This window comes from Tubulanus polymorphus, chromosome 11 (assembly GCF_964204645.1).
Source record: "Tubulanus polymorphus chromosome 11, tnTubPoly1.2, whole genome shotgun sequence".
NCBI lineage: Eukaryota > Metazoa > Nemertea > Palaeonemertea > Tubulaniformes > Tubulanidae > Tubulanus > Tubulanus polymorphus.
This window is the reverse complement of record NC_134035.1, coordinates 9531733-9595276: the sequence shown is the minus strand read 5'-3', so window position 1 is coordinate 9595276 and position 63544 is coordinate 9531733. Positions and strand designations below refer to the sequence as shown.

General features: G+C 39.4%; 7 protein-coding genes across 9 annotated transcripts; 5 read left to right on the top strand and 2 right to left on the bottom strand.

Annotated features, from left to right (window-relative positions):
• Window positions 1-2869: 2869 nt before the first annotated feature.
• Window positions 2870-5286, top strand: LOC141912971 (FMRFamide receptor-like). The gene is made up of 2 exons (XM_074804409.1): window positions 2870-3155; window positions 3868-5286. Exons 1-2 carry the CDS (start codon window positions 3121-3123, stop codon window positions 5015-5017), a joined length of 1185 nt encoding a protein of 394 aa, XP_074660510.1. The 5' UTR covers window positions 2870-3120; the 3' UTR covers window positions 5018-5286.
• Window positions 5287-6118: 832 nt separating this feature from the next.
• LOC141913047 (beta-4C adrenergic receptor-like) lies at window positions 6119-6955 on the bottom strand. Its single transcript, XM_074804486.1, has one exon. The coding sequence runs from the start codon at window positions 6953-6955 to the stop codon at window positions 6119-6121; it is 837 nt and encodes a 278-aa protein (XP_074660587.1).
• Window positions 6956-9535: 2580 nt separating this feature from the next.
• Window positions 9536-10565, bottom strand: LOC141913044 (histamine H2 receptor-like). Its single transcript, XM_074804482.1, has 2 exons — window positions 10106-10565; window positions 9536-9978 (listed from the first exon to the last, which is right to left on the bottom strand). The coding sequence occupies exons 1-2, from the start codon at window positions 10563-10565 to the stop codon at window positions 9536-9538; spliced, it is 903 nt and encodes a 300-aa protein (XP_074660583.1).
• A 1453-nt stretch (window positions 10566-12018) lies between these two features.
• On the top strand, window positions 12019-14389 carry LOC141913001 (uncharacterized). Its single transcript, XM_074804441.1, has 4 exons — window positions 12019-12071; window positions 12341-12590; window positions 13263-13460; window positions 14054-14389. Exons 3-4 carry the CDS (start codon window positions 13270-13272, stop codon window positions 14250-14252), a joined length of 390 nt encoding a protein of 129 aa, XP_074660542.1. The 5' UTR covers window positions 12019-12071; window positions 12341-12590; window positions 13263-13269; the 3' UTR covers window positions 14253-14389.
• A 705-nt stretch (window positions 14390-15094) lies between these two features.
• On the top strand, window positions 15095-45421 carry LOC141913043 (uncharacterized). The gene is made up of 9 exons (XM_074804481.1): window positions 15095-15592; window positions 36188-36316; window positions 37780-37904; window positions 41132-41454; window positions 41670-41723; window positions 42262-42388; window positions 43444-43559; window positions 43653-43734; window positions 43968-45421. The coding sequence occupies exons 1-9, from the start codon at window positions 15201-15203 to the stop codon at window positions 45419-45421; spliced, it is 2802 nt and encodes a 933-aa protein (XP_074660582.1). The 5' UTR covers window positions 15095-15200.
• A 3446-nt stretch (window positions 45422-48867) lies between these two features.
• LOC141913413 (gelsolin-like protein 2) lies at window positions 48868-56522 on the top strand. 2 transcript variants are annotated; one of them, XM_074804948.1, is made up of 15 exons: window positions 48868-49010; window positions 50049-50086; window positions 50177-50257; window positions 50988-51067; window positions 51247-51321; window positions 51404-51475; window positions 51804-51931; window positions 52544-52652; window positions 52738-52848; window positions 53204-53293; window positions 53466-53554; window positions 53796-53807; window positions 55355-55433; window positions 55512-55607; window positions 56059-56522. In XM_074804948.1, the coding sequence occupies exons 2-15, from the start codon at window positions 50080-50082 to the stop codon at window positions 56149-56151; spliced, it is 1122 nt and encodes a 373-aa protein (XP_074661049.1). In that variant the 5' UTR covers window positions 48868-49010; window positions 50049-50079; the 3' UTR covers window positions 56152-56522. The 2 variants fall into 2 exon arrangements, with proteins under 2 accessions (XP_074661049.1, XP_074661050.1); XM_074804949.1 differs by lacking the exon at window positions 53796-53807.
• Window positions 56523-57170: 648 nt separating this feature from the next.
• Window positions 57171-62638, top strand: LOC141913412 (gelsolin-like protein 2). Of its 2 annotated transcripts, none has more exons than XM_074804945.1 (14): window positions 57171-57309; window positions 57805-57898; window positions 58369-58449; window positions 59014-59093; window positions 59332-59406; window positions 59671-59742; window positions 60005-60132; window positions 60215-60323; window positions 60539-60649; window positions 60843-60932; window positions 61166-61266; window positions 61362-61440; window positions 61697-61792; window positions 62295-62638. In XM_074804945.1, exons 2-14 carry the CDS (start codon window positions 57892-57894, stop codon window positions 62394-62396), a joined length of 1131 nt encoding a protein of 376 aa, XP_074661046.1. In that variant the 5' UTR covers window positions 57171-57309; window positions 57805-57891; the 3' UTR covers window positions 62397-62638. The 2 variants fall into 2 exon arrangements, with proteins under 2 accessions (XP_074661046.1, XP_074661047.1); XM_074804946.1 differs by lacking the exon at window positions 57171-57309 and adding an exon at window positions 57347-57371.
• Window positions 62639-63544: the final 906 nt, after the last annotated feature.

Below are 63544 nucleotides of genomic sequence, written 5' to 3'. Positions count from 1 at the left end.
CTAAGTATGACCTAAGATGTAAAAGAATAAACAAGGGGGGGGGGGGGTGGGCGGGTCGGGTTCGTTGAGGCTTGATTCGCTACCTTAAAATGGTTTGTGATTTAAATACACGATTTGTACCTTTTTTCTTTTACTCGTAGCATGGATCCATCTCCCAGAATTCTGCAAAAATCATCAAATAGAGAATGATATTTTTTAACCCCCTTCGTGTTTTCATCACAATTTTTCAACAATTGTTTTTGTTATAATCGTCTTGATTTTCAATCTAGTAAACTTGTAAGAGGTACGTAATGTTCATCTTAAATTTTCAAATTTCATGATTTGCATGAAGTAAGTTAAAAAATCTAAAAAAAATTCTCCCGGCATTTGAATCAAATACATCACAATTTTTACTCTTTTTTAATTTCCTTCTGTATTTCTTCAGCGGTTTGGAAATACTCGATCAAGTGATCGGAAAAAAAAATATTTTTTTCTTGTTCCCTTTCATTTCGAAACGCCTATTAAAAGAAAATTTTTTTAAATTCTCATTTATCCCCTTGTCCTCCTATTTTTCTTCTTGAAAAAATCCGTGCTCCAAGTAATTAGAAAAGGCCTCATGGTTTAGTTGAAATATAATGCGCTATCATTGATAAGCGAGATATTAAAATCGATGTAATAATAGACGTTCTATGTTTCATTCCAACAGATCCGCCAAAAACTCGTCAGGATATTTTGTATTAACAATCTTGTCGACGAAATACAATATTTTGCTAATGAATTGACGAGACTTCTTCTCTTTTCTCTGTTTTGATACGAGAACGTGACTTTTTTTTTCAAAAAAGCTGACCAAGAAAGCAGTACATTTGTGGCGTAACGTAACTTTTTCAGACTGGCGTCACGTCTGTTTCGTCTGGAAACTAAAACCTGAACAAGGCTCGGTTAAAAATGAAATCATGATGATTGAATTTCTGTGGTGATGCTGACACTAGATATTACGACGTAACAAGAAAAAATTAACTTTAAAGTTAAATGACACCTTGAAAACACATATATTGCTTAATATTGTCGACAATGAATAGTATACTATAATATAATATAAATCGTATAATATCAAGGACCAATGAAGTTATTTTGGATTTCAATATATCGATAATTGAATTGAATTGAGCGGCAACCAGTCTTACTGCACGTCCTCTCAAAAATGGTTATCACGATTCATCAATAATAAAATCAAAACGTTATGAAATATGTTTAATTACAAAATCTACGCCAAAATTCACATTGTAATTTTTTTTTTGAAACGCCAATATTGATGACGTAGTTCACATCGAATCACACAGCACCCTTATAATAACGTATAAGGTATCAATGTATATAAACATTATTGTAACGGTTTTTACGGCGTCGAAAAATCATGTGCATGAAATCCGAGTAGATATCCGGCAAATCTTTCCACGTACACGACGTATTACTATTGCAAATGCACAAATGGCTTTATTTTTGGTTTACGAAAAGCTACGTCATTCGAAGTCATTATAGATGTACGACATACTCGGGAATATGTATACAGACCCAACACAAACGATAGTACGGTTTATCACAGTTCTCATCTTGCACACGTTGCACATTACCCACGCCCTTTTAAAGTGGAATGAAATACGTGTTACTCTTTGATTTCTCCGGGTATATATATATATATATATATATATATATATATATATATATATATATATATATATATATATATATATATAACTACTATTCCGAATTAATCAGATCATATTCGTTTCTTATAAAGTTACACAGAAAATAACCACCAGGAGAAGGTGGAAAATAGAAAAAAAGTTAATACGTATAACTATGACAACAGTGACACATAATTCCCTATGAATACTCTTGATTGAAGCTCGTGTTAATGTTACATATTTTGTGTCTAACGCCGATACCCGCCAGGAACACACCGATAAAGAAACAACTAATTACCATAAATACGTGAAAAACCTTGATTCGACCGGGATTATGACCAAATGACGTCAATGATAAAGAAATATTAACTGAAAATCTGTTTGGCATGCATATATAACTTATAATATGTATTCAAATCATTCTATTTTTGTCGTGATAATCACCCCCAGCATCTGTTGTATGACTAAAGATATATATAACTATATATAGTCATTTCATCTATTTCAAGAGGTTGAATAGAAATTGATCGAAATACTGAGACAAACAGGTTTCAAACAGCAGTGCCCGCTTCTGAGATAGATGAATTTGACTAATTTTGATTTTTCGGAATGGACGTGGCGTTGAGCAGCATCGATTTTAATGGAAGTGGATACTGAAGGCAGTTGCACTCTAACAATCACATTAGATAAATTCGTTGTAAAACTCTGGATCCTGCCTGAAGAATATGATACTATTACGTTCGCGCGTTCCCCTTAGATAAACCTTCGGGCGCGAGCACCTGTTCTGCGATGCTGGCAAACTGGTGAACTTTTCCCCTCGATCCACACACATGGCAATCATATAACTACCATACATTAAAATATTATTTATATATATACATATATGAATTGATAAGATCAATCGTATAAACAGAACGAACGGATGTGTCTCTCACTGATTCAACAAGACCCACGCCAACAACGCTGATATGCAAATCATTACAATACTGCTCCTCTGAATAGGCGCCATTCCTCGGGTGCTAACGTCCGAAATCGATGCAAACTACTCATTGGAAAAATGCACGATTACGTCCTACAATCGGCGCGCGTATTGTTTGCCTGAAGTACGTTTAGTTATTAGCTGCTTCGTTTTCGGTATCCGGATCTTTTTTTGATTTAATCCGCTTTCCACTATGCTGTGAACATTTAATTAGGAGAATTATCCGTACAATTTGGTCGTATTTTCGCGACCCATCGTTATTCTATAAGCGTAGAATTTGTCGTCGATTCGAAAAAAAACACCGGATTTAAGGAGATTTTTTCCCATGATGAATTCGAACACACATGGAGCGATTAATAGGTAAAGAAGGATCTCCCAATTAGAAGACATTTTAACTTCATCTATAATAAGCTACGAACATAGGAGCGAAAGATTTCATCTCGTTGGACATATCGTGAAATAATTACGAAATCGAAAATGGACGTCGTCGATCCTAATTTCGGAATCAAAGCGTAAGTACTGGACAATAAAATTATCTATCTGGATTTCCTGTATCTATTACGTAACTTCGTCCTTTGCAGTAGTAGCGATAAACCCAATTAGAAAAGCAAACTTTTTCGTTTTTATACCCATTTGTGATACAACCATTTTAACCATTTAATAACGGTCTTATCGTATATAACATTATGGGAACGAAACAGCTTTCAATCGTTTGAGCTCGGCTAAATCCTATTTGTTGACACTGTGTACGAAGTAACTAACACGTTACGTGAGTTGACGGGTGTATTCAAACTTCATTATTATATCAAGCAAAGAAGAACCTTTTTAAGCCACAACATAAGCCACAATGCCCCGTATAGTAATGAATAAGTTTAGAACGTCGGTTGTAAAGATGATTATGTTAATGCGCTTGTTACAAAATCGGAAGGAAACTACAAACACAGCGTGTATATCTTTTGAGTGTGTTCTGAGGTAAGTAGGTTTACTCCGTGAAATGAAGATTGATCTTTCAGTCTAACTAGAAACCAAACTGTTGAACGAGAGGGCATTTCTACCAACGAACAAGGCACCTTCGTCACGCTGAATAATTATCTCCTCTCAAAAAGTTGAAGCTATTCTTCAGGATTACATTAGCAGTCTCAAGCTTTCCTGGGCGATAGCTTTTTTCTGTAATGATTTTTCTGTAGGTGTTGTTTTATTATGGATATTCTTTTGCAATTTCAGAAATCTGACCGGGCTCGGGGTGTCGACCACCGTGCAGTCAGGAACGGACGAAATCGAGAACTACAAACGATACGAACAGTTCATCATGTTTCAGTTCATAATGATTGGAATATTAGGCTATACAGTAATGACTATCGGAGTTATAGGTAACTGTTTATCGTTTTCGGTACTCAGTCGCGGCTGGAAAGATTCATCCATTTACGTATATTTATCCGGCATTGCCGTCGCTGATTTGTTAACGTTGGTGACTATGGCATTCATGAAAGCGGACACTCTTTCCCCGGATATGATGAAGATGATACAAATCCGCACTCAGTTCAGCAACTATTTGATTCCGTACTTCCACCCGTTGTCTCTCGGCTTTCAACTGGTCTCCATATACATGACGGTCGCGTTGACGGTCGACCGTTTCATCTACATATGTTTACCGTTCAAGGCGTCGTTTATGTGTCGACCGTCGAGGGCGTGGAAGGTCGTCGTTGGGCTGTACGTCGCGTGCATGCTGTACCAAATACCGCGATGGTTCGAATTCGAAACTAAAGTCTCGTTCGATAAAGAATACAACAATACCGTAGCGCTTCTCGCTCCGACCGAACTCGCTCGGCATTATCTGTATCGGCATATCAACTTCATTTGGTTGTACATACCGGTCGCGTTGGCCTTGCCGATATTAGCCCTGTGTATTCTGAACGGTCTCCTCATTCACGCCGTCATCAAATCAAACAAGGACGGAAAAGTAATCGGAGCCACGACTGAAAATCAGGATAAATCGACGACGATCATGCTGATTTCGGTTGTGATATTCTTCCTGTTGTGTCAGATGCCAGCGCTATTTCAGAACTTTATCTACGCCGAATTCGTCGACTTCAACGTACCTCCCAACTTCCCGTATCTGTATTTCAACGTCGTCAGTACGTTCCTCATTCTGTTGAACTCGTCGGCTAATATATTCATCTATTGTTATTTCGGGCCACGATTCAGGAACGAACTGGCGAAGCAGTTTAAAGAATGTTGCGGAAGGTGTAGTCATCGATCGGCAGAGAATTCCTATAAAGCCGCGACACCGTGTTGCCCTATGTACACGAGAAGGGTTAGTGGCATGTCAGCGACCAGTGAGACCGAACTTACAGATGTTAATTGGATACGTTAAGTCATAGTCGATTTCGGGAATAAGTACATGGAAACGATTGTAATTACGATCCACCATAAAACCAGGCGAACTCCCGGCTATAGTATGAATAAAGTCGGCACTAATTGACGAAGCATTTACCGGTTATCCTATTAAGCTAATGGAATAAGGCTGAAAAATCAAGATTCCTGATATCTCCTAGACGAAAACTTATAATTCCTTCAGGTAAACGGCTACGTGCCGACAAGAGCTGCGTGGATTATAATTTGTTGCAATAAATTTCAATTAGAGCTCGGTTGAAAGCGATCTTTATCATTTATCATTGATGCGTATAGTTTTGAGCGGTGGTTTCAGCCAATACAGGTTGTGAGATTTCAATTGGTTGTAGCTGTGTCATCCTCCCTCGGCAGGGATTCGAACCTGATGGCATCGCTACACTCAACCACGGCACGAACCCCTGCCACACTAGACCGGGTGCGCATTTGCATGCGCAGCTCACAAAAACTTGCGGCACCAATCAGATTGCTCGTTGTATAATCGCTGATATAATTTCAACGAAGAACTTTAAATGGGAAAACCCGGGCTGGAATAAAACGGGATATCTGATTGGTTGATAGTGACATCATCAAGCTGCGCGTGTAGCTGCGCACTCGGTCTAGTGTGGCAGGGTTTCGTACCGTGGCAATACCGTACCTGACGTCGAATCCCTGCCGGGGGAGGATGTAAATATGTATCTATGCCACTACCGTCCGTTCTGAAACCTGACAAGAGATTCTAGGCCCAGTAACTCGTACTCGAACTTTATTGTCATGATCGTAAGATAACATTGTTGTTATAATGAGGTTTTTTTAGTTATCGATAATGAGCTCTTAGAGTCAGGTTTATAGTTCATTATGTCTATTGGGCTTCAAATGATTAACGTTTAATCACAGAAAATATAGATAATACGAATTTCATATTCATCGTATTTGGAAAATAAACCTATTCGAGGAAGTTTCAAATCAAAGGACATACACAACCTATACCTTACAGTTTTGTAGCCAAGTTTCACAGTTTTGGGTGAGTTTAGAACTGACATCTGTGGAGGTAAGGCACTTACACAGTTTTAAGTTTCAATGCACATTAAAATCCATTTATATTTGCCTCTACGTTTGATCGAAGTTGAGTAATAGTCGACACTTCGGTAGTTTGCTCGTGCAGCTGATGCTGGCAACGACGTTTCAAACAACACAAAACTGACTGAAATGCTTTCTTGAAATCGGCATTACACACTGTATAGATAATCGGGTTGAACGATGAATTGATGAACAGGACGTTATTAACGATATTTCTCATGTTTAGAATAGTATCGCCCGGGCCGTGGACACGTATGTACCATTCAACGACCAAGTACGGCATCCAGCAGATCGTAAACGAAAAGAAAATCGTCACCGAAACCCGGATCGTGGTCCTCAGCTGCGCCATTGCATATTGGCGGACACCAAAACGTACCGCGGTCGGCGCTATTTGCCTTTTTCCCTTCCAAACTAAAATACGAACAATTTCCACGTGAATAATCAACAATAAAAGTACTGATAAAGCAAGGACGAGCGTAAGGGTTATGATATAGGCCGTTCCGTTAATGACAAACTTGTTGCAGCATCCTGTGTTTTTAAGGAATCCAGACTTCACCATCCAGACGCAACGAAGTAACGTGAACAGCACAGGTATTGCCCATCCGACACATATACTTAAATACGTGTAAAATCGGGCGTGTTTTTTGTGTTTGATTGGGTACTTGACGGCCGTATATCTGTTTATACCGATCAGCACTACGTGGATACAAGACGATACAAGAGAAAGTGTTGCGAACGAATGCAACAAAAGACAAAATGGTACGTTACTCAAAGACGAGCGGAATATACCACCGAAAGTGGCCAACAACATGTTCATACCAGCAGCAAGATCGGCGCCTGCCATACTGACCAGTAAGGTAGTGAAATTACTGCGCAAATTCGGCTTCGTAACGACACAAACTATCAAAATACCGCTTCCGAAAAGTATGACCAGCGCAATGCTCCCTTGACATACCATATTGAAAACTACAAATTTTCCGGCAGCACAATTTTTCGTTGAAACGTTGAAAGTCATCGTGAATGTCAGAAGACGAAACTTCATCCACGTTTGTTTAAAATTCTGCGAGGGATGAGTCGACCGCTCCGTGTTGCGTGACACGTATCCGCAAATGAACACCGTCTTGTTCGTTGCTATCTTCAGAGCGAAATTTCACACCGGAAACCATGTCCAGGTTGCAATACGATAGAACATCTCTCTACAAATTGGCTGTACCGTTTTGATTTGTTTTCATTAATCATGGACGCTAGAATCAACGCACACTTTCTGCAAATAGACCTTAGACGTGACGCCACAGCCTGTCATAATGGCCGTCCAAGCAGCCAGTCGATGCTAAAAGTTATGGTTGGCGGGAATGTGACGGTCAATGAACAATACAAATGACGTCAATGAATAAGGATATACTTCCTCTAATTTATCGTAACAACTGAACGAATACAATAAGCCTCGCTGGAAGACAAACCGAAGAAGTCTACAATACAAGTATTACGTATTCAAAACATAGAATCTACCAAACAGTTTTGAGAACTATAGGAGACTAAGAACCTATCAAGAATGATTCCACCAAATGCAAATATTCGACCGACGATATGCAATCTTATGATATTATGATAGATTGAATAATACATTATCAAATGAAGATATTAGATGATTATGTTCAGGTGGGTTTTATTTAAGATTTGGAGGTAGAGATCATAATGGGCACCATAAATTATATTATAGATTTTATGAGATATATAGAAATTGATGTATAGATGAATATAAGGATTTTTGATAGAAATTAAAAGTTTTCGAGGGTTTTTGGGGTTGGTTGTTCTTTTTTCCATTCTAGATCTAGAAATACGGCGGAGACACGAAAATACCACATTATCGCAAAACAAGCCACCTACAAATGAACATGCTCTTAGACATGCCGTATACCAATATAAGCCCTGTGTATTCTGAACGGTCTTCTCATTCACGCCGTCATCAAATCAAACAAGGACGGAAAAGTAATCGGAGCCACGACTGAAAATCAGGATAAATCGACGACGATCATGCTGATTTGATTTGATTTGATTTGAACACTTTATTTTTCAAATATAATTTACAGCATAGTGTACAAAGCATAATACAAAATACAGTAAATTAGACCTGGAGGGGCCTGTAGAAACTAAGGAATAGTTTGTATAAAACAGGTCCCTCAAAAGAGAAAAGAAAAAAAGAGAAATGCAATAAAGAAAATAATATGCTCACAGTCAACCCTTAACACACAAAATGCAATCAAAGTAAACTATGATAACAGCTTGATTAAGATATAATCATTTAATAAGCCAGTTATTTTCTGAAATATTCCAAAAACAATAATTTTAGTTCGAATAACTGTATGATAAAATCAAGCACATTTCGGTTGTGATATTCTTCCTGTTGTGTCAGATGCCGGCGCTATTTCAGAAGTTTACCTACGCCGAATTCGTCGACTTCAACGTACCTCCCAACTTCCCGTGTCTGTATTTCAACGTCGTCAGTACGTTCCTCATTCTGTTGAACTCTTCGGCTAATATATTCATTTATTGCTATTTCCGGCCACGATTCAGGAACGAACTGGCGAAGCAGTTTAAGAATTTTGTTGCGGAAGGTGTAGTCATCGATCGGCAGAGAATTCCCACGAAGCTGCGACAAAGCTGTTGCCCTACGTTAATTAATGGTCGATTTTGGGAATAAGTACATGGAACCGATTGTAATTACGATCCACCATGAAAATAGGTGAACTGCCGGCTACGATATGGACAAGGTCACGCTAATTGACGAAGCATTTACCGGTTCTCCTATTAAGCTAAATGGAACAACGCTGGGAACAATCAACTTAGCTTCCTGTTATTTCCTACAAGTAAACGTCTTATAATTCCATCAGGTACACGGCAACGTGCCGACAAGAGCTTCGTGGATTATAATTAGTCGCAATAAATTTCAATGAGAGCTCGGGTGAAAACGGTCTTTATCATTTATTGATGAGTAGTTTTGAGCGGTGGTTTCGGCCAATACAGGTTGTGAAATTTCAATTAGCTGTAGCTGTATACAATGTATCTATGCCAAACTCATCCGATCTGAAACCTGACAAGAGATTCTAGGCCCAGTAACTCATACTCGAAGAATTGTCATGAAAGTAAGATAACACAGTTGTCATGATGAAGTTTTTTTAAGTTATCGATAACGAGCTCCTAGAATCAGGTTTATAGTTCATTGTGTCAATGGGGCTTCAAATGACGAACGTTAAGTCACAGAGAATATACAGAAAGACACCGAATGTAGAATTTCATATTTCACGTTGGAAAATAAACATATTCGCGGAAGTTTCAAATGAAAGGACATACACAACCTATACCTTACAGTTTTGTACCCAGGTTTCATAGTTTTTGGGAGAGTTAAAATTTAACAGCTGTGGAGCTAGGAAATTCCACACTTTTGAGTTTGTCCATTTACATTTGTCTCTACGTTTGATCGAAGTTGAGTAATAGTCGACACTTCGGTAGTTTGCTCGTGCAGCTGATGCTGGCAACGACGTTTCAAACAACACAAAACTGACTGAACTGCTTTCTTGAAATCGGCATTGCACACTGTATAGATAATCGGGTTGAACGACGAATTGATGAACACGACTATATAAACAATGTATCTAATCCTAAGAACAATATCGCTCGGGCCGTGGAAACGTATGTACCATTCGACGACCAAATACGGCATCCAACAGATCGTAAACGAACAGAAAATCGCCATCGAAACCCGGATCGTGGTCCTCAGCTGCGCCATTGTATATTGGCGGACACCAAAACGTACCGCAGTCGGCGCTATTTGTCTTTTACTCTTGCACACTAAAATGCGAACGATTTCTACGTGAATAATCAACAATAAAAGTACCGAGAAAGCAAGTACGAGCGTAAGAGTTGTGATATAGGCCGTTCCGTTAATGACGAACTTGTGGCAGCATCCTGCTTTTTTTAGAAATCCTGATTTTACCATCCACACGCAACGGATTATCGTGAACAGCACAGGTATTGCCCATCCGACACATATACTTAAATACGTGTAAAATCGGGCGTGTTTTTTTGTGTTTGATTGGGTACTTGACGGCCGTATATCTGTTTATACCGATCAGCACTACGTGGATACAAGACGATACAAGAGAAAGTGTCGCGAACGAATGCAGCACAAAACAAAATGGTACGTTACTCAAAGACGAGCGGAATATACCACCGAAAGTGGCCAACAACATGTTTATACCAGCTGCAAGATCGGCGCCTGCCATACTGACCAGTAAGGTAGTGAAATAACTGCGCAAATTCGGCTTCGTAACGACGTAAACTATTAAAATACCGCTTCCGAAAAGTATGACCAGCGCAATGCTCCCTTGAAATGCCATAACTAAACCTATCAATTGTCCGGCAGGGCATTTGGTCGACGAAACGTTGACAGCCATCGCGAACGTCACACGTGTAGACTTTATCCGCGTTTGTGTCTGATTTCTGTGAGAGATGAGTCCGTCGATGCGCGTTGTGTGATATTCAACCCCATATAAGCACCGTCTTGTCCGTTGCTATCCTCAATAAAGCGGCAATTAACGCGTCCATACCGATAACTACTGCCAGGAAGCCACACGATAACACATTAAATGACACTTATTGTCAGGTGTGTCAAAGTGTGTTAATAGATTCTCACTCCTTTTAATTTGTTTGGTTCGTTACCGTTTTATGTGTTCTATATCACTAGTTTGTATCACATTTTTTTCCAGAAGATGACTATTGGCATAGTCGAAACACGTTAGACTGAATCCTCAACTCGAGGACACATCTCGGACTCCTTTTTCTCCGATATCGTTGTAAAACCACGTACTTAGTGAAATACAAGACCCACAATGACGAAGTTGTAAAACTTAAGATTTCGTAACGTTTAAATCTACCAAGAATCCGACTTATGGGGTTACATCTAATAACCATTGTCAAGGAATCATTCCTTGACTTCGTGACTTACATTTTACTCTTCTTTCGCGACTCATCGCGAAATTTTACCTCTTCATGTACGGGGTGTTTCTTCAATGGTGATTCTTCTTTGCAATACCGGAGGTAACACACACGATATACGACCATGTATGGATTGTTGCTGACGATGATTTCTATAAATCTTCCGTTTGTGATAATCTCACTGTTGTCACCTTGGAATGCAAAACGTTATTAATGTATACTGTAAGCGGACGTTGCGTATATACAAGACGCGGATCAGTTGATTGAATGTTCATAATTACTTAATCCTCTTCACCCCTTCTGGGATATAAGGCAGTGAAGAACTTCTTCCACTTGGACCGGTCCTTAGCTGTATGTTGAGCCTGATCCCAGATAAGCCCAGCTGAAGAGAGGTCAGTGGTGATGGTGCGTCTCCGGCCATGTGGTTTTGGGACGGCCACGCCTACGTCTACCAGGAAGGTCCAACTCTTTGGGATACGGGACTGATTCATCCTGAGGGTGTGTCTGAGCCAGTTCGGTCTTCTAATTGAATGTTAATGAAAATCCATGAAGGAATATGCAAACTTCACGAATGAATTTACGTTCTAGTTCGACACTCTTAAAACAATGGATTCTTCAGGGGTTCTTTCAAGAACCACCCCAGGTTCCTTGGTGAAGCTTTAAGGTTCTTCGACGATAAAGAATGCGGATTGGGTTCGTTCGAGACTTCATAGGGTTCTCGACAAAAACCTTAAACTGGTTTCGATTGTCAAGTTTTGAATTTAGCAGATCTGCTGCAGTAGTGCTGCTGGTCCCTCGGGCCAATTTCAAACGTTTAGGGTGATTTGAATGTTAGTGGTATCAATCCGATGTTATAAAATACCCAAGGCCGGCTCTACTTACTGGTGTAAACTTTAACCTAGACTACGCGCTTCTTATATGCGTGTCCTTTCACATGCCAGTCCCGATGATTGCTTTTAGTTGTGGTCGGTATTGTATTTGAAATGATTCGTGGAGATGCAGGTTTGAGTAGGACAAATCATATTCGGTACCGAATTTAATTTGTCCATATCATTCTACTACATCTACATGTAGATTTATGTTTTATGTTCATTTCCTACTCAAGCCTACATCTCACAAATCATTTCAAATACAATACCGATCACCATAGCTGTTGCTTTCGATTTTTGAATGAATTTTAACAACTAAAGACAATGATCGGGACAGGCATGTGAAAGGACCCGCATATATTCAGGTCAACATATTTACCGAGATTTTTTATCGAACGCGGCATGCCATTTAAATATCAGTTATTTTGTTTGATTGCTTCCACACTTCACAGTGTATGCATAGAATACTATTTAGGTCTATACGCAGGCGTTCTGGGTTATTCAAACACGTCGATATTCTCGCACCCTGGGTATATTCTATATCCGTGCGCTGCAGTCTCATACAGGAATATTGCACACATTCGAAACATAAGATAAGGATAAGAGTGAATTTACGTAAGTATAACATTTTGATGTATATTAACAATTATTCCAATTACGACGCAAGATTCGAAAAAAGAGAGTTCTCTCGGTCGATGGAATGTGAACACGCCACTCGCGCCTTCCACTCATTTCTATTTCAATGCATATCATGTTATTTGAAAAGCAGGGAAGAGTCTGGTATAACTAGCTGTATGAAGTATTTAAACATTGCTATGCTTCGATCTATAGTGCCTAGTCTGGCTTGGCAATACAGAGGCAGATCCAGGAAAAATCATGGAAGGTTGGGGTCCAAAAGAAAATGAAAAGCAATTCTCAGACGAAGCAACAATGTCGAAGCCCAACGGTGGGGTCCTCCATTAGATATCTTTGAAGAAATCTATCCTAGAAGATGCAACGTCCGAGAGCTCAGGACGGGTTTCAAATTTATAGGCTTTAATGAGCCATGTCTTGATGAAAAGGGCAACCTCTATGGGAAGGCAGGGGTCACGACCCCCTAAATACCCGTACAATATTCTGCAGTTTGCAAATATCCTTTTTAAAATACGGATGTGTATAAGAAAACCTTAATCGACCGAGGAAACTCTGCGGCCGCAGGAATTAATCTATGGACTAATGACGAACTTGAGTAAAATAGACCGACCGAATAGACTGTCCCCTAGATTCTTGTTATATCTCATTCAACAGACACAGAATGGACATATCAATAAGTATCAGTATTCCACTGATTGCAGCCGTCGTATTTGGCGAATTGTTGACAGTGTTCTGGTACAGCGATAAAACTCCGTGGGGTCGAGACGTCTGGGCCAGATGGGGCAAGAGATATTTCGTAACCTCGATCATCTGTGACGTAGCGTTAGCCCTCCTTGTACAGCAGATTAACAAGTAAGATTTTGATCGTATATTTTCTGCGTGAAAAACTGGTGCAACGAGTGTAAGTGTAAATTGTTGTCACAAAATGTGTCAATCGCCTATTCAAAATACCCATGAAAACATGGCATGGGTTCATACCACCTCCTTCACAAAAAAAAATCCAATGAAATTGGCCTAGTTTCAGAGAAACCGCGAAAAATGTGTACCAGAGTGGCAGAGCCCTATAGCAACGGATTGTATCACTTGATATGGGTAGTCTGACAACTGATTGGGCTTTTATATGGCCCCTTGGCCTTTACGTAATTTGGTGAAATACAATATAGAATCTATATAAGGCTGAAGAAATGTTAGATATTATAACTATACGTGTTTGTATAAATAAATTCTCTGCGAGAGACAAAAACACACTGGTGATTTCAGATATGTCTCCAGCACCGCCACGAACTTAAGATTTGTCTTGAAAATAAGGTTTTTCTTTTGATTCTATACTAGAAAATAAGTCAGAGATAACCACACGTATCAATTCGAATCCGAAATCTTTCAATTCAACACTAGGAAGCTTTCCTATACTTGCTATTTAATCCGCTTTCTGAATTACCTTTCAGGAAATACTTCCACGCCGGGAACTTGGAAAACTGTGTTATATTGGGGATTGTGATGGGATTGATGTACGCGTTGATGGAAGCGCCGCACTACGTCTACAACACGAAATCATTCTCCGTCTTTATTTTCCACGCATTACACAAGATGGCGCTGGTATTCGTAATAGCGATCACGCTGGCATTTTTCGGAAAAATATTTTGAGACATTTTTCGAACAAAAACTTTCCGTCGTTTCTTTGCAATAAAATCGGCATATCAAGTTCAGTCGATGATGATATCTGTATATGTTTGATACACAAAGGTTTTCACACACAAATAAATATTTGCCAATCATCGAGTATCAAACATCATAAATAGTTTAGTATATGGTTTTACTGTAATCTTTGACGTATTCTACATCCTACTGCTATATCATCCTGTCCAGATTAACTTTCACAAAATAGCGTTTCATGTTCACAAACTGAATCATATTATACTCTTAAACAATCTTTCAACTCAAATCCATACAATCATTAAGAGGGCTGACCACAAATACGTCCATGGTCGAGGGTGGAAGGTATGGTGGCAAAATTGCCGTTGAAATACCTTACCCTTACCTAACCTAACCTAACCTTTACAAAATCCGGCAGATGGCACAGTGTTGACGGAGCTTTTCAACGACAACGCAATTCCTTAGACATAATGACATTGTTCCAGTTTTGATAAATATTATCGCCCAGTTGAGAAGATATCCAGAACATAAACGAAGCAATAAATACAGATATTATTTGATTGATAATCAATAGAAATTCGATGTCAATACGTGCGGAAATTCGTCATTTTCATTGTTTTACTGCAAGACACGTATCTTTTTTTGCGAAAATTCGATGGCACGGCCAAATGAACGTGCCGTAGTTGTTAAAAAGAGGTGATAAGTGACGCTACCTTGACCAATAAGGTGCGTTGATATATGAATCGCTTATCTGACTTGTCGTCATGACGTCATTAGGTCATTATATCCCTGTTAATTATTGATAGCATTTGGCGTATTGATCAATAGAATGAAGGCTTAGAGGGATTCCACTCAAGGCAGTGATTTAAGCTATAAACCGGATAATATTCTGGATTTTATCGTAGTAAATCTCTGAAGTTCTTCAAAGACGTATGAATTATGACGAGCAAGTTTAATTCTAGCGCTATCGGTCCCCGTTGGAGTACAGGGGATATTCGACCGAAACGGCAAAAACAAGGACGCGCCAGTCCGGGTAATGTGAGATACAGCCTGGAAGCACGGAAGGAAGTGTTGAACAAGCGACGCAGTTCGGACGATTCGATACAGGAGCGGAGGAAAGATTCGGCACACTCCGCGCTGGAATATCGACGCAGTTTGGGCGAAATAAGCGTCACGGTTAACGACGACGTGGACGATGTGGTGGTACATCTACACCGCAAATCGATCAGTCAGCAAGAGCTTCTACCGTCCGAAGATTGCGATTCGTGGGATGCCGAATCGGCGACGAACCAAGTTGGTGTTCGGAGCTCCTGCCTGGGAATGCTATCACCGTAAGTGCACTTTACGATTAAAAACGTATCCACCAATTCTAAAAAACCATTGTCCCTTTACAAAACTGCCCGAGACTTGTTGATAATCCTGATTCGTCTATAGCCATGTGTATATTCTTATCATGCTGATTTTATGGTTTTATGAATATTAGATTTTTGTAGTGTTTTAATGACTGTTTTTGATAAGCAAATCTACGAGTTAACAAAAGGCAATTAACCTGAATTAAGCAGGTCACTCCAACTATATACAATACCGTCGCACAGTCGTGACGTATGTCCAAAAGTGGTCTTTAAAACTGGCCTTAAGTTCACCGAGAACCTTAGTGTTTGGCGTTGGGTACACTAGGACCGTAGCGACGTAGATCACTGTGGATACAAGCACTTCTAGTAGGACTGGGAGAAGTCTTTGTTTGTTTGTTTGGATTTCGGCCTTTGCATCTTGGTTTGCCAAGACTAACCCCTATTAGACTGTTCATTTAACCACACGCCGGAACGGCCTTTGAAGAGTTGCCCGCACACTGTAAGCAGCCAGCAGGACTCGAACCCGCTTGTCACTCAGCATTGATAGTGATAGTTGTTAGATTGGCTTTATAACTGAATTAGTCTTTGACTGGTCTTAAATCTCGGCCATGACTGTGCAACTGACCTCCGCGTAGGTTTCCTACGAGTTGTAGGCCTATACATCCTATCGGGGCCTGTTACCATAAGCGATTGAATTGTTTAAAAGTCGACCTCTAAACCTTATCGCGATGGTCGTGCGCCCGCGCGCGCGCCATGTAGATCGCTATCAGTTCTATCGAATCAAAATCGATAATATATCAAAGCGATCCCCAATCATCAAACGACGTCGAGGAAATACACAAAAATATTCGTCTCTGCTGCTTCAGACGGCACACGGCCGCGCTGATCACCTAGCAACCAGTTTTCAGTCACACAGGTACAAAGATTTTCCAGCATCTCCGGCAAAAAAATTGCTAGCTGAAAATATAGCGACGAATACTCAGCGTAAACAGTTCGCTGCGTACTCGAAACCCGCAAGATTCATTTCTTCTTTTTTTGGATACGCTCTTCTCTCGTGCTCACTGGTGAAAATGTTCACGAAAGAATTGGTTGTTTTTCTTTATATTGATCGGCAATTTGCGTGAGTTGGGTTTTTATCAATTTGATAAATTGAGGCAAAATCGCAGAACACGAATATATGATTTGTCAAGGTTTCGATAACGTCTGGGTTTTCACGCGATCTGAAATTCTCGGAATTCCAATGTCCGCGTATAACTCATCTACAAACCATTCAGGCAGATAAAAGTATGTAAAGACCGTTCTCGAAAAACATCGCACGACAATTCCACTCTTATCAGTTGGAATTTCACAAGGTGACCAGACATACAATTACAGATTAAATACTTTCTTAATGAATCCTAACTAGCGTGACTCTATACGTGTGACTTTAACTCTAATTTCAAGTGGGTTGTTTGTTCGGCATCGGATGCGATTATTGTTATATTTTCGCTAAAGCGACCGAAGCGTTTCCGTGAATTTCGATGTCATTCGCAAGGTCGCTAAATTAATTTCGACCTTTTTTCGTCGCAGTCTATAGATTTTATATTATCATCCACACGTATTTCATTTTATCTAAAGCGTCTCTATCAACGTAGAGCTGTCGATATCGTAATCCCTAAGCGAGTAAGATACGACGAAATGACGAATTTCGTTTTAAGTTCTGCGGTGAAAACCTTTAATTTTCGCGTGTGCAAAATTTCACTAAAATCGAGTATTTCGTCGATAAAGTTTGTGTAAGCGATGTGTTCACACGTCCATAGTAGAGTATATAAAGTATAGTAGTTTATTTGTCACCATCAATTTGAAAATAATTGATAATAACAAAATAGATTACAGGCAATGAGGTGATAGGACCCTGAGTAAAGCCATAAAGGCTGTGCATCGAAAATTGTTCAGACACCTTGACATAAACATTGAACAAATTATAGAAAAAACAAATGAAAAGTGATGAATTGATGAAAAATCAAGACGAATTTATATCATGCAGAGGTTTATATAACCGAATGAAAATAGATTTTTTATCAGAAAATATGACGTCATTTTATTGAATATATCTGAAGCAGTGTTATGCAAATGGGAGATACACTCGGTAGTACAACCTTGAACCATCATATAAGATCATAACTGAGGGAATCAGGCTCAAGTTAATTCTTTGACTTGCAAACCAGTGTTACTTAGTTTACACTGGTCTTAGCTTTGACCAACTCTGGGATCCATGTATTTCACAGTATAACTTTATAGTTAAAAATCCATAGCAGCAAAAACAGTAAAAATCTCATTTCTAATGAGTAACATATATTTATTATAGCGAACGTTTTCGGGAGTTACATTATCCCCTCTTCAGGCATAGCGCAAGTGATTGAATTTACATATCATGTATGATATGTAAATTCAGACATATTAATTATCTAGACTCTCTACCCAAGATCTATAACTTTATAGTGTCCATTATTCTTTGGTTGTATACTGAATTCAATCATTTTCAGATCTAGTTTAGTTTTTTTACTCTACATGTTATGATAACATTGCACAGAGCAAAAAAATAATGCAGAAATGACAGCACATTACAAAAATATAATGATAGTATTAATAATGATTATTTTGATAATAATAACACAATAATAATAACAATAATGATAATAATAAAAAAATAATGATAACAATTGTGATAATAATAATAACAATAATGATAATTATAATGCAAATGAAGATGAAGGTAAAGCGGGATTGCAGTATCGAAATCCGATGGGCTCTTCGTTTTTAGAGTCCATGCTTATGTTCAACAAACAAGACGACTCCATGTGTTGAGCCAAACGCAAACAACACGAGGAAACACGAAACCAGCGTGAAGTCGTTTTATCTCGGAAACGTATCTCCCGAAACCGTGTTTCTCGTGTTTCTCGCAGACGACACGGGTAAACGCACGGAAACGTGTTTCTGTTTCGTGTTTCCGTGTTTCCCTGCATCGTGTAAGTTAGGCTTTAAAGCCCAACGCACACGGCACCGAAAAAACGTTTTTTCCTCGTTTTCGATGTTTTTTGTTATGCCGTGTGCGGGGAGGCAAAACACAAAATGCCGAACTGAAAAACGTTTTTCACGAGCAAAAAAGCGTTTTCTGAAAAACGTGGTTCCCGTTTCGGCGAAACAAATGTTTTGCCGTGTGCGTTGGGCTTAAGAGTCCATGATATAACCATGACTTCGTTTTAGAGTCGATGATATAACGATGGACGTGTAAAATTACGTCTCCCTGAAATAACTGAAGGTGAATTAGAGGCCACTTCTGAAGAAGAGATACGCGCGCGCACCATTTTAGAAACAGATAATTCTCCAAACGCTTATCACGTGTCCTCAATTTGGCGGCATTTATCTTTCAAATCAACGCATAAAATGGCGATGACGCGAATCATAAATTGCCCAAATTGCCAATTAAAACCATCGTAAAATAGACCGAAAGCGGTTCGTATTGTATAACCCTATAAACCTCTTCAAAGTAATAACGAGAAGGGTTTCTTAGAAAAAGAAAATTTGCACAGTGTTCCTTAACACGGAAAGACCGAGTCTCAATGCAGGAAATTATCTCAGGCTCGAATCGAACTGATTTGCGGACTGATGATTGAGAGGCAGTCCTTTGAAGAGATCTTTGAATTATTCATCTAAAGAAGTGTAATGGACAAAACCATCGGCTCAAAGTCTACAAAAATGAATAAATAACCGTCAAGATCTTTTCTGAACGCCGTTAGCGTGGCCAGTAACCGCTCGATTCGCGGTAATATGCAGAACAAACCGCTCACGTCAACTGTATCCAAATGGCACACATTTAATACCCTGGAGAGACCGCGCGCGCTTGTCTGTGAATGTCCTATCATCAGTTAAACCTCACTTATGTGTCGACTACCACTTGGTAGACGGACACTCAAGTGTGATCGCCCTGATGAATACAAGAGTCTGCGAAATTACGACAGCGAATTAAGTGTTCTCGGTCGGTTGGTTTAGGGAACGAAGGAGAGGGTTGAAATATAAAGTAAAAGTGGTTAGTTAGAGTCGATGTATATCGGCCACCGATCGATCATCTACCGGCGTCGTATAGACGTGTTCTCGAATGATGGTTTAATCGTGTTCGTGCGCTCGTTCGTGACAGCACCGCCGTACACGTAACTTTCCCTTCTGACCGTGTATGTACGATTTGTTAAAAACCGAGACGGCGCGTAGTTCGATTTCGACGGAGCGGCGAGACGGGGAGAGAGAGAAGCGCCGAGCGAGTGTTCGGAGCGAGCGAACAGAAGCGCCGTATCATCCGTAGAGTTTATGTTCGCTCTGTCCTCATAAAGATTATCGCTGTTAACACGCGGGAAGTGCGATCTAGACATAATTGAATATCGTTAAAAAGGTAGTTAGGTTATCGTCGATCGCGAAAACTGCGAAAGGAGTGTACGGACATGTGCATCAAGTAAATATACGAAAAATTGATTTCATATTGCTTCCGCACATCGGAACGGGGGAGGTTTGTCCCGGCGCCGACCGAATTGATTCATCAATTCTTCATGTTCAGTTTACGTAAACGCGATCGCGACGGATAGATATTTGATCGTCTCCCTCGCGTCTAACGAACGGTGGAACCGACCCACTCGCTGCTTCCTCGTACATGCAATCGGTATAATTTGGAGAATTCTAGCACTCGGAAGAATCGGTCGCGTTCAAGCCGATATTCGGCCGTGTTTCAGTGACAAGCGAACGCGCATCCAATCGAACGAGATTTAATGTAGTTGAAATCAATAGCTGCGGATTTATTCCTATTCTAGTCGGGGGTAAACGCGCGCGTGGCAGAGATTCGGAGCAGCCGTAAAAAAACAAAGGTCACCGGATGTACTCGGAGTATCGCATTATTATCTGTGTTACTTTGTTGTGAATACCTAAAACGCGAACAGCAAAAGATGATAATGATGATGATGATGATGATGACGATGATGAAGATGATGATGCTCCGACATAACGGTTCTGCATGCACCACTTCGAGATAAGCTTTCGAGAAAACAAACGATTCTCGCTTGGCTGCCGTTTTCTCCGACGATGAGAAAATAAGAAGTGCCGCCACTTTTTCTGATACGCGCATCTTCGTTTTTTAAAGGATATAATATTTCGAATATACACACATATTATTCTATTCTGAATGCAGAGCGAATTAAACGATGTTTTACGCGCGATGTTCCATACGGCGGTGTTCTCGAAGAAATGGGTGATCCGATGGTTGAAGGGCCATGGGTAGGAGAAATATTAGGATAGCTATACAGTTTGTCATTTACACTATGTCGAGGGCGCGGTAAGTATTCGCATAGAAAATGCTATGTAGAAATTCACTAATTTTAGTAAAACGAGTGATTTTTCAGAATTAGCAGTATCTATAGGGCCTGGATCGACGCGTTGAAACCTCTGTGTTGCGAGTTTCATATCTCGCATTTATGTACAGGCGAATCTCCCGAGACAACGGGCGAAGGAAACCTTGATAACGAAAATAGCAAGATGAACAGTTATCTCAACAGACATATCCATCATTCGATAAATTTTTCCACAGTTTGTGGGAAGGACTTGCTTTAGTATTTTATGTTTTCTGTTCATTTCCATTTAGTAGAATTCATGGTTAATTTGTGTTAAGGGTTTTATTGAAACCCACTAAAGGGGCCTACTAATATATCTGTGGTGTCGATAAAATCGATTTAAGAAACGCTAAACTTTCATTTGTTCAAACACTTCAATTTGTATATCAACTTCATTTATTCAGTCACCTTTTTTGGTAGATTTAGTTTCTCGTGTATAAAATGTCAAAAATTCGTTCATTTTTCACCGGAAGATTATCGAGTATTTTCTTTCGCTTTCGATAACATCCGCTCCAGTAGCTATGATAATTACACCTAAAGAAACGCAAAGAGATACGCAAATACACTGTATACAAATCGTTGTTTTAATGGATATATTTTCTCAAGTCATAAAAATCTTTTATTTTTTAACGGGAGATTACCGTACTTTTTTTTCTCTTTCAATAACACGCGTCAGTAGCTTTGATAATTACCTCTCCAGTACTAGTATCAATAGAGAGATGCGTAAATATACTGTTATAAATCTAATAGATGATATATATAATACTACTTTAAGGTTCCTGTAGTTGTTGGCGGTGCATCTCGTCGAGCCTGCAACATCGACGTCGTATTTGTGTTCATCAACACTATCACGATCGATCGTTACTGACTCTACAGTAGAGAGAGAGAGAGAGAGAGAGAGAGAGAGAGGGGGTGAAAGCAGTTGCCTATAAATCTAATATGCGGAAAACTCATTAAATTTAAGAATTATGTTGTGTCATACATAGGCAGATATCACGTACTACGCTTTGTTTCGTGCGCCAGCGTTTTCGCGTTGACGATGGCGACGCGCGATGCGTTGCTAACAGATCGCTGTGTGTTTCATGACGTGTTGATAAACACACTCCGGGGGTTTAAACGATCATCGGGCGCAAATTAATGGCGATTAATAAATAATATTTTACCATCGTCGTCATCGCGATCTGCGCATGATGGCTTTCTGTTTCCTCATTACGGAGCACGTTCCGTGTAAGATGGTTTCAGTCGGGAATGGGACCGTAATTGTTTCATGTTGGTAGCGGCTTCAGCCGGCGTATATAGCTAGCTATCGTCCAAAATTACTACGGGCGAGGTTTTATGGGACATTGTCGAATAGGCCTATATAAAAATACGTATAGCTGTATAAATATACGTATAAATTCTGAACGCGTATTGATTACGCATCGTGCGGATTACGACGGATAATAGAAAATAAATTCTCAAAGCAGACCTTTTGTTGTGGAACCTGTAACAGAAAGAATGGCCCGGAAGTTGTCTGTGATTGGCAGAAGTGTAACCAATCCGAGACACGGTTACAGGTTGCAGCGCCCGCTGGCAAAGAGGGCGCTAGTTGACGGTCTGGTTGTCGCGGCGAAAATATTGTTATGCCCCGTTCCGATGCAAAACCCTCTTTTGAGTTCTGTTAAACTGCCACAGTTAGTGATGGGGTTTTAATTGGACGGTAACGTCCGTGATATCCGGTGCTGATGTTCATGTTAGTGTTTTGGTTATGGTTATGTGCAAGCCCGAGGAGCAAGTGCGGGTTTCCTGAGGGTGTGCCTCAAACTAAGTGTTTCTGTAAGCTCGGAATTTGTTTCGAATATTCAATAAAGCATTGTGTAGGTAAAACAAAAGAAATGGCTGAAAATGACTTTTACCGAGCATTGGGGTTGATTCCTATAATCTGCCTCTTTTTTAAAAAGGCCCTTTTTTGTTTTGGTGAGGCAGTCAAAATTGGAACCCGTTAATCTGTGTTCCGCTCAGGCCTAATACCCGGAATCGCCCCTGCACCCATAAAGCCGGTTCGTGCCGTTTTGAATGAAAAGTCATTGAAATCATAGGCTCTTTATCGTTCGATTTCGCTGTTTAATTTATTAGCGGCTATTCGAAATTCGAATTCGTCTCTCTCGTCATTTCAATGCCGTCGTCGTCGTCGTCATGGTTCCTCTCATTACGTCCGCGCCACTTCAAATATATATAATTGAATTATATCGAACTGTTTTGCTTTATTCGGCAGTTCGCGCGGAGGTTGCCGGCCTCGACGTCGGTAATTTCGGAGTAGCGCGGGGTATAATCCCGTGTAATTCGTTGAATAATTAAGATTTATCGATTATTGTTGACTGTTTGCGTATACGGGACTCGCTGCAGGAACTCGTGTCGGTAAACAATGTAACCGAACAAGTCCGGCTCTTCGCTGGTGATATTGTTGTCACAAAGCGGTAACTCAAAATGTAACCGGCTCTGTATATTGAAGTCTCAATTTACGCGAGTCAATTCGTGCCGTTGACAGGGATGCTTATGGTGGCCATGAAGTGTGATGCTTTATCTCCCACTTCGTCGGAACTACTGGAATCAGCTCTGCGACAACGTAGTTCGTGGAAACCTGCCGATGACCTTGTTTAATTGGCGTCGCTGTATTTACTTTGCTTACCTACATTCTGGACAGCGAGAAAATTATTTTGACCTCACCTCAAACCACATACGTCTATACCAGTAGGAAGCGTCCTTCTTATCTATTTCATGGATAGCTTTCGCTTGATTTTTGTTTTCATTTAGTTTTTTGTGTCCCTTATAAACTCACCACGCCTGCCGGAAGCGAAACAGGGGGTTTGATTTTGAAATCAGAAATCGAAATACAGATCTGTGATCGGCGGTCGAATTCTTATCAAAGACAAAACAATCTTCACCTGGCGTCGAATCAGTAAAAGACAGATAGTACTTACGAGCTTCGCTACTAGCGCATAGTGGCTTCATATGGTGCATATTAGCTTTATTTTCCCGGTGAAGCTACTATGACTTACAAGTATCTGTCTGTATGTTTTACTGATTCACTAGAAAGTAGCTACAATTCTATAGATTGTCCTGGTAAATTACCACTGCGTAAACGAATGGTACAGAGCCCCGGAAGCGACGGGTGAATTTTTCTATCGTGGGAGCAAAATGTTTCTTGCGGGAAGGAAAAGATCTTTTCGTTCGAACGGAATAATTTCTTCTTTCCCCTGAAATTATATTTTCGTGCAAACGAAATGAAAATTTTTTCGTTCGAACGAAAACTGCGATGGAAACAAATTTCGTTCGAAAACATTTCGTTCCCACGAAAAACATTTCGAAAAGATATTTTCGTTCCCACGAAAAAAAAATTCATTTTTGACTACGTCACCTCCGAGGCTGCGTAGAATAGACATCAATGCAAACGCTTGATCTTACAAAAAGGGCATCATCTGATGAATTTGCGTTGAATTTTGTTGATACGAATATGCACAAAGAAAACATGATTGTATCGGGGAAACAAAGTAACGGCCATGTTCTCCAGTGACAGACGCCGTTAATATCTAAACACCGCCTTTAAACGATATTCGACGAACAAACCACATTCCACGCAGTGACGTCAATATTCACTCCGTGTAAAAGAAACCCAAACTAGTAATAAATAATAAATAGTCGCGTAAATGTAATAAATAGTTTATTTGGCATGTTCGTGAGATCTTGGTCACCGAAAATGTCCGCTGTTTTTTAATGAAATCTTAAAATAGGGATTGTCCCTGTTATTTATTTGGTTGGTAAACTTCGTTTGATTTTTTGATTGGGTGTCCCTTACAGACCCACCACACCTGCCGGGAGCGAAACAGGGAGTTTGATTTTGAAATCGGAAATCGAAGTAGAGATATAGGTTGTGTGATCGGCGGTCGAGTTTACAAAAGCTGTTTTTAGGGGTAGACAGAGATCTATTAATTTGTACTATAGCAATATCGGAGTTAAGAGGTAGTGATGAGAATGGAACCAGTTCGTAAGAGTCTCCCTAACCAATTCCAACTATTCGCACTCAACATCAGACAAATCAGCTAACGAAAGCCGAAGCCATTGCAAATCTAGATAAAGTGAATTTTATCAAACGGTCTGAAATCGATGGCATTATAGTAATCTCGTGCGGAATGGAGTGAATCGACATGTGCGCACTTGAAACACCAGCACGCACGTCTCTGTCATACTCAATCAGTCGTCGTCAGGTGGACGATTCTACGGCATTTCGTTTTGAATAAGAACATAACCCGTTCGAATAAAACCATAAGCATTCGTTATCTTTCATCGAAAGCGTAATCGTTTCCAGGCACAGTGGAAATTCTAGAGAATGATAAAAACATATCCCAAATGAATACACATAATATCAAACGTATTGTTAGAATAGTTGTTCAATTTTCAAATATGTATATATATATATAGAGAGAGAATCCGACAATAATAACGAAAACAATAATGCAAACAACTTTATATACGTAGCGTTTTATCAACGGCTTTCACCCCGATGTACGCGTAAGGCAGAAAAGGCGCATCAGCCGCAGTTATAAACGTAAACGAATTCGAGAAATTGGATTTCGATTACGCCTAATCATCGTATAAACGCGTAGCACCGCGCATCAAACATCAAAAGTACAGACATTCAACATTCGTATATATCTGACTCTCTGGTTCATCATCATCGATAGGTTTATATATATATATATATATATATATATATATATATATATATATATATATATATATATATATATATATATATATATATATATATATATATATATATATGTTGGAATGAAACCTGTTTATACCAGTTTATACGCGCTCAACTTTTGATCGGTTCATACGTATCTAAACGCGACAGCTGAATACCTGTTTTTTTTTATAAAGTTGCATTACGGATTTGATGGACTTGAAAAAGATCGCGGAGGCGGGATAACTTAAAGTTATCGAAATCACGAGTCTATTCGCGTACGTAGCCGAGCGGGATCTAAGAAACCACGCTGGAAGTTGCCGCTCGACAAAATCGACGAGGTTCGGCGGAAGACCGTCAATCTCGGGTTGTTGCGTGTATATTTTACTCGGAAATCCGTTCCGTATCGCGTGGATTGCTCGAAGAATATCGGGCGGCGTTCGGAGCGGTTCGTTAAAGCTGCAGGTATAACCGACGACGATATCGCGTCAGTTCCATCTATCTATCTATCTATCTATCTATCTCCGCGTGCACATCTCGTCTCAGAACGAAGACGCTTCGTGTATCGCGCAGCGAGAGAAAATTAGGTTTGCGTCTCTTGTTCGGTACGGTATATAGGGGGGAGCACGGCGCGATCTAGAGTGGTGGCTGATGGCGGCGACCGCGCGCGCGTATACACAACAATAGATCATAAAACAGAATAGCTTCTTATAACGGAAGAAAAGCTTTTACGATCATCAATCATTAGTCGATGGCGTGGTTTCTCAGTTTTCTCTTTCTTGTCGGCAGGTTTTATTCGTTTTCCCCGAGTCATCTGGATACTATATACACGCAAACAATAATGGACGTATTCATCGCTGTGACAATTTCTAATTTCGCAATTTCTGGTGAATTGTGTTAGATAGAAATAAGAATAGGTGGTAAAACAAACGGCTTGCGACGCAGCAAGTGCAATTTTGCATATGCTAGAGAAAGACTTAAGTTTTCCGCGATTTTCGCATGTTCTGGGCGGCGGAATAGTTCGTTTTCGGTTTACCCGAAGATAGTGTGAAAAGATTCATATACGACGGGCAGAAATGGAAACGACCGCTCGCGATGCCAAATTCCATTTTCCGAGCCAGAGGAATACGGTATACACGCAGAGCAGTGACATAAGGATGACATGCTATAAGCTCATATAATATATAGCTAAGATGGTGTTGTTTCATGCGTTTCATATACACCCCGAAACCGTATTGTTCTCCTGTGGATAGCGAGGAGCGCATTAGATATATATAAGTATAAATCTGATAAGCGCGTTCGCTTAATCTGTTTATTGAGTCGAGTTAGAATGAGGCGTAAGAACACTGCCGGGATCGAAGTTAGCGCAGATCCGCACTCACCAACTCCTCACGTATCTATCCATCTATATGATTCTCGTTGTATATATTTATATACACGGACGTTATAATCGTTAATCTCCGATATAAGCGGTCCATCTTCGACACGGGCGGCTCCGACATCGTTGGGCAATTCGACGATCATCAACACGTTTATTTCCTCAGTTGCGAATGCGATGCTCTTACGGCTGAGGTCGCGTATCAAAAGCCGCGTGTTCCATAAACGCGACTCAGTCGTAGATCATCGATCCCGACACGCGGGAGAATGTGATATAAAGAATTATTTAGAAATGTTGCGGTAATTGGTGTCGACTTGGATGTATATCGAATGAGAAGAGAGAGACGGCACTGCTCGGCGAATGCGAATATAGCAGACACAGGCGCGTAACAAAATGACAGCGAAATCGTCTCGCACACGAAATTAGATTTCGCGTAAAACATTACGCAATATAATCACGCCTCGGTACAAGTTCGAACCTATTGGATTTAGTGGAAGCGCGTAGCTGGTTGGTGGTTTTGATTTATAGATTATGTATTCTAAGGCCGACGATAACTACTGGAAGAGACTTAAAGTGCTCAAGTAGCGAATTTCGACGCGTATTCGTCAGGAGTACTCAAGATGAATTCCTGGCCTCCTTTTGTTTAGCCTAGTCCCATTTATATATGAGATATTTTCGTCGACAAGCTCAGTCCGTTAGCGTGGAAATAATAATTAGCTTATACCGTATCGCAAATGCCGATGGAATACAAGACGGTCGCATAGAATAAATCATATACGGTGAATATGGCCGAAACGGAGAAAAGAGTCGATTTTCTGGATATCGACGACGATGAAACGCTGCCGCCTGACGAACCCGAGTCGTCCGGTTATATACGAAGCAAAAGAAAAAGTCTAGCCGAAATCATTCTAACAGGGTAAGGTTCATACAGAACAAACAATTAGGTAATTGGTGTATATATCTACATCTATATGAAGAAGATTTATAGAGTAAATGTCTGTCAAACGACGAATCTATTCGTCGACGATCGATGCTATGTTGAGAGGTTGCGCAGTTGCGACTGAATCCAATAGAATAATTGATGTTCATCTCAATCCTATCATTGACCGCGAAGCGCCCGCAGCGATCGGTTTCAGACTCAACTCGTCGTACAACTTCATATTAAAGTCTATAAACCGGCGTTCGAATCGAATATTATAGTGATTTCGACGACGATGGTAAATATCAGGTTTATAGAATGATTGTTTATACAGTTGCAGTTCGTTGAAAACTCACCGTCAACTCTAAAGCAGATTGAGGTATATGCAAATATTTCATTAATTTGATGTATATTGTCGAGACCCGTTATAATGTAAAGTAAAATGCTGCCCGATAGAAAAAGGTTGAAAATAAGAACTGATATTTTGGCTAAAAAAAATTGATACCTTGTTTCTCCGCTCCGCTGAGCTTAAAAGTTGACCTGGCCAGCCGCCTATCTACCCTATACATTACTTTTTTTTAAAATCGTGATCAATTTTACCATAACACCCCAGGCCGCTATAGAAATGAACTGTTTACAAATTTTATGATATTTTACAAAAATGACCCGGCCGCTGCGGAGAAACAAGGTATCATTTTTGTTAAGCCTAATGAATTTTTTTACGATTACGATCAAATTACGATTTCAAATTAAACGAAGGCTATATATATATATATATCGTATCGACACGTATATAACATTTTAAGTATCGTCGCATTGCTTTAAAGTTGATAGACATCGACAACGAACAAAGTATTCGAATGAGGTGAATTCGCCTGTCTGCTTCGAAATGTCGACACTTAGGCTCGTTAACCGAAAAATAGGCCATCAGTACTGTTGCGCGTAATGAAGGCAAGTGTGCGTTTTGACAATCCAGGTAACAGTGGGAATTGTGGCTGTTTTTGAGAGACGTTGTCGACCTCGTTGTCGCAGTGAGAGCTAGAAGGGAGTTAAGGAAATAAGTTACGTCAACTATAATTTCATGTCTTGAAAAATCGCTTCGCGTAAACAACACAATATACTGTGTATACGAGATATATGTAGTTCGACAAGTAGTAGACGTGTGTGTTGTGTGAGAATTATTGCGGTGAATTCCAATTTCAAGAAGCAACAACACGAATAAGTTTAAACAGAATTTCATACTTCTAAACAGATTCATGAGGTCAAGAAAGTAAAGAATTAATTTCAAGATGTATTAGTTTTTCCCAGATTGCATTCTTCGGTGGTGGCTAAGAGTTCATCCTTGACGGGTCAAACAGCTACAACAGCTTACGCGGTTAACTATTTTGTAATCATACTGTTGCACCTGTCTCTCCTTTAGTAAATGTGATCTTATTGCTTATAAGGAGAAATAGCCGAAGCAGGTGCCTCACCTGAAAATAAACGATCAAAAATAGAAAACAGGCCTACAAAGAAAATTATTCGATGTCGTTCGAAATAAGAAAGCGTTCTCTAAATAAAAGCCTCGGGTATATTTTGACAAATACTGTAAACAAAAGCCATACGTTTTTACATAGCGAAGAGTATAATCTGACAAATGAAGTGCTCCTTTGCCCTAACGAACGTCGTAAACGGTCATGGCTTATTCACACCGGGTTATTGTCGTATTTAAGTCAATTACACCCGCTTGATGTCATTTCGTACTAATATCTCGATTTCGGTTAAGTCGAAAATGTTCTACTCGTCCCTCTCCGCCTGTCTTTCGAACGACGAAACGGAATACGTGTACTAACGTGCAATATTTTCGCGCACGATTTCCACAACAATGACAGATTATCAGATCACGGTTGTTAATAACATGGATTTGTCGGAACGACAGTAAGTAATCAGCAGTTCGTTTTTTTTCTTAATCGCAAAAATATCCGAATATTACGTAAACACGGTATTAAACGGGTCCTAATTTGAATCAAAAGTTAGCGTATGATTATTGACGATTTTTCCCGTGTGTTCTGTGCGCTTTCTATGAGACAATATTATTAAGTTCTTTATCTAACTAGAATAAAACATTTTAGGAAAAATAGCAGTTTACAAACATGGCTCTTCAATTATGTAGGACCGATAATGCGAAATCAACAATTGTAAAACTCTTTTGCATATATTGATGAATAAATTATTATCATCATTATCATTATTATTATTATTAATATTATTATTATTATTATTATCATTATTATTATTTTTATTATTATTATTATTATTATTATTATTACTATTATTACTATTATTATTATTATTATTATCACTATTATCAATATATTCTATCTGTGCAAAAATACGTACACTAATCGTATTTTCAAGTTTAAATCAATCAGGCTACGGCATATTTACAATCGTAAAACAGGTGTTTTAGGTGATTTCAGGGTTAGATAACTATAATTGAACTATAAATCCAAATCGGACGCACAACTATACTTAGCCTTAGCGGTACAAACTTCTGCACGGCTAACGACGCCATTTTCCAGGTAAAAATAAACAATTCGATTGCACTTAACCGCAATGATTTCAGCACGCGGATACTTACCGAACCATATCAGCCTTAAATAATGTGGCAGATAATGCTAGAAAATGAGTAATCTTTTTCTAAGAAGATTATCACGTACAATGTCAGATACATAATGCGTTATAAGTTATGTTATCTGCCTTACTTAAGGAAGTGCTGTCAATAATCTTGTTAGTACGATTAAAGTCTGTGATAAACACGTTTTCTTATACCTCCAATTTCGTTCAAGCGTGTTATCATATATTCACATTATTTATAAGCGCTCAGAATCGAAATTGACATTTCAACTTTGTCGTCGTTAGGGCGTGACCATCGTAGGTCAAATATACTATATGTACGCTTTCAGCGAGAGTCTCTAGAAAACACACAGTCATGATATATTCCTTATTCCCGCCTACGTCAACGTTTCTTAGTGCAAATTGGTTTAGCCCAGCACTTTCTGTATATATTGTATACATATATCTCGATAATCTAAGTAAAGAAAAAGTTCGTATTACGGTTAGCACTAATTGTAACTGCAAATGATCTTTATCGGACAGTGCAGAGCTACAGCCGCCATTATCTGCGCGCAAAATCGTTCTCACGCGTTGGTGAAGGGTTGGGGGAAATTCATTATTTCGTTGTTCTTGGGTTGCCAAAACATCAACCCTGCAGAACTGTTAGAATAATGTAAATCTTAATAAATCTCCTGAGGTGGGTAGAAGCTGCCTACAACCATAACGTTAGTCTAGCAGATTTTCGGTGATAATCTTCGAAATGGCGGAACTTTTTATATGCACACACTGTAAGAGCATGGACGTATAAACTAGTTTATACGTCCATGGTAAGAGTAAGCCCGGTGGCGTGGACGGAAAATCTTCGTAGAAATCTAGTGACTATTCATCATTTTAACGCACTTCTCGAAACCGAGCTTTTTGATTTTGGAAATCAAACTTCATTTCCGTGGACAATATACGATTCGACGGCGATCATGCAGTCGCGCGCACTTTGTTTACTCATTCGTTATTGTTCTTTCGGAGCTAAATATCTAATGAAGTATACCGTTTGTATGCGACATAATATCGTGCTGCGCTGTTTGCACTGAACTCATCGTATTCGAACGACTTCGTCGAAATGACGTCGAGTATCGCGTACTCTCACAATGCGCCGTATATAGTCGCGTAAAACGAAACGAATCTATACGCCGGCCATCATTTTCCCGACTTCCTGACTTCCGTGTCAGCGATGCGGCGAGTTGTTTTATTTGCCGTAATGAAATTTGTCGATATAAGCCACTGGCGACGCGACAGCGAAATACCCGCCGGTAGTAAGAACCGTAGCGAGAAAAAACCAGTTACGCAATCGAACACCTGAGACAAAGATGCATGTGTGGTGTTATGGCCAGCCGTGATGTAGATCAATGCAGTTCCATGGCGTGGATGGAGAAAAGGACCGAGGCAGAAGAAGGCGACGAGTAGCCAACTATAGCGTCACATAACATACTCCCTCAGCAGGGATTCGAACCTGATGGCATCGTGACTCGCCACGGTACGAAAACCCGCCACACTAGGTAGCCAACTATAGCGTCACATAACATACTCCCTCAGCAGGGATTCGAACCTGATGGCATCGTGACTCGCCACGGTACGAAACCCCGCCACACTAGACCGAGTGCGCTGCTACATGCAAAGCTTAGATGAAGTCACTATTAGCCGATCAAATAACCCGTTTTATTTTAGCTCGGGTTTTTCAATTCTTAGTTTATCCGCGAAATTTTCCTCAACCATTATACAACGGGTAATCTGATTGGTGCCGCAAGTTTTCTTGCGGCAAACCTGCGCATGTACCCGCGCACCCGGTCTAGTGTGGCAGGTTTTCGTACCGAGTCCAGTGATGACATCAGGTTCGAATCCCTGCCACGTGAGGATGCACCTTAAGGCTCGCATGATCGATGGCGCTATAGCGTGTGGTCCTCAATCTCCCAATCGTCCCCTTCCGTGGGATAATTTCCGTTTTTCATCAAAAGAGTCGCGCACGTTATCATCGAAGGCAATATATTTTGGCATCTCTTTTAAGGTATATATTCTATATTCGAGCATCAGACGTAATTAAAGATAGACTTTTTCTTCCACTCGGAATCACTGCCGCCTATGAACTAGCACTGCCGCATGCACATTTCAGAAGTGCTGTTCCAGAGCTGTCAAGTCGCTCGCTAGCTCTATTTGCGCCGACAATCTTCGGATTGGCGATGGTTGTTGTTAATTGGTATTGACCAGTATCGAATTTGTTACCGTCTAATGGTATCGATCGGGACGAGGCCAGGGGCGAACCGATACGTCTCGTTTTCGAATAGCGGCGGCAAGGAATCCACTTGGGCTTCTCTTTGGAATGACGCGGAGGCCTTCGGACATTATTATGTACGCCGATACGAACCGAGCGTGTGATTGTGCACCAAATGCCTGCCGCACATAACCCACTCGTTGATATACACCAATATGACATAACCGGTATTAAAATAAAGAATTATGTCTGTCTGGTTTTCACCCAGGGACCAACATTCGGTGCACACTAAAATCGGGAATCAATGCCAGACACACGCAGTGAGCAGAGAGGATGGAGATTTGAAAATAGCTGAGCCTCACACGTGGTACGCGTACTTTCAACCTCACGTACGCAAAGACCCCTTCCATGGCAGCGTTCTAAGACCCATATGGCATCGTCGAATAGCCAATTAATGGTTGGATCTCGGCCATATCCACTGCATGGTATGGTGTATCCCATTACTAGTTGCGATGCGATGATATCACGCGGGATATTTATGTGGCAGCCAACTTTTATTGTATTGGGTCCGTATTCTAGGGAAGTTGTCTGAATTGAGGCGAGTGACCTCTGAAGACAGTATCCGATGTCTGAAATTCAATATCTACCGCGTCTAAAGCCTGAATTTGTCCGACGGATCGATATATCATAAAATATCGAATTCCAGCTCCCTGGCAGAATTTCCGACTTGTTGAATTAACTAATACGACAAATGAGAAGCGTGTCAAGAGCACTACACCGAGATTCATCGCGCAAGATGCGCTGATTTAGATTTTTACTGTAACGAACGCTTTAGTTATACGGTCCATGAAATGTGCATTTTTCATCGGCGACGCGTCGGACGCCTCGGCGGCGCGCGGAAATCAATTCGTCGACAGTAAAAGCGATTGATGAATCGCTTTTTGTACGAACGTTGATCTATCGAATGAAATTAGAACGTTCGCGGAATAGCCGGCATTACGCAAAATAAAATTGGCAATAAAATTTCTGAACTCGAAATGCGTCGATTCTTCTCAAATTGCATAACCTCCGATTTATTTGCCCGCGGAAACGAATCTTCGGCTGAATTTGTTTTGATGATAAGATCGCGTCACCCGCGCGTTGTCTCCTTTCAAATCTAGGGTAATATATTCAACGCTGTCCCGGTTCTTCGGTTCGCCGATCATTCAATTTAAGACGGTGAAGCCAATCGCGATATAGCTGCATTTGCATTTTATGGTTTTTATCTCGTTGTGATAGTTCGGCGTACGATACGATCATCGGTGGAGCCGAACGTTACTCGACTACAGACCAGACCGCTTTCGTGTAGCCCTTTGTAGTAGTTTTCAGCACGAGATAACAGTAATCAGACATCGAAAATGGTAGTTTAATTGAAAATAACTTAGAAAATGTTGGTGTATTCCTTTGTAGTAGTGGATTTGCACTAGTGGAATGAATTAGAGAATTAGAATTCATCTGATTCGAGATTATTTGGATAATTTTGATAGTAATTGAACTCCATGAAAGTAGCAACGGATAACAGGCCTGCGCTTATCGATTTGGATTTGTCGGCCGTCGGCATCGCCTTGCTAACTGACAAATAGGCAGCCATTTTGAAGATAGTATCAATGGTAGATCGGTGTAAATGTTGCTAACATCAATTGGGCATTAGCACGTCGACACGACATTACGATCTTTTCTTAGAATAATTCATAAACATCATCATGATATATGTAATCATCAGGTGATTTAGGTTAAGGATTCTACGGGGAGGCGGGACGAGTAGGTTTAATTACCAGCCCGACGTACTGACACTGTGGATACTACTAAACCACGAGGGCCAGCTGCACAGTCATGGCTTAAATCTAGGTCCAGTCTAAGGCCATCTTAGTTTCATAGCCGATGTGATAACTTAACGCCATCTAAGTTCTATAGCTAATCTAACAATTAAACGCCCTCTTCGTCCAATGGCCAATCTAAAAACTGAATACCAGCAGTCTTTAGACTTATGCCCACTTTGGACTTAGGCCACGACTATGCAATATGAGTCGTGTTCCATATTTTGAATTGAGGTGAATTCAACTCTATTTATACCTTCAACTGTGGAAAGGATGCTCTTTCGCTGGATAAGTATAGTTTAGGTTTATCCGGTGTATAAGTACGAATGTATGCTGGGAATGTGGAAGCGCTAAAAATGACGACTGCGCCGACGGTAGCAGATGACGGTGACGCTCTACGACAAACCAGCGGTGCGATAATGAGTTCAATTACGTGACGGTTTTTCGTACGGAAACATCAGTCACCGAAAGAAAGCCGTCGCAATCTGCAGTGATATACGCGTTCACCCGCAGTTGTGACAGGTCGGTGTCGTATCGCGGCGTCGAATCGGGGTCAAACGCGGTAACTATACACGCCTGCGTCATATCGTCTGACGGTGCGCTCACATCCTCGCTTACCGGGGGCGTGCGCCGCTTGTCAGATATATACGTGCGTATATTTTGCGCGCAATGACGGGATTCCGAGAAACGGAATCGGTTAGCGTCATTCGGGTTAAAGCATTGATTAGGTGATGGAAATGCGGCGGCGGCGTCGTCGTCGTGTTTTGCGTATAACATAATAAGCGGCTCGTCGAATTTGAGAAGATTCGTATAGCGAGCTCTTTCTCGGTAAGGCGAGCGATACTCCATCGGTTTATGATGACGAAAATTTAATTATGTGACTGTTAACAGGAGTGTTGTCTGACGATACAGTCAGCGATCCTTGTTCAGAGAAATAGTTGTTCACATTTTGTCCGTATCGAGTGACCCACCCACTCGCTCGTCTCACGAATGTTTTTCTCAAGATACATTTAACTGAGACACAACAATCTTTTCTCCTTTATCAAATCATGAATTCGTGAATGAAGTTAACCACTGCATTTATGTTTTAAGACTGCCCCTGGTGAGAAGATTCGTAGAGGAACCGAGTTAGCTCGGTGTAGAATAAAAAAACCGAGACGTATAGAACTATATAGGTTAACTCGTTAATTTTAACCTACAAAGTACTTACTACTCGTCTCGTTGTATTGAGACTAGGCCCGGTTTCTCAGGAAAAAAAAACCTTATCCAGAAGTGATCTTGAATCTTATGACTATAGTCTACCTAGAACCAAGATGGGTATGAAATCCAAGCCTTAACCCAGACAACACTGTCTCCACCAACGGTAGTTATGATGTTTTCAAATTAATTCAAACTATTGTTTGTTTTTTTTTCTGTCGTGTTTCAGTAATGGTCAACTTGCCGAAGACTACGACTGGCTTCGGCGCGATTCGTTTCTACACGAGCTACAGAGCGAAGTTGATCCGGATATCATACAAGAGGAGATCAAGAGATTGGAGGAGAAAAAACCAAAAACGTGAGTTGCCTTCCTAAACTAAACTAGAACATTTGAAATAAACCGCAGTAGAACATCGACAAATTGCATTGTTTAAACTTAAACAAAACAATTCCGGCAAAATAAACAATCCCGGCAAAAAGGTTTTGCTAGCTTTATTAGACCTTCCAATTATTATATCAAATATGATAATTTGAGGGTCTAATAAAGCTTGCAAAACCTTTTTAGAATTATTAAGATTACGAAGGTATGAGAAAAAAGTGTCACTGTTTTTCATGCGATTTTCATTTTGTATGCGGCCGTCGATACGGCGTGTCCTGAACAATAGGATACGCGTGAATATCTCGACTTAAAACTATATCATTGGCATCTGTGACACTTCGTTAGCCTCGGATTTACGCGTCCAGGGACCAACACGTACGTGATATGTATATCACGAACAGATTCGTTCTGTATACATTCTTCACATATGAATGGCGATGTAACGATGAAATCCGTTCGCTCGTACAGCTCGATCCACTATAGCCGGGTTAGGTACGGATGAGCAAACGCATCTGTAGGATGTAATGCATGGTTTCTAACGGGCTTATTCGGGTGGTTATTTGAATCTGATATAAAGCGTCCTCGCGCTGTCTCCTAGAGCCGGATTGGTAAATGACATACGACTTTCATCTCCCGGGGGCGGTTTAATAGAAATGGTATCCGGGGGAGGCCTAAATGGTGACGGAACACCTTAGAATTGACAGGCAAATCCCGATTCCTTTCCTGATACAAAGTGTTATCGAGGTAATACGAAAACACGGTCATTAACGATGATCTTTAGAGAGTTCGAATCGTCGTGTCCTCCCGTTTTTAATGTTTTGACGACATAAAAACGGTTGCAATAATGTTCATATACATTGATACCTATGCACTATTTGTTTCTGTGTATCGAATTTAGAATTTTAAATAGCAAATTACAATTATGAATTTCGGTGTTTATTTATTTCGGTGTTTATTTCTTAACTCATTATGTTTTATCACTCGAATTCTATTTTTGAGAAGTTTAGATATAAAATGACATTTTTGTGAGGATGTACACTATGCCATCAATATATCGGGCCTGGACTGGCTGCCGGTCAATTCAATTCAATTATCGATATATTCAAAGTTAGAATAACTTTATCGATCCGTGATGATTATTCACTGTCGACAATGTTAAGTGTTATTTTTCAAGGCGTCAAACAACTTCCAAGTTAGTTTCCTTGTTTATTGATAAATTTGGCTTTAAGTCTTCAACGTTTGTACATAGTGGGTAGTTTAATCGTAGTATTCTCCACGTCCGAGCGTGGATATTTTATATTTTACTTTAAAGCCCATGTCGATTCAACAGCAGTAGATTTAACTAAGTCAGACGGCGTGGAAACGTATAACAGGTATTCTCTATCCAACCCTTCCCGACGATCTTTCTCTGACGTTGTTTTTTTTTCACGGTAATATTTCAGATGCCGTCGACGTATGGTTAGAGTACTAAAAAGTACCCCGATAGTCAGCATTCTTCTGTTTCTTATCATATTAGACGCTGCTATAGTGTTAGCCCAACTCGTCCTCGATATACGAGCTAGCTATGGTAAGTAAAACAGTGGCGTCGCCGTTTGCAAAAACGCCATGGAGAGGGGGGTTCGACATAAAATATGAACAAAAATATTAATCTTGTATCTTGATTTTTACCAGTACTGAAAGGTTAGTCCCGAAGATTTTATCCCGTCATTGGTGTTACCAGTTTAGGGCTTCTCATTAATTCTGAGTATGACGAACAAGTTTTGAGTGCCAGATTCGGTCTAACTCTGTCCATAAACCCGGGCCGAGTGAATCAAAAAAATCTTGCATACAAACGATGCAAAAGAAAACACTGGGGTACTCTGGGATTTTGGATATTCTTACAAACGCGCGTTTCTAAACCAATACTTGATTTGTGAATAAAGAATAAATCGTTACATTTCGGACGACTAAAAATGATTCCATTCACCCGCCGCAGATTCACTCGGGGAATTTTTGAAAAATCAGGGAACTCGGGGAATTTGTAAATGGACGTAAAGTGGCCATCTTATACGAGCATAATAATAGCAGATATTTCATTCTGGAGATTTATCCGACTGAAAATGAAACATATTCTATTGACATAAGCCTATAACATGCGCCTTATTAATAGCCACGCGCTTCGGTAACCTTTAAAGATCTTGTTTGTGCTCATATTAGCGGATTTTATTACAGACCATGGCTCGGCGCGTTTACGGTTAATGCGCGTCAGTATCTTATTATCAAATGCAAACACCTCGATGCAGCTATCGCTCGCGCTGGTGTGGTTATTTTGGCGACGGAATAGCAGCAGATGAATTCCCGTAAAGTCCATACATTCGTATGCATATACGTATGCAAGAAACCATAAACAGGGGTGGATACAGGAATGGGGGTCCGAGGGTTCTGGAATACCGTCGAGCTTTGTCCGTACCCCTTGGAGATGCCCCTTAATCCATGGATTTGACGTGAAAGTGCCCTTGTATGGCATGATTCCGCGTAGTAAGTGCCCCTGAAAACCCAGGTTTGATTTTTAAGTGCCTTTTATGCCTTGATTTGATATAGAAAGATACCCATAATAGTGAGTGCCTTTATACAATTCGGAACGCCCTTTGAGGGCCTGGATCCGCCCCTGATAAACAAAATAGAAATTCGTCAAACCCCGTTCGTTATAATAAAAGCTCATTTTGGACGAGAATACCCCATCGAATGGCGCTCTTAGTTTTTCCTGGTATTTTCTCCCTTCGTTAAAACGCCAGGCGAACTGAATTTTACCGACCGCCGGTTGCCGAAGCTAATCATTTTAATTTGATGAGCTATTTACGTTTTCTGCCGGTTTCGCAATTCCACGACCGACGAGGCTGCAACGAAGCTGGCTGGCACTTCACCGGCCTTAAGACGTAACGCACGTCGTAACGCAGCAACCCCTCATCGGGGTTTCTCTCTACTCAACTTCTCTCTCGCGTTACCTATCCTTCAAATAGGTTTTTAAAACGAGAAACCTCTATTCATAAATGTTATCTCCGAGCGAGATGGAAGGTTGTTGTAACACTGTAATTTGCCACTCTAACTATCGTTTATCTTTGTAAAATCTGACAATAACGTCTTTAACGCGCATAAAATATATATATATATATATATATATATATATATATATATATATATATAAATATATATATATATATATATATATATATATATATATATATATATATATATATATATATATATATATATATATATATATATATATATATATATATATATATATATAATATATATATATATATATATATATATATATATATATATATATATATATATATATATATATATATATATATATATATATATATATATATATATATATATATATATATATATATATATATATATATATATATATATATATATATATATATATATATATATATATATATATATATATATATATATATATATATATATATATATATATATATATATATATATATATATATATATATATATATATATGTAATATATATAACGGTTGAACGTGCTTTTATTCAAGCGTGAAATTGATCGCAGGCGATATTTTGATTCGACGTTCAATTCAAAAATATTCAGCCTAAATTCGTTTGACGAATTGAACGAAGGAGTTTTGTCTTGTTGTTTTGAGCTGGTGACCCTCGATAACCTCAATTCAAATGCGTTCACGCACGCCCAATGCGCCCCTTGTTCGTCGTATAAGTACAAAACAAACTATTCGACCTTTTGCATTTCTCGATGTATTACAAAACACGCGACACTTGAAATATCACGCAGTGACAATATTTGACATTACACGTCAGTAAATATTTGCTCGCGTTTTTTCAAGGACTGAATGTTCAGGTGATCGAGGGCTTTTCACGCCGAATCCAGCCCGGGTCGAAACCAGTCCGCGCAACTATTCAAAATTCATTTTTAGGTGCTTCTACGAAACTATAATGAACGCCTTGCTAAAATTTCCTGACGAGAATTTTTCGCGTTTATCTCAAGCCGTACTAGATAATGAAACTCAATTTTAATCAAATTTCAATGAGTGTCATTAACGTGACGTTGTTTCTCGGAAAAGCGAAATATATGGGTGAAGATCTTATAAGGAGTCTCAACATTTTAGTAAGCGCGTGAATTTGTATCTTGACGCCGTAAAAACCGTTACAATAATGTTTATATACATTGATATCTAATTTGCGTTATTCAAGGGGTCTTGTGTAAGTCGATGTGCACTACGTCATCAATATTGGCGTTTCGAAATAACTATTACAATGAGAATTTCGGCGTTTATCATTTAAATTGAATAAAACTATTATCTTATTCTAATTTTGATGAATTTTGATATTTCTTTTTAAGAGGGTGTGCACTACGTCATCAATATATCGGGCCTGGACTGGTTGCCGGTCAATTCAATTCAATAATCGGTACTCAAATCTAAAATAACTTTATTGATCATTAATATCACATAATCTATATGATATTATTTACTGTTGCGATAATATTAAGCAGTAACTGTGTTATTTTACAAGGTGTCAATAAACTTTCAAGTTAATTTTCTTGTTCATGAACTATTCCCGCGTGTGAATACTAGAAAATAATGCTATACTAGATGAAGTATTCGATTTGAATGGAATTTCAAAATAGGAGTGTCATTGACGTAACAACATAACGCGGGAAAACGAATATAGGTGAAGATCCGATGATAGACATAAAGATTGTGATAAGCGCGTTGTTTAGATTTCTTCTCATTTTCTTTTCTAGATGATTTTCAGGATATGAAAAAAGAAGCTAACGATATAATGATATTCGTAAATGCGACGCACGCGTCACAGCTAGCAGCTGCCGGGTATTACGGCTCCAACGTGCAAACGATAATGCGGATCCTTCGAAATAACAGCGGTAACGGCACCGCCGGAGCTGCCGGTGGTGGACAGAGACGCAGGCTATTAGCCGCACCACCCTCGCCCGACTCCCCGCCCGTTGCCGGCGTATTCGTCTTTCAAAGCGGTTACTCCCATTGGCATCATATAGTACACATCCTTCATTTAGCGAGCATCGTTATACTCGGTATTCTACTGGTCGAGGTAAGTTATTACGAACACGCGAAACACGCTCGATTACCGGAGAATAACTGGGCCAAATTGATGTCGCGCGCGCATATAATTATCCCCGTCGAGATATATCTAACTGCTGCACGAAATGACGCTTGAAATAACGACGTAATCAACGGCTACTTCATGTAACCGAGTGCGCCAGTTCGACGCTAAATCTGACATTTCGCTTTCCTATTTTTATCCAGGTGATACTCAAGATAATTGGATTAGGTTTCGACTTTCTGAAATATAAAATCGAGGTATGAATGAAAATCGCAAGAAAACACAATCAACGCCATTGATAGATGTGAAAAATGTGATAGAATTTGCCCAACGATTCCTCATCACCATGTATATACGCCTAACAGCTAAAGCACGTTGACTATTAATTTGTCTATTGGATATCTGTAATATGTCAACATCTTTGAGAGCGTTTGACGTTATTTTACATAATTATCATTAGTCTGTTATATCAAAAAAGGATTTTGGCGTATTGGACACACTTTTACATGAAGTTCATTATTATCCATTTACCAATAGATGACGGACATTGAAGGCTTCCCTAAGGAAAGCTGAACTATATTATATAAGTTACTAGTACTGGGAAATAAGTGAATGAACTTTTCTTTCGGGTTTGTCCAGTAATATTTCGCTATGTAACTTCGTATCTCCACCACAAATACAGACTGAGCCCGTCACAGGGATGTAAAAGGAGTCTCTGCTCAGCGCAAACGCGGGCGTCGTCTTGTATCATCGATCATTGCATAATGCGTATATTTCGTGTGTATTTATTGACAGGTTATTGATGCAATTATCGTAACGGCGTCGTTCATACTCGATATCGTCTTCCTCAACAGTAACATGTCCAAAACGATAACCGTCATGATAATACTGATTCTGTGGAGAATCGTCAGGCTGTTGAACGGTAAGTGTGTCGTTGTTCAGCGAGTGTGTTGTCATCACGTCGATCATTATTATATCGATCGCCGAATGGACTACATCGACGATTAAAGCCCAACACGCACGCGACAATAACAAATACGGAAGCAGGAGACATGAACATGTTTGTCCTGTCCTGTGGCATGGTGGATAAGGTGTTTGACTCACAACTGAGAGGTTGAGGGTTCGAATCCTAGTGAAACCATGCATTCACGCAGGACACGTATCAGTGTTCGTCGACTCACTGATTAAAAAAAAGACGCTGTGGGACAATGCCCAACTACGGGTCCTCCACATTACTCTAAAGAAGAAGAAGTTTCCGATTGTTTCCCCGTGTCGTGGGAGATGGGCTTTTACAAAAACGAAAAATCTATTACGCTGATGTTTCGATTAGAATGCTTCTACACATCTCAATGTCAGAGCAGCATTCTATAAAAAAACGTCAGTGTTAACAAATCTTCCTTTGTTAATCGTCCATATGGTTTTCTTTATACATCTTAAGACTTCGATTACTTAAACTTTGATTTCGGACCGTTAGTTGTACATCTGCACCCGCTCCACATTTCTGAGACCAATTTAACCGACAAAACTGCGGAGCTTGGTCCAGTGACAAATTGAATCCACAATCCATTAAATTGGGCCAAGAAAACCTGAATTCTCAATTCTGAAGCTGGATCCATTGGCAAATCGAATCTGCGAATGTGGAACTAGATCCAGAGTCAATGGATCGAACACTTAATGAAGGGTGGATTCAAGGGGAGAGTGCGCAACCTTCTCCCCTCAAATGTTAACTTGCCCTGAAATCTTAATGGGAGATGGAAAACATTAACTATAGAATATCAACTGATACTCAAATTCATAAACATGTTCTCTGTACTTTTAAACATGAAGTTAAGTTTTTCGGTGGGATGCCCTTTTAATCATATAAACGATATGTCCAATTTTGTGGGTGCAGCCCTCCCCGAATCAGACCCTCTGATTGGCCCCTGCAGTCAATAATCATCGAATGTTCCTTCATTTCATTTAATATCTGTATTTCAGCCGTGATCGTTCAAGAGAAACAACGATTGAAATTCTTGTTGCGGGTAACGAAAGCCTCCAACACGACCGCCAAACAACGCATCACCATTCTCAACGACAGTCTCAAAGCAAAACACGTCAGTTATTCGTTTGATATCGCTATTTACTGTCACTATCGTGTCATATCTCACCATGTCTTTTAACATCTTCGCCGTCTCTTTTATATACAGAAAGAAATTCAGACCTTGCGAAATTTGTGTTCGATTCTCGGCGGATCTGAGCCGCCGTTGAAACAGAGCAAGAAGCCGCCAGGTTCGTGACGTCATCGTATCTCACGTACGATTTGTCTGTTGTTGCTTGTTGACCATTCAGGTTTATGAAGGGCGCACTTAACTAGACGATTCTACGTCTAAATTTGCCTCGATCGGCGAAAATTGGCTTCGCTCTTTGCTGAAGGACATGATGCCAACAATATAAATGTCAAGTGTTCGGTCTAGACGTTATTTTCGTTATTCGTAAAAGTACATTTTCATCTTTTTTTCCAGTTGTTAAGAAGAAGAGGCCCAGCAGCGGTTTGAGTCCGCTTCTAATGTCAGCCTTGTCCGCCACCACTCTGGGTTTGCTGCCCAGCGTGAATAATAACAATAACGGAAGCAACAGCGCTTCGAACAGCCCGTTCTCGACGCCGTTTTCCAAACGAAAGAAGTCCAAGACCCCTCCTAGAGTTCACAGCCTCAGCACGAGCGCGATAGACTGCAGCGAAATCGGCCAGGACGAACAGCAACTATCCAACAAACTGAAGTCGTCCAAATCTGCATTAAACGGTGCGTCCGCTTCGGTGGATAATCTTTCCCCTCCCCCGGATTATAACAGTATTATGATGCGCAAAGAAGGCACCAGCGCTGCCAAAGCTAACGGCAGCGTGTTCAAAAGCGTAGCGGACAGTAGCGATAACGTATCCGATATTTTGATTAATAGTTCGAATCAAAGCACGCCGTCGCACGGAGTTAGCGAAACTGCGCGGAAAGATAAGTTAAACTTGCTTGTTTGCGAGACGGGCGATGACGGTATCGATAACGAAGCGTTCGCCCAGTCGCCCGAAGTACTCGAACCGACGACGACGATCGAACGACAGTCGAGCGCCAAGAAATCATTGATGTCGTGGTTCTTTCCGAAAAAGAAAGTCAAACGCGTGATACCGGAGGTACGCGTGCACGAAGCGTCGCCGGCGGCGCAACAGAGTTCAAACGCCGGTGTATTCAGCCTCAGGGAGAGTAAAAGCGACTCGGAGCTCATGTCGACGCCGGATCGCTCCAGAAGAATGGGCAGCATCGCCGCCCCTAATCTCGTAGCGACGCCCGGCGACGCGGTCGTCGATTCGGAAAGCGAACTATCGAGTGTGAAAAGCGACAGACCGGTGTTCGATACGTACAATTCGTCGCTATCGTCCCGCTCTTCGTCGGGCAGTTTTTCGCGCGCGTGCCTGCAACACGTTTCGAAAATATCCGGCGGCGATTTCGCAACGCAAAGCATCGCCGCCGGACGAGACAAGCCGCCGAGTCGGATAAACGACGCCTTCCCGTTACTGTCCGATACGGCGCAGCGAGCGGCGACGCTTTATAATCGTCAGAACGATGACGTTTCATCATCGGACACTAATTCACCGGTTAAAGTAATCGAGGAAACGGACGTGGACAAGGACGTAATCGCCGGTAGTTTAGCGACGCCGATAAGCGGGCGGTCGTCTGCTCAGTCGCCGGAATCGCCGTCGTCGTCGTCGACGAATACGAACGTGAATACCGAATCGTCGAGCGATATTTCCCGCTCTAAATCAGACACGAACAGCCCACCCAATGCACCGTCGTCACCGTCGTCGTTCGTCATCGATATCGACCGTGACGATAATTCCAAATCTAATGCCGCCGCCGCCGCTTCTGCGGCGGACGACGCCGAGAAAGCCGACATCGATGGCGATGATTTTTGCATTACAAAGCTCTGAGCTGAGAGATCTAATGATCTGATATCGTCAGTAAATAAAATTGGATTTATCGGGCAATAGTAAGCCAGACATCGCGTATATATACCAGCATTATACCGCCATGTATCTCACGCACGAGTAAGCGAAACTCTAGTTATTTACTCAAGAACATCCGTTGATAAGAAGGTCTTAAAAGGATTATAGCACGAACAAACTGTTGATGAGGCAAGGGACGTTTCGGGGACGGGAATGGGTGGGTTCTCAAGTATCTTCTCATCCTCGCTTGCCAGGGTTTGATTGCCCTCACGCCAACACACGCTGGCCGCAAACCCTGCTTTGGTCTAGTACACTGCCCCAGATTTCTTGGGCGGACAGGTTCCCGCTCAGCGCCCACCAGTCTATATATCTAGCCAATCAGATACGTGGTATTTATTGAGCGAAACGTCGTGCCGGTAAAAACGCATCTGATTGGCTAGATGTGTTGGCTTCAGCGGGCGACAATCAAACCCTGGCAAGCGACGGTGGTATCTTCTGTGATTTTCGTACCACTTTCGTTCATGCGTGATAGGAATGATTAACGGCTAACTTGATGACAAGGCTGTTTTCTTGTTTACGAGCTGGAAAAATTCTTTCCATTGTTTTAGACTCGGAATCAACCCTTATACTATATATTGGTAAGCCTTTGTTAAGCAGAGTTCAGATCATGTTTTTCAGATGTGAATCTTAGTTTTGCTATCGAGTGGATTTCAATCTAAAACCTGACGCTGTGTGAAAGTGGCTTGATTTACGAAAGTTTATTTTCCGCAATTAAAAAAATTATTTTAGTAAAGTTTTGATTTTAATTCGTGAAATTGGGTCCTGTGCACGAGATACAACAGGTACAACAATTTACGATTGATTATTGCAGTAAAAAGTAACGTCTTATTTGATGAACTGAAGGACACCGGTTCCACAGGTTGTGAGTTAAATCTTAGAATTAAAGTTGTAACTCACGCCTGTGGAACTAACTGTGTTTTTTTAACGGTATTCGTCTTTTATGTTTACGAATTTAAACAAATCGAGCGACCATTTTATACCTACTGCTGTAGAAATTATATGCAATGTTATAGAATCATATTTAGAAATTATCATATTATATATAAACCTTAAGTTATATATGTTTATGACAACGAAGGAAAAACATTTTGTTATGAATAGTTGCATTTTATAGACATATATATATATATATATATATATATATATATATATATATATATATATATATATATATATATATATATATATATATATATATATATATATATATATATATATATATATATATATATATATATATATATATACATACATACACATATATTAGACATATAGACATTGGTCGTCATGTATAGACAATAATGGACAGATTGCTGATATCTCCTGATCTGTTCTTTGCAATACATATATATCGTCCTAGGGGATAGGGGAAGTCGGTCGTTGGAAAATGATGCTGAGCAAAGTACTAAAGTTAAAACAGGTCTTTTTATAGGTTCGAGATATATTTGGAATTCTCCAACTAGCATAATAATATATTATTATAATTAATTGTATACAGAGGTTTCGCGTGCGTCATATTGGCCGCTTAAGGGCAAGCTATATCGCATTTGACGGCCAATACGACAGGACGTGTGAGTTTCGGATTATATCATACACTCTAAAACGAAGACTCTAACCCATGCGGGCCTGACTGAACCCCCGAGTTCAAGTTAAAATTGGTCTATAAAACTGGCCTTGTTAATGATTCAAGAAAATTCAAAGAAGGTCGAAATGAATTATCTATATTGCAATTTCTATTTTCGTGTGAATTTATAAATAGAAGTTTATATTCACGGATTGAATGAAAAAAAGCTTCTTTCGAATTCCCAATTTTAACGATATTTATAAACGATTATGATAAAAATATCTCAAACCGTTTTAACTCCTGAAATATCTCAATTCTATAAGGTCTCCTAATTGTATATAATCAAAACAGGATGGATAGAATTTATCTGATATTTTAAACATTATTCGCAGATCTAATAAGTATGTACGGTGTATATATAGGGAAAGCGAGTTTATAATTGTTACATATTTTTTACTGGTTAAATATATATATATCAACCGACAAGAGAAAATATACAATAAAGTATACCCACCAAAATCAGAGCGTTTTTTAAGGTTTTTCGTCGGATTTCGTTCGGTTCGTGTGGAAAGTGGTTGACACCGATATCCGGATTTCTTTTCAAAATGGCTTCTCGTTCGATTCGTTTCATTTCAGATCCTTCAACGTTTCGTCAAACGACAGGGCTCTTTTTCAGTTTTGAATATGTTGGAGCCAAGATTGAGGCGTTCGCGTCGCCGAATATATCGATTAATTTCCCTTAGGAAATCTAAAGTCAATTCAAATAGGCAGTTTGGTTCCGACGACTAATAGATATTACAATACTTATATACGAAGTGAATAGTCGATTGTTTGACTGTCGTCTCTATCTGCGTTACTGTTATAGATACGAACATTCTAACGAAACGTCCAACAGATTTATGCAAAATGCCGCAAATAAACAACTTCATTAAATACCTGAAAATAAAATAGAAATCGAATCTAATCAAATTGTATTAATATGTGTGTCGTGAGTGCGGGGTCGACCTAAGACTTCTGGCTTTGGGGCGGTCGCGCTTACGGGGATGGGATCTCTGGACCTCCAATGTCTGAGCAGATCGTTCTACATTGGAGCCTCGTTATAACGACCTTTATAATATACACTCTATCGATTTGTCGGTTATTAAGCTAGATTTTAGTCCCAAATAGGAAAGTTTCATTAATTTCGCACTGGATATACCGAACTATCGGTAATAACGGGGCATATTTTCTAGTCCCCTGAAGTTTGTCGTAACGAAGTTCCACTGTATTGGGCCACGATAGTTGAAACTCGTCACTTCCATTACTGCGACGTCACCAACATGGTTGACGTTACTGTCGAAGAAACGACTATAGGGGTCTTTCTTGTGACGTCATAGTTTGCTTGCTTTCCAGTGTCGGGGACTTACACAAAACTAATCAGGGCATTTACAAACTTCGAGGGTCGATCATGTGAATCTCCTATTGACCACCAATACGGCGCAGTAACTTGGGAAAAAGCAAAACCTCATTTTGTTTATTTAGACTCTGCCGATTGATCCAACTGTGGGATCAATTATCCCGATACGATTAATAATAGTAACAACTCATTACCACTAAATATTACACTATACCATTATAAATAATGAGATTATAAGAAATGAAGTTAAATGGAATGTTAGGAATTTTATAATATTTATGATGGATAACCCCAGATTGCTCGACAAACACAAGATGAAATGTCGACGCCCAGAGAATAAACGAAGCGTTCTCGCTGCGTGAACGCATCATCATACTATAAATACTTATCCTGCAGGGATGTAGATCAATTCTACCCAGAATACACCGTTAGGCGTGGTGAAAACCATCACTTCCGCTAGCGATTGTGTTGGTGTGCTTGAGCGTCATTGTTCGTCTGCAGTAGTAGCCAGAAGCCTTCAATCAGTCGACGCACCGCGCTGCTTATTGTTTTAGGTATGTAAAAAGTCAATGTTCTACTATTTTAGATTATTGTACGTAGCTAATGGACGATTAACTGAATACAAATCGAAAGCGATGCTCGTTGTTCGGTGGTAAATAAGAACGCGCTGTAAATAACTCATTTGAATCAATCATCGAAGAGGAATGCGCGCATGAACTGAGTGTTGTAGGTGTATTCACTGCTGATGGTTTTCTATCTAACCGTCAATTGCCATCGGGGATTTTTATTTCGATTTGTATGTGCAATAAACACTATACATAAGTAATAGCTTGTTACACCGCGGCGGAAAATACTATCTCTTTTACTATCTAAAAAGATACAGCTGCATTATAGTTTCACCCAATTGCGAGATTCCCGCTAAGATTTAAACAACTAGGCCCACAGTTGCACAGTCGTGACTTAAATCCAAAAGTGGTCTTAAATCCTAAGTGGTCTTAAATCCGGTCTTAAGTTGTTTGTAAGATTGACTTTAATAGAACTGTTGGTCTTAGATTAAATCTAATCTATGACTGTGCGACTGGCCCCTGGTTGGAATTTGGTTTCGTCCACGCCAAAATGCTTGAATTATTGTGTAGCCGGGATTTCGAATACTCACCAAACAGTTAGGTGCACGCATGTATCGGTTCTTCTATTTTCACAATGAAGTTTGGTAATGGATACCTCTTAGCTTGGATATTTTTACGGACGGATCTGGCCTACAACGCGTAGCAATACCTTTAAAAAGTATACCTAAATCTATAATAAACACTGTCTGTAAACATCGGCATAATGATCAAAGGTAGAACGTGTTTACTTAATAGTAATAAATTCTGTCTAATTGTTTCTGTTATTTAACGCGTAGAAGATTAGTATGGTTTAGTAGCGTCTTAGATAAAAGGTGCCGAAGAAGAAGTTTACATCGCGCTTACCGAAATCTCGGTTTTCAATCTGCATTCTTTACCAATTCACAAAACGCTGTTTAAAGTGGCGAGGAGTCTTACGATAATTATAGGATATAGTTTGTTTTACTCGTGGAATCAATTAATTTTCAGGTTATCACAACTTGATCCGAATCACGCAATCATGTCAGGTAATAACGAATCTGTCCCTATTATTTCAATACATCACATTTTCTGAGTTTTTGTAATTTATATATGTCGTTTTTGTATCGTCAATACAGGATTAGTGAAAGCGAAGAAATACGACTGGAAAGATTCCAATCTTGCCTTGTTTGGAACACCACTGGAACGAGAAATCAAAAGTAAGTTATTAAAAAATCACTGAAATATCTCGACGCATAGATACACTCATGAACAACGGTTACAGTCATGTCTCATTTGCTTTTTAATTTAAAAAATGCGGATGTTAGAATTGTAAACACATCTAGCGTAGGCGTAAAATATCTATAGCTTTAGCATTAAGGGAATGACATTCGTTTTATAATTCATATCAATTTTTGATATTGCGGAATTCTGTTAATTCGAACGAGTTTGAATGTACATGCATAGCCGAATGAATGCAGAGTTATTCGAGATTTCTTCATACACGGTTTATAAACAACAAGTCGAACAGGGTTTATCTTCAGACGATAATAGTTCGCTATATGAACGAACCTTTCCACACTGTAAGACGGTATAGACAGCGTATATTACTACCAACCTCCTACGATTCTATCTTATAGTGCTTTCGCCTTCGTTTGTTAGGAAGATATTTTTTTCCCGTCAATCTACCTGAAATATTCATTAGGTAAAAATGACTCACAGCGGCGTTAATTAAACCCCATTTCTGGTCACGCACTAAAACCCAGAAGATATTAACCCTCAGTTAGTGTACCCTTATAATGCTGAATAGTATGTGTTTCGGAATTAACGTAGAGACTAATGAGAAAAGTGTATATTATCGTATATGCTGCATGAACATATTTTTATAGCATTCTCGTACTTGATTCAAGGTCAGAATAAACTTTACTTCACTTAAACAATTTTCTACAGAGGCGGCTGCAGAAACCGAAAAGGCTTGGACTGTTGTAAATGCTAAAGACGAACCTGGACTGTTTATTTGGCAGATAGTCGTAAGTGAATACATCGACTTAGAAAGGCTCGATACACGAGAACTCGCTTAGATTAAACAAGACTCAACAAGCTATAATATACGAGCTTTAGTATTTTCCATTTCTACGGAAATTTTGTACTGTTTTGATTGAGAAAATGGTGACGGTATGAATTACGAATCTTTCCGATTTTCTTTCAGAAATTCGTACCGACACCTTGGCCCGAGGAAGATCGTGGCAAATTCTACAGCGGCGATAGTTACATCATCCTAAACGTAAGTCTATTTCTATACGAAGTGTCGGTGCATTGAGCTTGTTACACACGAAATAATCGTCTCCGGCGATTTAACATTCTAGAAATACAAGAACCCCGGTGAGGATGACTGGGAATACGACGTTCATTTCTGGATCGGAAAACACAGCAGCCAGGTTCGTAATACATCTTACCTTTCAGCAGAAACTTCTATAAAGAACGAAGCTCGTTCTGTTGTCCCGGGCTGTTGTCTGATTCATTTTATCTTATATGACTTGCTATCAAAAACTTAAGAAGTTCTTTGAAATATCCTTAAAAGAAAACATCACTGAAGCTATGCTGAAAGTGCTTAATGATTATCCATTTATTCGAATTACCTTTACGTTTTTATTTTTGTGTACCGCATGATGATTTTTACATTAGAAATTGACAGGTGATAACGAGAAAATGTTATTAAATGTGGGCATATAATCGGTGATAAGATGCGGAAGGTTTATCTTGTAGGATGAATACGGAACAGCTGCCTACAAAACTGTAGAGTTAGACACGTACCTGGATGATAAGGCCATCCAACGCCGTGAAGTTCAAGGTCATGAATCGGAGTTGTTCAAGTCGTACTTCAAAACGCTCGAGTTAGTACAACACTGTATAGTCTTTGCGATATCATGAACTAATTGCGGTACAGAACTGCAATTCGAAACAAATTCATGTCTGATTGATATTCATATTGTTCCCAATATTGTTCCTTATTCCTGACCGACACGTTGCCGGTTTCAAGGATTCGAACCCAAAAGAAATATAATTCGTTTTCGTTTCGCTGCTTCAATTAAGATTTTAGTTGGCCGCTGCCTGGTTTTTGTCGGACTGGATATGAGCCTATGATAGCTTGACTATTGTCATTTTAGAATACCCGTTTTTCAACCCGTTGCTCCATTCTCGTGCATAGGCATTACTAGTGACTCAGAAACAAAAGACGCCTCACGAAGCAGGTTGACGAAAATGTCAATTTTGTTTGTGAAACCGTGTACAGAATCTGGGTTATGATTCCTAGAAGAGATTAATATACGTGTTGTGAGGCGTCATATCAACTGTGGATTTGGCTCACTATCCATCTAGAAGCCGTTTTAATCAAATTCAATTTAATCTATTATGCAATGCTGGAAATTAAAGATATAGTCGACAAAGATAGGGCATTTTGAAATGATTATTTTTTACTAACAACGATTATGATGAATAATTTTCAGAATTATGGAAGGCGGTGCTGATTCTGGATTCCGACACGTTACACCGGAACAGTACAAGCCGCGTCTGCTGCACATTTTCGGGCAGAAGAAGAACGTCGAGGTTCGCGAGGTATGAATTCCCGCTATTATATACCCATCATTTTTGTTTCGGTTCAAAGATCGTTTGTTTCTGATCGTTGTCGAATAATTTTCAGGCGACGTTCACCAGAAAGAGTTTGAACTCCGTCGATTGTTTCGTCGTTGATTTCGGAAAGAAACTTTATCAGTTCAACGGAAAAGACTGCAACAAAGACGAACGAAGAAAGGTAAGAGTTGTCTGAACTGACTGCGATTTTATCGCACATAATTTCATTTCACCGTCAGTATTTCACCAATGTACAGAGAATCCTACAAAATGATGTAAAACAGTCAGAAAATGTAACTGGAGCTCCAGTTACATTTTCTGACTGTTTTTCATTATTATTATGGAATTCTCTCTACATTATTGTCTCAATACGGATGTGTGTTTTATCAATCGTGAGTATTTCACCAAGTTAAACCGATATGAGAATTGATTAATGCAATCTATAGTCTTTGGTGAAATTCCCAGACGTATGCACGGTTGTCTGAGTTAACTGGGGACCGAATATCGACTACTGTATTCAAACTGTCCAATTTTAGGCAATGGAATATGTACAAAAACTGCGTAACGATCACAATGGTGCTGAATTATCCGTGATTGACGAAGGCTCCTCGTCAGCCCGCGAAATTGTAAGTAAACTGTGTTGCAACTACGATTTACTATTACAAAGTCCCAAAAATGAAACGATAAGTTGAATAAGATGAATCAGTTTTTCCTAGCAGAGAATTTACTTTATTCCTATTACCGTCACGTAACCAAATCTACCGTTACAATAATGTATTTTGATATCTCTTTTCGTAGGATGAATTCAAAAATCTTTTGCCCGATGAGGCCATCGATGACGACGAAGATGAAACCGACGGAGTTGAGAAAATCAAAGTTTTATACCGGTGAGATATTCGCTTAATCGATTTCTTCAATCCAACATCTGCTAATGCAATATTGCGGACCCGAATTCCAAAAATCCTTCATCTTAAACAAGACTATATTTCTAAAAAGTGATGAATTTCCGATCGTGTAGTGGCTGATGATAAAGCTTTTAATGAAAATGAGTGTCTATATGATTACAAAATGGACAGCGAAAAAAACGTACGTTTAAACATATTCTATTTTCTCCACGTGTAAATCTAGGTTGTCGGACAGGTAAATAATGTTATATAGCCGCTGCTGCTAATTGTGCTAAACGCGAAAAAACGCGGCGCACGATTTATCAATGTTTTATATGTATATCTATTACGTGAATGTGTATGTAAAAACTTTGTCACTCTTTTTTCGTCTTTTATTATTCTTTTTATTTTTGAATTAGTTTCTTCAATTTCATCATCACTGAGTTTCATTTCGATCCATTATTTCAATCGGCAATTCTCTGTCATTCTTTTCAATTTTCTTTCTTTTATTCTTTGCGTTTTTAAGTGCATTCTCCTCAATTTCACCATCTCTGAGTTTTATTTCGAGCCACCAGTGTTTCTCATTCTATCATCTTATTTCGATCGTAATCTGACGTCATCCGTCAATTTCGAGGGACCAATCGTCTCTCATTTTCTATCAGTGCATCACATCACTTTCCTTATCAGTTCGTGTAATGTTATTTTCGTTAAGATTTTGCCAACATGCGTGTATGCAGCAATGGCGGAGTTCTGAATTACTTCGCCGCCGGGGACCACTGATGCGAATGCGTTATACAATTTAAGTTACTTCTGTTCTGCGCATAATGAAACTCTCAAAATAACATAAGTGCATAAATTGGAATGTTTGCTATGGTTTAACAAAACTAGACCCTGTTCGACAGTTGTTGGATAGGATAAAAGGATAGGATTCAAAATTAACTACGCTTACCTCGAGTCAGTTAATGCAACTGTGGAATTGGGTCATAGTGTTAAAACGAAGGCCTACACTTTTTAGGTAGTTAGTAGTAGTTAAACGATTATGTAGTAAATCTAATTTTAACCCCCACAAACATTTTTCTTCTGTAAATACACACTGTATCTGTGGATTTTTGGAGGAACGCTCCGTCTGTAATTGTGTGATATATTGATTCAGTAGTCGGGCGGACGACTCCGGTGATGAGAGTGGCTCTTTCGTGTGTTGCGGTAAATCGAAACAAACCGAATCACGTGTGGAGTAAGTTTGTTGATCGGTGGTGTCTGTCGTGGTGGAGATGTCGTCGGTGTCTCTTTCTTTAAATGTTGGATCTATCCGCCCAGTAAATACCGATGTTGTTTTTAAGGCAATACGAAGTACATACAGACGCACAGAATGGACGCGTGTACATCGGTCGTTTCTTCGACGTCAGGACCCGAGGAGATGTTATCTAAATTTCACAGCATGAAACATGACTAACTTTCCAAACACGATTTACGTTTTACCGATTGTTCACGCTATCACGGTACCCCATCTGCGAGCACGCTTTTCACACTAATACAACTCACCACTAACTTCATAAAATAGTTCACATACTGAGCCACGATAAGGAAAAACACCAGCTTCTAAGAAAAAAATACCCTTTTTAAAATGCTTTTTAGCCGTGCTTCACTAAAGTTGATATCGAATGGCTTCCTACATTATTGGTGATAATTGCTCGTACGTATACCCGTTGATAAATTCCAATCAGCAGCGAAAATGCACATAACACAAAATAGATGATTATCATTATTGCAAGTCCATATTCATATATGTGTCGATTTTTTCAGTTTGTCAGACTCTAGTGGCAAGCTGGACTTTAAGAAGATTGCCGAGGGCAATGTGAACAAGAGCATGCTCTGTAACAAGGTAAAACCGTTGAAAATTAACTTAAACTTATTATGTAATTCTAGACTGTATCTAATAAGAATCTGTTCGATATTTTAGGATGTTTTCTTTTTGGATACCGGTGATGAACTGTATGTGTGGGTCGGCCGCCAGGCGTCTACCAACGAAATAAGAAATGGAATGGCGTACGGTCACGTAAGTCTATATGCATAAACCTGGTGGGTATATGCATAATAATAATAATAATAATAATAATAATAATAAAAATAATAATAATAATAATAGTAATAATAATAATAATAATAATAATAATAATAATAATAATAATAATAATAACAATAATAATAATAATAATAATAATACTAATAATAATATAAATAATAATAATAATATAAATAATAATAATAATAATAATAATATATATATAATATTATATTTCTATAATGATATTTATCAATTATATTACAAAAAATACATGATATATAATAGAATTAATAAATTGATGATGGACCTTAAACAGAGGCTGTTCAATCACTATGGGCGTCCAGGTCCCATGAAAAAAAATTGATGATAAGTAATACAAATAAGTAGATAATAATTTTCTTGTTTTTATCTTAGCGATAATTTCCTTTGTCGTGTATTACAGAATTACCTGACGAAGACGAAGAATCCATTGCGTCCTATTACACGTGTGATCGATGGTCGCGAAGGAAAGGCGTTCCACAGATCTTTGATGTAAACGTTTATATCCACTCAAACTGAACTGAAATATCTATCGCATAAAGCTGATCCTATTTATTGTTTAATTGAAAAAATCTAAACGATCCTTTCATTTCTGAAGCTTTCGAACGATCGAGCATTTAAAATATATATTTAACTATATTAGATAAGTTTAGTGTCTCTATCACGATACGCCCTGTATCGCGTATGCATATTTCATCTGTTTAATTTACTATTTATTTACAATGTTTCAAAATCACGCCTTCATTTTGATTCATGCACATTTATACAAATATTAGGATGCGATTTCAACCACGCGAAAACGTCGAATGCGAATAATCACGTATTTGTAAATGGTTATCGATGAAATAAATGCATATGTGAATGAAACCGCTCTTTTAAAAAAAATTATTTTCGGAAGATTGTTACCGTGCTCACTGATTCCTGTGATTATCGGTTCGGGGGAATGATAGACAAGATGTTGGTGGAACCTCGTTATAACGACCCCAGATATAACGATTTTTATCGGTTATTACAAAGACCTTATAGAATTTCATCCAATTTAGGACAATTTTGATAATTTCACACTGGATATAACGACGGTTATAATGAACAGGTTTTCTGGTCCTCTGACGTTTATTGTAACGATATTCGTCCCACAAATCTTATATAGTTTACAGTCAAAATAATGGAATATGCGTTCGATCGTGTCTCTGGATGTCTTGGTATGAAGTCAAATGGACGACTCACCTTCAAAAAAGTGAATTTTCTAACCAGACAATTTTCAATTTTTTGAAAGAACATTCACCCAGATCCCCAACTAAGCAAAACGCTACCCGGGGTAAAATGGAATTTGATAGTCTAAAATATGCAAAACACTCATGCTTATGACTCTCGCGAAAGTGGGTCGAACGAAATTTTCAACGAAGTACTATTTCTATTCATAAAGCGCCATGACTTTTTACACAGTATGATCATGGACGTACGTCCATGGTATGATCTACGTAGGAGAACAGCCACTCGCTACTAGTCTCGTATTTAGGTTGACAGCACATACAAGGCGGTATAGTACTGTGCATTGTTCATATCAGTGTTTTTGCATTTCTGCGCTGTTGACGCACGTTTTTATCGGTCGAGACGTCTTACTGATAGTGTGCGTGTGTGTGTGTCGTAGAAGGTAAGTCGTTCAGTTTGGGGACAGTGTTAGTTTGACCTGGTGAGCGAAAGGCCGATCAAAATGTAATACAAAAATGCTCGCAAACCTAAATATTCGCATCCACATCCATAGAATAATCATTATGAATATTTATATACAAATACATATACATGTATATTTTGCCATTAGTAGCAGGTGTAATTCATAACGCGGTAACGCGCCCCCCCCCTCTTTAACTTTTTGTAGTAAAATAAGCCGCTTAAATTGTCTAGCTATGCATTAGCTTTATCGTGTTTTTAATCGGTATTATGAAAATGTAGGCCGTCCGACTTCCTGGTATAAACACGGTTCTTATAACAACTGACAAAACACGTAATAAAAAAAACAACAATAGGCTGTAAATAGATAGCGTTGATGATTTATGATGACGGCGTATTGTGATCTCGTTAATTTCAGTTGTCGCCGTAAGAGCACTTGATAAATATTTAATGTGACTCTCGCCGGGTGTTATTTCAGTCGTGTGTTTGAACGCTGGTTGGGTGACTCACGTTAGGCTTCTATCGCTGCATATCTATCTCACAGCGCGGACACTGCGACACTAACATGGCTGGTAAGTGTGTTTTGTAAAGAGTGAATGTAACATTTTTCAACATTTCAAATTCTTCATTCTCGCATACGTTTCGTACATAAGACATGGACAGTAAAAAGTTACCAGTTTTGACTACGTATATACTCGTCAAACGCCGTCACATTGCCGAATAAATTATTCCCATTCGGGCCATTGGTATCAAATTCATTTACACCGCACTGAATGTTCAGTTTAGATACCAAAAACTATATCTGATCATTCAGAGAGATTTCTAATAACTTCATAAATAAGCTTCAGAAACACATTACTGTTCATTACTGATCATAATACATCACCGAGCACATACACACCAGGCAGGCTGTGCACGACTGGAAATGATCACCAGTTCTAATCTGGTTGTCCATGGATACATTTCCACCTCCGACAGCTGGTATTATCATCTGTAAATGGCACACACACGTCGCCATCGATTTTTTTTCTTAATATTTTAGGTTTGACAAAAGCTAAGAAATACGACTGGAAAGATTCGAATCTTGCCCTGTTCGGGACCCCGCTAGAAAGAGAAATCAAGAGTAAGTTTGCTCCCCATATTAACAGCCTCACCGTTAGAACAAAGGGTCATTCAGGGGTTCTTTGAAGAACCCATGGGTTCTCGGTGAAGCTTTAAGATTCTCCGGCAATATAGCATGTAGATTGGGGTTCTTCGAGAATCTAGGGTTCTTGACAAAGACCCTTTGTATGGAATGGTTCTTTAAAGAACCTTCTTAAACAGACGTTCTTTTAAGAACCCTACAAAAATGGTTCTTTGGTGTATCTTTAAGGGTTCTCCCTGGGAGGCAAACCAAAGAACCCCAAAGGTTCTACGGTAGAACCCTTCGTTCTATGAGTGTAACTGTACATGTGCCGTTCGTATCCAAAAGCATATGAATTATATCAATGTCCCAGTATTTATTTAACATTCTTAAGCAATGACAAAACGGGAACCAGGTCGAATAGGGAATTCTTATGACGATTTGCTGGGAAAATAAACGATACATAAAAGTTCACGAATACGGGTTCACGTCTCTACGGTCGCCTATTGTTCGCTTGTTCGCGACTTATATTTTCAAACATTTTCTGATTTTCTAATCTTCAAGAAAAATCGGCCGAGACAGAAAAAGCCTGGCACGTCGTGAACAAAACGGACGAGGAGGCAATCTTCATTTGGCGAATTGTGGTACGTATATGTGCGTTAGTACGCCTGAATATATCCAAGCTTGTTTTAATGTTATCAACATAATAATCTCACTCGTGTTGGCTGGAAATAAGTCTGATGATTAATTTCCGACTCCCGTCATTCCAGTCAAATTCGACCTATAGCTGTGAAAGCCAGCCTTGTTTATTAAGATAGATAAAACACACGCAAGCTAAATACAATCTACGAATTTTAACAAACGAATTTTTTTCTCATATAGAAATTCGTGCCTACGCCATGGCCTAAAGAGGACTATGGAAAATTCTTCGACGGTGACAGTTATATAGTCCTGAACGTAAGTCATAAATTGAAATTATTGCCGGTTCATTGTTATATAACAAACTCAATCCGCTTAACGGGCTATTAATTTAGACGTTGTTATTTTTTTCAACGTAACAGTTTCAGTTTCAGTTTCAGTAACGTCTGTTGCAGTAAACCCCTATTTTGCGCACATAGAGGATTGTTACATAAAAAAGCCCCCCTCCCCCTTCCCTCCCCGGTAATGTAAATATCACATATTCTGTGTAATAGAATACCTCCGTCATAATTGATATTTCAGAAATTCAAACCGCCCGGAGAGGATGGCTTCGAGTATGACGTACATTTCTGGATCGGCGCAGATAGCACGCAGGTAGACAGCACGCATCGAAATATCCGTATCAGCGCATTGTTTAATTATGAAAGCTCAGAAACAAATCCTATCGAATTCAAAACAAATATCAAATCAGTCAATTCGTCTATTAGGAGGCCCAGCAGTAATGTATACTCTATATTACATAGTAGTACATGTACAGGGAGGTGGAAGAGATGATCCTTGGTGTGCGCCGTATATTGTAACAATATCATTATACATTTAATCTATCATAAATTGCTGGTGAATTTCTTTTTGGAAGGATGAATACGGCACTGCCGCTTATAAAACTGTCGAGCTCGATACTTTCCTCGACGACAAACCGATTCAGCATCGAGAGGTTCAAGGTCACGAATCGGATCTATTCCAAAGCTATTTCGGCACAATCGAGTAAGACCCTTGTTGAATCAAAATGTGATGCGAACGTGAGCGAGTCACGTAGAAATATATCGTTGTTATTTTTTTCGATCAGATTACTGAAAGGCGGCGCAGATTCGGGTTTCAGGCACGTCACAACTGAAAAGTACGAGCCGAGACTTCTACAAATTGTCGGTGGTCGAAACAATGTTCTTGTAAAGGAGGTATGTTAGTTCATTAGGACTATATCAGTCATAGCCCAATTTTCCATACCCACTAACTGTGTGAAAAATAAACAATTGCGGAAGGTGAAATGTGAATTGCTTCGGTGGATAATTGAAAAAATCCATGGAGAAAACAAAATACGATCGGGATGATCAAATACATACACTAACTTGTGAGCACGAGTCCAACTTAAAGAATTCCTCATCTTTTCTAGGTCCCATTCTGTCAGAAATCGTTGAATTCGGACGATTGTTTCATCCTGGATTTCGGCAAAAAACTGTATCAGATGATCGGCAAAAATGCCAACAAGGATGAAAAATTTAAGGTAATTGCATAAAATCAGCAAACTCCACAAAACTTAAGTAATGCCGATGTTTTATTTATCGGATTTTCTCTTTCATTGAACTTAACCTGAGGGCTTATCAGTAAAGTTAGAATAGAGCATTAAATTGGTAATTTCTGATCATAGCATTCGGTTCAGATGATGACTCCATTATCGTTTCTCCGTCTTTTCGCAGGCGATAACCTGCGCGAGCAAAATGCGAAGTGAACGTCACGGAGCGGAGATAGAAGTTGTTGACGAGGAAGGCGCAACGGAAGAAGAAGTTGTATGTGCCTTTATTCAACCTCCAAACTATATACTGTAAACCTTGCCAAACTCAGGCAAACAGGGATACAAAATACGTTAGAAATTCGATATTTGTCATTTGTCATAGTTAATAATAAGTCGCTAGAGTTGGCTATGTCGGAGTAAGGCGAGGTTTACTGTATTTCTATATCATTTGGTTGAATGTAGTATTGATATTTCTGAATCATCGAAGTTCCGCGGTTTTTTTTTCAGAAACAGTTTTTGAGTATGCTTCCCGTCACGTGCCCGGAAGCTGACGCGAACGACGACGACACCGATTCGGGAATCACTAAAGACGTGAAACGACTCTTCAAGTAAAGATCCAGCTCGATTCAAAAAATCACTAAACAGTAACATTTATAAAGTTTTTAACATCCTTGTTATTGGTATATTGCTTGTATGTCTATAGATTGTCAGATGCGAGTGGAAAACTTGAATTCAGCGAAGTTGCTCAGGGCGACATTAAGAAAAGTATGCTCGATTCAGCAGTAAGTTTGCATCGCAATCATACACTCAGACACGGAGAATAGAATACCGGATTAAAAACTGATATATACAAAGATTGAAAAGATGTATTTGATATGTGATGTTTAAAAAGATCCGAAACCTTGTCTTTGAACTTAAGATTTTAATTCTTGATATAAAAGTAATTAAGTTTTTGATCCTTTGAATCTATACCTTTAAGTCTCGTACCGTATTCGGTATGAAGTGTGTTCTTTATTTTCAAACTATCACTTATTCCAGGATGTGTTCATCGTTGATACTGGTGACCATTTGTATGTATGGACCGGCAAAGGTGCATCGACCTCGGAACGCAAAAATTCCCTTTCATACGGCCACGTAAGTTTTTCGAAGTATCTAAGATATGATAATAATAGCAATCAACAGTAATAATGATGTCTAGCACTAAATCCAGCGAAGCTGCTCAGAGCGTTCAACTTTCCAGCATTTCTACCCCCAGCCTATAAACTCTAACCATTTATCAGTCATCTCTCCCCGGGGAGAAGTAACATCCTAGCAGCTGCCAGGCACTCGGGAGTCATCTAATCAGCCCAGGTCCCCATTTATGCCTAGGCGGAGAGGCGATGAGGAAACGTGTCTTGCCCGGGGACGCTACGATTCATAGTTGATCAAATCGTTGGGATTACCCAGTCTGATTTCGCGTGGTAAATCTAGCTCTTCTTCTACAGGACCCCCAGTTCCACAGTTCTGTGCTAATATTTGACTCTGAGTTAACTCATTGAAAATGAACTTAAAAGTCTTAACTCGGATTGACTCTAACTCACAACTGTGGAACCAAGTCGAATATATATTATATTTCGTATTTGATTCTTCATTTTAGAATTATTTGCTTCAACACAAAAATCCCCTCCGTCCAATAACTAGCGTAATGGATGGCCGAGAAGGTGAAGATTTCTTCAAACACGCCATTACTGTGGCTTAAATCTATTTGCGATGCTGACAAATAGAAATTGATGAAAATCTTTCTAAAGTATGTTAAACAAAAGAAACATTTTGCTTGGAATAGATGTATGTAACCCAGTTCTATGTACCTGGTTGTGAATATGTTCTGTTACAGAATCTGCAGCAACATTTTCAAATCATGTTCCCGTACAAAAAGGACACATTTTAATTAGTTAATTCGTATATTCTGACGTATTATCCTAACCAATAAAGTAACAAAAATTAGAATATTTGTCGTTATTTTCTATGTCATGTTTTACGAGTTACGAATTACGTTTTACGAATTACTTGTTCTAGGAATCGGGATCCCCGACGGTCAAATTAGCTCATCAGCGCCACCCCCCTCCCTCCTGTGTTCCGTGAAGTGGCTTTTAAAACAATTTACGGAATAAAGATGTCTATTAGAATCGTAACGGGGCAGTGTCAAGATTTCTAACGTGATCGCCATCTATTGGAATTTGGCTGAACCGACTAGACAGCTCTTATTTGTCTCACTGACTCTTCTTCGATGTGCCGAAATCACACTTGCCATCTGGTGGTGGATTTCTATGATACTACGAGTACAGTCTAATGATGATTATATCCACTAGATGGCAAGTGTGATTTTAACGGATTAAAGAAGAGACAGAGACAAATAGGAACTGGCTAGCCAGTTCAGCCAAATTCCAATAGATGGCGATGATAGCATCATAGCTAAACTGGGCGGATATCATATCCTGGGTTCGAACCCAGAAATTACTGCTTCCTATTTCAGAGTGGTCCTGATGCTAAATAGAGGATGAACAGGGGTGCACCGGTTTCGATCCCAGAGTAGAAATATTCTGGCCTTTTTTCGAAAAATGATTAAACAACGCACGCAAGGCAGCAACATTTGATTTATTTATTCCGCATTGTTTCACAAACTCGTTAACAATTGCTCATTTATTTCAGGAAAAGCATCTAAATTTAAAAGTAAATAACGCTAGTCGTCATAAAATGCTTTCATTTTCTGAACGCACACGCCTTTTGAGAAAGTATTTGGTGTGGCAAAGCATCAAATTGAAACCCTCGCACAGAACAACATAAAACTACGCATGTATAAGCGAAAGGGAAGGCCCATATACTATCACTATACATTTGCCTTTGCTA

Excerpts from the sequence above, each read along its gene's own strand:
- LOC141913413 (XM_074804948.1), top strand. Across the intron at positions 51,068-51,246 it reads TGTTTATTTGGCAGATAGTC|AAATTCGTACCGACACCTTG; the intron begins GTAAGTGAATAC and ends ATTTTCTTTCAG. Across the intron at positions 55,608-56,058 it reads ATGGAATGGCGTACGGTCAC|AATTACCTGACGAAGACGAA; the intron begins GTAAGTCTATAT and ends CGTGTATTACAG.
- LOC141913044 (XM_074804482.1), bottom strand. The coding sequence starts at position 10,565 with ATGGCTGTCAACGTTTCGTCGACCAAATGCCCTGCCGGACAATTGATA. Across the intron at positions 9,979-10,105 it reads TAATCCGTTGCGTGTGGATG|AAATCGTTCGCATTTTAGTG; the intron begins GTAAAATCAGGA and ends TTATTCACGTAG.
- LOC141913412 (XM_074804945.1), top strand. Across the intron at positions 60,324-60,538 it reads ACAATGTTCTTGTAAAGGAG|GTCCCATTCTGTCAGAAATC; the intron begins GTATGTTAGTTC and ends CATCTTTTCTAG. Across the intron at positions 60,933-61,165 it reads GCGCAACGGAAGAAGAAGTT|AAACAGTTTTTGAGTATGCT; the intron begins GTATGTGCCTTT and ends TTTTTTTTTCAG.
- LOC141913047 (XM_074804486.1), bottom strand. The coding sequence starts at position 6,955 with ATGGCAGGCGCCGATCTTGCTGCTGGTATGAACATGTTGTTGGCCACT.
- LOC141913001 (XM_074804441.1), top strand. The coding sequence starts at position 13,270 with ATGGACATATCAATAAGTATCAGTATTCCACTGATTGCAGCCGTCGTA. Across the intron at positions 13,461-14,053 it reads CTTGTACAGCAGATTAACAA|GAAATACTTCCACGCCGGGA; the intron begins GTAAGATTTTGA and ends ATTACCTTTCAG.
- LOC141912971 (XM_074804409.1), top strand. The coding sequence starts at position 3,121 with ATGGACGTCGTCGATCCTAATTTCGGAATCAAAGC. Across the intron at positions 3,156-3,867 it reads CCTAATTTCGGAATCAAAGC|AAATCTGACCGGGCTCGGGG; the intron begins GTAAGTACTGGA and ends TTGCAATTTCAG.
- LOC141913043 (XM_074804481.1), top strand. The coding sequence starts at position 15,201 with ATGACGAGCAAGTTTAATTCTAGCGCTATCGGTCCCCGTTGGAGTACA. Across the intron at positions 41,724-42,261 it reads TTCTGAAATATAAAATCGAG|GTTATTGATGCAATTATCGT; the intron begins GTATGAATGAAA and ends ATTTATTGACAG. Across the intron at positions 42,389-43,443 it reads AATCGTCAGGCTGTTGAACG|CCGTGATCGTTCAAGAGAAA; the intron begins GTAAGTGTGTCG and ends TCTGTATTTCAG.